Source organism: Aethalodelphis obliquidens, unplaced genomic scaffold (assembly GCF_003676395.1).
Source record: "Aethalodelphis obliquidens isolate GAN/ISIS:26980383/991018 unplaced genomic scaffold, ASM367639v1 scaffold87, whole genome shotgun sequence".
In the NCBI taxonomy this organism is placed as follows: domain Eukaryota; kingdom Metazoa; phylum Chordata; class Mammalia; order Artiodactyla; family Delphinidae; genus Aethalodelphis; species Aethalodelphis obliquidens.
Genome location: NW_020838031.1, coordinates 5,682,423 through 5,753,239, shown reverse-complemented (window position 1 = coordinate 5,753,239; position 70,817 = coordinate 5,682,423). Strand labels below are relative to the sequence as shown.

Below are 70,817 nucleotides of genomic sequence, written 5' to 3'. Positions count from 1 at the left end.
CAGATACAACTAGGCCTATCTAGAGCAAGAATGTAATTTATTAATAAGCTAATGACCCAGGTCATTTGCTTCCTGACTTAAGGTCTTTATTACTTCACTTAATACCTCTGGTAATGAGGACATTTTAATTTAAAAGCTCATTTTCAGTTGTTCATTTTCTTGAGTTAAAAATGTCAGTGAGTTTTCCCATTTTCCAGAATAAATGTAGATAACTTTAAAACATAAAAAGAGGTTAATTTGTTTTTAATGTTTCTTCTTTCTGGCTGAGTTTTTACGAAAATAAACTGTCTTTTTTTTTCCCCTTTAAACAAGTAGATTTATTGCAGTCAGTACTGACTTGCACCCTGTAAAATCATGCAGACTGCCAGCACTGAGTGGAGAGGCCATCACGACTGTTGGCCCTCAGCTGCCTGCACACGTAGGAAGTGTCTCAGCACTGGAGGCTTGGCAGAGCTGTGCTTCCCCTTATAGCTTCCTGACACGGTTAGGAAAAATGGGCTACTTGCTGCTTACGAACACAACAAAGTATACAAAAAAGTATAGGATTTCTATATGGGAGTATGGGATTTCTCTTCATAGCTGTTGCACGGACTTGGTTTCTCATTGGGGCAGCGGAGCAAGGAGTGCGCGCTAGTCCAGGAGTCCAGAGACCTTGCTGAGTCTTAGCGCAGCCAGTAGCTGACATTGTGTCCTTGGATAGGTCACTTCATCTCTCTCTTTGAGCCGTGGTAACTTTATTTCTTGAACCAGGAAGTTGAACTAGGTGGCCTGCAAGGCCCTTTCCAGTTCTGAAATGTTCTGATTCTATTTACAAGTTTCTCTGTAATATGGCATGGTTCCTTCTGTGGTATGTGTTTTATATTTATGTTAATTTCCTTCAATTTTAGATATGATGAATGGATTAAAGCAGATAAAATAGTACGACCTGCTGATAAAAATGTGCCAAAGATAAAACATCGCAAGAAAATAAAGGTAAGTGCTTGTTTTGCTGTATTATAGCTCTTAATGAAGGAACGTTGCCTCCAAAATGAGTATTGTGTGTGCATTAGTGTTAGTAGAGTGGAAATACTCTCTTGAAATAGCAAATTTATCAAATGCTAGATTTGCGTACAATTAAGATTGTCAGCTTATGGAAAGGCATTTTGAAAACAGTACTAAATGATCTTTGAGGCTTTTTCAGTTCCAACATTGTATAAGTCCACTCAGCCAGATTTCACTTACCCATTTCAACTGTTTCCTACACCTCTAGTCTCCCAACTAGGAGTCATTAAATATTGTGGCTGGGAGCCCTGGGGTTACTGTAATAGCTGTAAACCGTTAGAGGAAGAGAAGGAAGTGTCTGAAGGCAGAGGAGAGCCTATCTGAAGCTCTTCTTTTTTCTTCATCTTTCTCTGACCATATATGTAGTGGCTTAGAATGTGTTCACAAGACACTATTAGGCAAACTCTACATAGATACCGTGGGGAATCTATTAATGAGCTTGTATGGAAATTAAGGTTACTTTTATGTATGATAGAATTACGCTTATTCATTCTAATACTGAATCTTTCTAATGTTTTATTAGAAAGTAGAACCATTAACTAGGTTTTAGAATATTTTTAAATCTTTTTAATGGCTCTTTAATACTTTGAATGGTATATATAGTTGAAGTGTTTAATAGTTCTCCTGAAATTCAATTTTCATATTAAAAGTGAGGAGCTATTTACTTTCTGGCTAAATGATACCCTAGTGGCCCTAAATACTGAAAGGTTTCCCCTAGAGTGATTATTCTTTTCTCACTGTGAAATTGGGCCCATATTTTTAAAGTTTTGGTATAGCAACTCAGTAGCTACAACTCAGGACACTCTTGGTCTTTATTGGAAGTCATGCTACATTTAGCATCGCTCTAAGCTACCAGAAGAGCTGTGTGTGTGTGGCACTAACAAGCCAGTTTCCTTACACAGAGCAAGTTTTAGAAGTAGTATTTCTCAGGTAGAAGATAGGGTAGGGGGTAGGAGAATCAATGTTAGAATATTACACTTGGGGAATTTTTTCTAAATATTTATTTAATTCTCAATTTAGTTTTCGGCCCCTTCCAGGCATTTAAAATTCTGGGTCATAAGGGAAGAGGCATGTGAATTTTGAAAAAGCTTCCTAGAAAATACTTAATATTGCATACCCATCACTCGATCTCATCTGACTGTGCGAACCACTATTTTCAAGGCTGTCCTCTGATAGGCGTTAAAAGCCATATTTGAAATTTGCGTGGGGTAGACTATTTTTGTCTTCATAATGCATGGTATATTATGATCTGTGGTATAAAGTGATGAAAAGTCTGGCAAGAATAGGAAAATGAGAAGAGCACTAATCATTGAGAGGTTTTGGTAGTCTACCTACACATAAGCCGCCTCAGTGCATCCAGAGAATTCAGCCCACGTGCTCTAAGTCAGTGGATCTCACACTTGAACATGTGTTACAGTCACCTGAAGGACTTGTTGAAACTCAGATTGGCCCATCCCCAGCGTTTCTGATTCACTAGATCTGAGTCTGGTTCGAGGAGTTTTCACTTCTAACAAATTCCGAGAAGATGCTAATGTCGCTGGGCCAGAGTCCACACTTAGAGAACCACTACCCTGAACAGAATAACTTCTCCTCTAGTATCCAGAATGATACTAATTATGTACCGTCTTTGGGAGAATTGTAAAAATAGTCAGTCATGTTCTATATTCTCACTATATAACAGGACTTCAGAATTGTTTACTTCTACGTAGTGCTCTACATTATCATTTAGAAGCTTGTCTAAATTATTTTTCCTATAAATTTTTTTTGTAATTATTTTATTTATTTATCTTTGGCTGCATTGGGTCTTCGTTGCTGAGTGCGGGCTTTCTCTAGTTGCCGTGAGTGGGGGCTACTCTTCGTTGTGGTGCGCGGGCTTCTCATTGCGGTGGCTTCTCTTGTTGCGGAGCACGGGCTCTAGGCACGTGGGCTTCAGTAGTTGTGGCACGTGGGCTCAGTAGTTGTGGCTTGAGGGCTCTAGAGTGCAGACTCAATAGTTGTGGCACATGGGTTTAGTTGCCCTGCGGCATATGGGATCTTCCCGGACCAGGGCTCAAACCCGTGTCCCCTGCATTGGCAGGCGGGTTCTTAACCACTGTGCCACCAGGGAAGTCCTATAAATAATTTTTAAAACAAATTTAAAAAATAGTTTCCAAGAAATATATTAACCTCTGCTCATCTGTTCGTAAATAGAGAATTTCAAAAAATTTCTCATTTTTTCCTGAAACATTATCAGTCATACAGGAGGGTTGCCCCACTGACTTGACTTTATAGCAAGTCATTTGTTTGTTACTCCCTGCTGTCAACTGAATGAAGATATTTGAAGTTGTGTAATTCCCAACTCTCATTTTATATTGAGAATCTTACAGGTTTTAGAACTATCAGCTTGAAATTATGTTTCTGTTTTTTTTAGTGAATATTTAATTTAAGGCTATTGTGATTTAATTTTTACAGACTTTGTAACACCAATTATTAGCAGTAGGGAAGTTTGATAGTCTTAATTGCCTATCTGATTGCTAATTTATTTCCACTATTAAAATATAAATATTAGACAAAAACTTATTTCTCATCCTGTAGTATTTGTTAAATAACTTTGAAAAAACATTTCTGACTGTTTTGTGGGACTGTTTGTATTCTTTCTTTGTATGTTTTTTAATAATAGTCTGTAATGTTGAGTTAAAAATGAATTTTAACATTGTTACTAATAAATGCCTCATGATCTGTTATGGCTAACATGGGATACCTTTTTTTTTTCTTAACCTAGAATAAATTAGACAAAGAAAAAGACAAAGATGAAAAGTATTCTCCTAAGAACTGTAAACTTCGGCGCTTGTCAAAACCACCATTTCAGACAAATCCATCTCCTGAAATGGTATCCAAACTGGATCTTACTGATGCCAAAAACTCTGATACAGCTCATATTAAATCCATAGAAATCACTTCTATCCTTAATGGACTTCAAGGTAAACATAACAAATATCCTGTTGCATGCAAGTATTTGTTTTAATTTTTATAAATCAAATTCTATAAAGGTAATTCAGTGACATTATCAAATTCTCTGTTTTTAATTGAACCAGAATTTTGTTGACTCTGTTATTACTTGAAATAAAATCAGCCATTGATAGAGGCTTGGAAATATTTCTGTTATTAGTAGAGCTGAGGGCACCATTAGATTTCAGTTAAAATTTAATATTCAACCTCTGGTACTATTACTGTGTTCTTTTCAGGTACCATCCTTTCTGTAGCCATGTAAAACATAGTTTGTATTATGCAATATCAGAGTATAAAATTATACTGAACTTTTTGTAAAGAATACCAAACTTTGCTTATCTTGATTATATTTATTATGATCTCTTTTATGATGTCCTTATTGCTTAATGTTTAAGGCAGAATGAAGTTTAACAAATAATAAAAGTGATGAGTACTGGAGGGGAAGATTTTTGTAAATCTGACTGGCAGGAAAGAGAGAATCTGATCTGTCAAATGAAATAAAAGAATGTATCTCCATAAAACTGCTTTACATTTCTTAAAAAAAAAACACAAACTTTACATTTCTTATAACTTAAGAGAGTTTGAATTTTTATTGATTTTGAATGTAATGGAAATTGTTTTTCTCTCTTATTTCAGATGGATATTTATTATTTGTAAATATCTAAATATCCTAAAGTTCATTTTTCGTAATTTTCTACTATATCAGAAATACAGAACAGTATATGGAAATATATATATAATTTAAAGAATCATGATACGAATATTGTATGTCTACCACAGTGGTGACCAAGTAGTATTTACTTAAAATAGTTATGTCTCCCTGAAAAGTAATTAATATTCTGACTTAATCATTCTTTTACTTTTCTTTAGAATTATATTAAACCTATATATATTCCTAAAGAGGATATTATTTAGTTTTCTGAAAACCGTGGCGAGCGTAAACCTAGCTATGTAAAAAAGGCAGTATTTCCACTTAGATGAAGGCTCCCTGAGAATGTTATCTGAATAGACTCTCTAGGTCATATTAAGCTTCTTTGTGAGTCTACAAAAGCCTCTGGAAGGGAATTCAGTAGGGCAAGGTAATGAGGCCGTTCTGGGAAACATCGGGGCTCCCCACAGGGATATCTGACGTAGTCTCAGAGGGTGACCAAAAGGAATATGTTCAGTGGGAGTAGGAAGGTCCTGTGCGTTTTCAGACTCCAGGCTTCCCAGACATACGCCTGGCTTTCAGGCGTAGGTCAAAACAAAATGTTTTTGCTGGGTAAAGTGACATCATTATCCGATTCAGGTGATGGCACACAAGACATTGAGGGGAGAGCTGGAATTTCATCACCAAATGGTGGAAACAAGCTAAAATACATACAAAGAATCTAGTTGATGGCAGGAGGCATCTTGGGGATGATAGCCCTCCATGTGACTTCCTTTGGAAATACACTGCACGGTCTGCACTGGTTTCCTTCTACATCTGATGCACAGTTCTCTTCCTGGGAACTTTTTAGAGCTCTCTCTTCAAAGCGGTCCCTAGAATTTCTTTGTTTTGGATATCTGATGTGTTTTTTTAACCTTCTTTGGTATACTCATTGTGGTGGAGCACATTCTCTAGTAAATTTTAAGAACAAGTGAATAAGAGGGAAGATACATTTTTAGAGACTGTCCATATCTGAAAATATCTTTATTCATGGTTTAGTGGGGTTGGACGTTTTTCCTTAATTATTTTACTGACATTGTTCCACTGTTTTTTTGCTTACAGTGTTATTTCTGTGAAGTCCAGAGCTCTTCTAGTTTCTGATTCTTTGTATGTGACTTGTTTTATTGCTTGTTTTTGCCTTTCCCTTTTTCTGGAATCTTGAATCTTTGTTTCTAATGTCCTAAAATTTCACAGGATTATACCTTGTGTGGATGTATTTTCATCCACTGTGGTGTGTACTTACTAAGTTGTTTCATTCTAGAAACTTGTGTCTTTCTGTTCTGGATAGTTTTCAAGAATTATTTTGTTGATTTCCTCCTCTGCATTTCACTGTTCTCTCTCTCTCTCTCTCTCTCTCTCTCTCTCTCTCTCTCTCTCTCTGTCTCTCAACCTGCCATTATATTGCTGTTGAACCTTCTGCAGTATACTCTAATATTCTTATCTTTTGGCAGGGACATATTACTTATTCTTTTGTCTTTTTCCTCTAATTTCTTAGAAATTTTCTCAACTTTATCTTTTAGTCCTTTTACTATTTAATTTACTGCTGTAATGCTTATTGACAGCTGTAATGTTTTTAATTTTCAAGAACTCTGTTTTCTGCATGCTTTATACAATTCTGTTCTTGTACAATAGCTTATGTTTCTGATTTTATTTTATTTTTTATTTTTTTTTTACTGAAGTATAGTTGATTTACAGTGTTGTGTTAGTTTCCGAGTACAACAGAGTGGTTCAGTTACACATATATATACATATTCTTTTTCATATTCTTTTCCATTATGGTTTATTACAGGATTTTGAATATAGTTCCCTGTGCTATACAGGACCTTGTTGTCTATTTTATATATAGTATTTTGTATCTGCTAATCCCAAACTCCTAACTTATCCCTCCCCACCCCCTTTACCCTTTGGTAATCATAAGCTTATTTTCTATGTCTGTGAAATCTGTTTCTGTTTCATAAATAAATTTATTTGTGTAATATTTTAGATTCCACATATAAGTGATATCATATGGTATCAATATGTCTTTCTCTTTCTGACTTACTTTGCTTAGTATGATAATCTCTAGGTCTCTCCATGTTGCTGCAAATGGCATTCTTTCATTCTTTTTTTTATGGCTGAGTAGCATTCCATTGTATATATGTACCGCATCTTCTTTATCCAGTCATCTGTCAGTGGACATTTAGGTTGCTTCCATGTCTTGGCTGTTATAAATAGTGCTGCTATGAACATTGGGGTGCATGTATCTTTTCAAATTATAGTTTTCTCTGGATATATATTATCAGGAGTGGGACTGCTGGGTCATATGGCAACTCTGTTTTTAGTCTTTTTAAGGAACCTCCATACTGTTTTCCATAGTGGCTGGACCAAGTTACATTCCCACTAACAGTGTAGGAGAGTTCCCTTTTCTCCACACCCTCTCCAGCATTTGTTATTTGTAGACTTTTTAAATGATGGCCATTCTGACTGCTGTGAGGTGGTACCACATTGTAGTTTTGATTTGCATTTCTCTAATAATTAGTGAGGTTGAGCATTTTTTCGTGTGCCTGTTGGCCATCTGTATGTCTTTTTTGGAGAAATGTCTGTTTACGTCTTCTGCCCACTTTTCAGTAGGGTTTTTTTTTTTTTAATTGAGTTGTATGAGCTATTTTTATATTTTGGTAATTAAGCCCTTGTCCGTTGCATCATTTGCAGACATTTTCTCCCAGTCCATAGGTTGTCTTTTCGTTTTGTTTGTCGTTTCCTTTGCTGTGCAAAAGCTTGTAAGTTTGCTTAGGTCCATTTGTTTATTTTTGCTTTTATTTCTGTTGCCTTGGAAGATGAACCTAAGAAAACACTGGTACAATTTATTTCAGAGAATGTTTTGCCTATGTTCTCTTCTAGGAGTTTTATGGTGTCATGTCTTATACTTAAGTCTTTAAGCCATTTTGAGTTTATTTTTGTGTATGGAGTGAGGATGTGTTCTAACTTCATTGATTCACATGCGGCTGTCCAACTTCCCAACACCACTTGCGTAGAAAGTGTGGCAGAAGGGAGTAGAGGTATTAATAAGAGAGAAAATCCTCACTGCTTATACGTATCAACGAATGGCATATTATTGAGAGATAACGATAGTAACTATCAGAGGAAATAGTTACAACATTTTGGAGGCTGGGGAGGGAAGAAAAGAGCTTTTGGTGTTTTATTATGAGTCTAAATTTGTTTTAACCATGTACATGTATTGCTTGAATAATTTTAAAAATTCAATTATTTAGGAACACATTGAAAAGATTAAATGTTTTTAACCATCTTAACTGTATCAATTATTTTTTACTTTTAACAAATTTAGCTAAAGAATATACATGGACTTCTCTGTAGAGTGTAGTGTAGTTAAGATTCTAAATTCTGGAGTCAGACGACTTAGATTTAGATTTGATCTTGACTTATTTTAGCTCTTTGGGGTGGTTTACTTAGCCTCTCTAACTCCTAGTCTCCTAAACTATAAAATGGGGCTAATAACACGCTCATAGGGTTATGGTGAGATTGAATGAGATGATCTGTGCATTGCATTTCAAGGTACCTGACATATAACAGTTTCTCAATAAATGGTATGTTAAAATCATAATAAAAACTATTATTTTTTAATAGTTAATTGAATTTATTTACTAAAATGAACATTTAAGAAATAAATTCTATAGATACGTTTATATAAAGTCTAAGTTACTTAATTATGTTGTTCTTTAAAGCATCTACCGTGGAAATACATTGCTCACAAAATCTTTGATTGATCATTGCTACATTAAAAATGAAGGCTACGCTTTTATAAGAATATAGACTTTGGAGTTAGAACAATCTTGGACTACATCCTAACTCCCCTATTTTGTGCTCATAAATTTGTAGAAAATTCTTTCTTTTTTATAATCAGCTTTACTGAGGTATAATTTACGAACAATGAAAGTCACCACTTTTATGTTTACAATTTGATGAGTTTTGGCAGAAGTATACAGTAGTGTCACTACCACTATAGTCATGATATAGAACATTTCCATCATTGGGTGAATGTCTTCACTTTCTGAAGCTCAGTTTCCTCACTTGTAAAACGAGGATAAAACCTAGCAACCTGGGGTAGTTATAAACATAGGAGCTAGTCCATGTTTATGTTAGCTGGCACAGAGAAGACATTGCTAGTGTTCTGATCATACTCGTTTTCTCTTTCTTTTCTAGCTTCTGAAAGTTCTGCTGACGACAGTGAGCAGGAGGATGAGACAGGTGTTCAAGACCTAGATAACAATGGCAAAGAAGAGTCTAAGGTTGATCATTTGACCCACACCAGAAATGATCTTATTTCGAAAGAGGAACAGAACAGTTCATCTTTGCTAGAAGAAAACAAAGTCCATGCAGATTTGGTAATAGCCAAATCCGCGTCGAAATCTCCAGAAAGATTAAGAAAAGATTTAGAAGGATTATCCGAAGATACTGATTATGAGGAAGAAGATGACGTCACAAAAAAGAGAAAGGATGTCAAGAAGGACGCCGCAGACAAATCTTCAAAGCCACCGGCAAAACGTGGTAAGAGAAGGTATTGCAATACCGAGGAGTGTTTAAAAACCGGATCACCTGGCAAAAAGGAAGAGAAGGCCAAGAGCAAAGAACCCCTCTGCATAGAAAACAGTAGCAACAGCTCTTCAGATGAAGATGAAGAAGAAAAATCAAAAGCAAAGACGACACCAACTAAGAAATACAACGGTTTGGAGGAGAAAAGAAAGTCTCTGCGGACAACTGGTTTCTATTCAGGATTTTCAGAAGTTGCCGAAAAAAGGATAAAACTTTCAAATAACTCTGATGAAAGACTTCAGAACAGCAGAGCTAAAGATCGAAAAGATGTCTGGTCAAGTATTCAGGGACAGTGGCCTAAAAAAACGCTGAAGGAGCTTTTCTCCGACTCTGACACCGAGGCTGCGGCCTCCCCGCCCCATCCTGCCCCGGAGGAGGGCCCGGTGGAGGGGTCCCTGCAGACCGTGGCCGAGGAGGAGAGCTGCTCCCCCGGCGCGGAGCTGGCCGCCCCGCCGCCGCCCAGTGCCGACGACAAACCCACCGAGGAAAAGCCGGCGGAGGTCAGTGACAAAAAATCGGAATTTCCGAGTAGTGGCAGTAACTCAGTGCTCAACACCCCTCCCACGACACCCGAGTCGCCTTCCTCAGTCACCGTGACGGAAGCCAGTCGGCAGCCGTCTTCTGTAACAGTATCGGAGCCGCTGGCCCCAAACCAAGAAGAAGTCCGCAGTATCAAGAGTGAGACTGATAGCACAATCGAAGTGGATAGTGTGGCCGGGGAGCTCCAGGACCTCCAGTCGGAAGGGAACAGCTCGCCCGCGGGCTTCGATGCCAGCGTGAGCTCCAGCAGCAGTAATCAGCCCGAAGCAGAGCATCCTGAGAAAGGTGAGGCGCGCAGGGCTCCGTTGCCTTACGGGTTTATAGTATCTCTCGTTACAAGTGTGAGGTGTTTACATGGAGTACTTGTGTGAACGTGGCAGAAACAGAAATTTGGAAGGTAATTTGTTGTAAGGAAGAGTGGAGTGTGTTTAAAAGCTTGAGAAGAACTGAATGTCCTCTGCTTCAGCTGCCCCTGCCATTTCACAGCCGACCAGACACATGCTAGAAACTGCACCCAGGCCCAAATTCAGACCTACTTGAAAACTCACGATGCACTGAGTGACTGTATGGCGTGAGCGGCTTAAATATATTTGTGTAACATTGTGTTTGCCCTTGCCGTGTGCAGTTTCTCACAAACATTTTGATTTACTGACAGACCCCTCCACCCTTAACCAAATACTGTATGTGGGAGGTTGGAGCAACCAGCTCTGCAGGCACTGCTTTCCTCAGACAACCGTGTCAGACTGATTTTCAAGCCTTTGTAAAGGAATTTGATGCTTTCTTAGATGCAGAGCTTCCAAATTTGAAGGACCAGTGTCTCTGTTAATAACCTATAGTAATACTCTTGATTTTTTCCATGAAGTTGAAATTAGTACTTCCCGAAAGTATTAGTGGCTTTTTGATGGTGCTGTAGCTCTACTTCTGTCATCATTTTACTTATAAACCACTTCACTGAGGTGTCTTTAAATTAATATGCTCTAGGCTGACACTTGGCTTTGAAACACACTTTTCCAGTATAAAGATACAGCACTAGGGTATGTATTTTATATAACATACCAGATTTTATTATGCTAACTTCAGGTGTTTAGCTAAACTTAAAAAAGAGATATGATCCAGACCAAATTAGTTAATTCCAAGTTTTCTCACACAAGCCTTTTTTTTTTCTTTTTCTAGTTTCCTTGAGATATAATTGACATAACATTATCACAAATCTTGACTTAAAACGTTTAAAGAAATTAAGTAAAAAATATAGTTGCGGGCTTCCCTGGTGGCGCAGTGGTTGAGAGTCCGCCTGCCGATGCAGGGGACACGGGTTCGTGCCCTGGTCCGGGAAGATCCCACATGCCGCGGAGCGGCTGGGCCCGTGAGCCATGACCGCTGAGCCTGCGCGTCCGGAGCCTGTGCTCTGCAACGGGAGAGGCCACAACAGTGAGAGGCCTGCATACCGCGAAAAAAAAATATATATATATATTTATATATATATGTAGTTGCAGTAAATTTTCTTTTTTGTACATTCACACACACAGCTACTGTGATCATGTTTGTGTGCCATACTATCTCATGGAACTGAATTATCCAGGCATAAATAGAGTAATCCTGAAAATGAAAGAAGCATTTATCACAGATGATTAGAGAGGCTTTCAACTATTTCAATAATATGATAAACTTTTTTTTTCCTTGTAAATTTATTTATTTTTGGCTGCATTGGGTCTTCTTTGTTGCTGCGCGCGGGCTTTCTCTAGTTGCGGCAAGCGGGGTCTACTCTTCCTTGCGGTGCATGGGCTTCTCATTGCAGTGGCTTCTCTTGTTACGGAGCACAGTCTCCAGGTGTGCAGGGTTCAGTAGTTGTGACACGCAGGCTTCTCTCTACTTGTGGCATGCGGGCTCCAGAGTGCGCAGGCTCATTAATTGCAACTCACGGGCTCTCTAGTTTGGCACGTGGGCTCCAGAGCGCATGGGCTCTTTAGCTGTGGTGCACCAGCTTAGTTGCCCCGCGGCATGTGGGATCTCAGTTCCCTTACAGAGATTGAACCCGCGTCCCCTGCATTGGAAGGCAGATTCTTAACCACTGGACCGCCAGGGAAGTCCCAGAATTCACTTGATTTTAAAAGTAAAAATGTAAGGGACTTCCCTGGCGGTCCAGTGGTTAAGCCTCCGTGCTTCCACTGCAGGGGGCATGGGTTTGATCCCCAGTCAGGGAATTAAGATCCTGCATGCCTCCTGGCACGGCCATTTAAAAAAAAAAAAAAAGTGAAAATGTTAAGTTTTACAATTTAGATTTAGGATTGCCTTCCAGTGTAGCCTACAGTAAGCTTTTTATTTCTTGTAGCTGAAAGTTTCAGAAATAAACTCTTGGAGAGAAATCTGGCAATTGTTTTTAAGATTCTGTACTTTAATATAGATAATATCTAAATCACTTTCTTTATGTTTCATTTTGTTATATTAAAAGAGCATTAGGAAAAGTTATCTATTAGATGTAACCCATTAAAAAAACAGAAAACTGAGAACTTACAAACAAGACATTTAATAGCCTGTTCCATTTTTTACCAACGAAGCCATGTCTTGTATATTCATGGTTGATTTTACCCTTGTAACAGGACTAAGAAACATTTTTTTTAAACAAACATGGCATAATTCTATCATGGTATTAATTATATTGTGTTATTATAGTATCTGACTTCGGAATGGAATAGAGATTAAGACTTCATTAATGTTAGGAAAAAGATTACTGTATAGTCTGAGAAACAATGCATATAATTAGGAAGATACAGAAACACAGTAGATGCTGAGGATCAGATTAGTGGCTGAGAAACTATAGTTTGGAGTAATGATTGATCATTGAAGGTTGGGCATCGGGGAAGGTAGGACTTGGGCTTGTCCTTGAAGAAAGGGAGACATTTATAATATTTTGGAATAAACTACTATGCTAGATTTGTAAATGGTATACGTGTTAACCATTGCCCTGGGAGCTAAGTTATTGTTGTTGTAAATTTATAATAAATTGTCTGTATAATAAATTTGTTATTATAATTGTGAATTACTACTAAAATTTATTCCATTAATATTGTCATTAAAATTTTCATTAATATCATTATAATACATATAATTACTATTTTAACCTGTAGTTAAATCTTAATATTTTGGTTTTATTGAATTTTAACAAATTTCAGCTTTTATTTTCAGCATATACCTTTTTTTGAATTACTAGACTCATAAACTCCCAGTACTATATTGAGAACTATATTCAGTTTATATCTGATTTTTCTAAGAATTATATGCATACTTTATCTGCTTTTTAAAAAACTCTAATTATGTGTAATAATTCAGCTCATTAATGATGATTTATTTTAAAAATTGTGGTAATTTCTATGACAAATTATAAATCTCATAAAAAACAGGTATAGTCTCAGAATTGGTCTATTCTTCTAGAATGTGGAATTAATTTATACCTGGGGCAAGCTTGATTTTATTTTGTGTTACTTAATAATTTCTTTCCCATCAAAGCCTGTACAGGTCAGAAAAGAGTGAAAGAAGCTCAGGGAGGAGGAAGTTCATCAAAAAAGCAGAAACGAAGCCATAAAGCAACAGTGGTAAACAACAAAAAGAAAGGCAAAGGCAGTAAGTGTGAAATCCCTAAATTTTTTAAATATAAAGATAATGGTGGATATGTCTTTTCCCCATTAAGAAAAGGGTATTCAGGATACGGGACAGTTAATATTTTGATTTCGTCTCTAACAAACTGCCCCCCTCCCTCACCAGTAAAATCACACAGAAGTCTTTTGATCCTAGGTAAATTCTAGGGTTGAGCAATTTATTATTCAGCAGTGGTACTGATTGCTGATGAATGATCAGGTAATCTTTTAAAAAATAGTAGCCAATATAATATAAACATCAACATCTTCGTTAGTTTTATGTTCAACAGTTCTTTTGCCATTTTATATATATTACATATTATGAAATGCTTGAGTTATATATTATTTTTATTACAAGGAAATTGATTGCTTTGTAATTCTTCCAGGCAAAATCTGCCTGGAAGAGAACAGTCAAGATAGCTTTAGAGCTGTAAATCCAGTAACTCCCGTGCACTCCCTTTATCTTCGGTATCCTAGACTGTGTATCTAAGAGCAGCTGTAAGAATACTCTGGTTAAGTATGTTGTAACTAATGACTTTAGCAATGATTCTGTTTATCAACCTACAGGAATATATATACTGTATTTCTCCTGAGAGCTGCACATTTTATCTCTCTTTTGTAGACAAAGTAAGAAGCAGAAAATATGTAAAGAATTTCTTTTCAGGTGTCCCACACTGACCTCCTGCTGCTCTTCCAGGAGACTCCTGCCACCTCCACTGCCTGACCTTTGCTATCGGCCGGCTTGGCTGCACTTCAGTGCAGAAAAGGGTTATGCGGCCAGTTCCCCGAGGTTCTGCTGAGCCCATATGACTTCCAGGCGGTGAATATGGCATCCTTTGGGGCCCCGGGCGGCTGTGTTCAGCAAGGCCATGAAAGCCAAGCTGAGGCAGACCACTGCATCAGAGTGGGCCCAAGCCTTGGGTGGCTTAGCTAGGAGTTGCCAGGGGTTCCAGAGCAGCAGTGGGGGGACTGGGTATGTATAAAAGTTGGTGGAGATTCTTTATTCCCAAAACACCACAGTGGGAGGAGTTGCTGTGTGTCTTTCCTATCTGGAACACTTTTCAGGCTTTTAGAGCTTATACTTTTATTTTGGTTAAATGAAGAATCAGGAAATGAAAATCGATAAATTTGATGCCAAATTGATCACTTATTTGGAGTAACTGATAGGATATTCAGAGTGTTTTTTATTACACTCTGATGTTTTTATCTTCAAGACTTTTAAATGACATTCTCTAAGAGGGCTCATCGTCAGCAAGTCAATTAACATATTCATATAATTGAGAGATAATAGCAGTTGACCGCATATTCTCCCATTTTAATTATTGGGCTTACGACTTGATAAATCAGAATGAGGAAACAGTTCTCTGAGAATAATTTAGTAAAGTGAATTAACTCTCATAGAATCTATAATAATGCTTTGCATCCAGAAAGAGGTAATTTATGGAAATACCAGTCCCATAACCTGTTCACATGTCAAGGTGTTAAGCATTTCCATTCTAGTCCTGAGGCTTTAATCAGCAATGGCAGATGTAACATAATTATTACATAGACTTCTGCATTTATTTTTTTATTTATTTTATTATTATTATTATTATTTTTTTTTTTTGCGGTACGCGGGCCTCTCACTGTTGTGGCCTCTCCCACTGCGGAGCACAGGCTCCGGACGCGCAGGCTCAGCGGCCATGGCTCACAGGCCCAGCCACTTCGCGGCATGCGGGATCTTCCCGGACCGGGGCACGAACCCGCGTCCCCCGCATTGGCAGGTGGACTCTCAACCACTGCGCCACCAGGGAAGCCCTGTATTTTTTAATAAATTACCTAATATATTTACCAGGGTAAAACTGATGGTTTATTTTAGTCAACAAGCTATGATGTAGGAGTTTCTTAAAGAATCATTGTATGTAACAAAGTTTAGAGTTTATTCCCAAAGAATTCTTTATTAAATATGATGATTGTGCATCACTGTTTGTGGCCAAAGGAGTAGGAAAGTGTGACATGTACACAGTCTGTACACAGTTTAAATTATGAAAGTTAAGAGGTTTCCATTATGAGTCATTTTAAGAGATGCTGTATTCTACTTTATATATATTAACGTAATAGAGTTAAAAGCCATTTAAATAATTACTGTATATTTGATAGTCTACCAGGTGTAATGAAAGATTAGTTTGAGTGTTTTTTAAAAATATGTTATTGACAATTCAGGTAAGAAGAATTTTTGGTTTTGTTTTCCTTAACTGAGATACTGCTGTGTTTATACTTAATGACTTTCCAGGTTTTTAGGCAGGGTCTGTAAAGCAAATTGTTTCCTGTAGTAATAAATTCAAATGGTTAACTTTAAAGTGTCCACTAAAATCTGTGACACTGTGTACTTTTCTATTTACTAACACTTTTCTTCTTCTTCTTTTTTTTTTTTTTTTTCAGCAAATAGTAGTGATAGTGAAGAGCTTTCTGCTGGTGAAAGTGTAACTAAGGCTCAGCCCGTCAAATCTGTTTCCAGTGGAATGAAGGCTCATGGTACCAAATCTCCTGCTAGGACGCAGTCTCCAGGAAAATGTGGAAAGAATGGTGATAAGGATCCTGACCTCAAGGAACCTAGTAATCGATTACCCAAAGTTTACAAATGGAGTTTTCAGATGTGTAAGTGACATACATTAAATCAGCAGTTAAGCAGCAGAAACTGCATCCTAGTGATTCTTGATGCCAGTAATTCTGGAAAAGTGGCTGTAACCAGACTGAGAGACATAATAACCATTCACTGCAGTGTAGCTTATTTGGATCTTGATTTGAACAGAAAATTGCTGAAAGATAACTTGTAAGGCATTTGAGGCACACGTCAGCATTGATGAGGTATTTCTGCTGTGTCAGCAGTTTGCTGTAAAAGCCTGGTGTAAGGTGGGGAGTGGATGGAGGCATAAGTGAGGCAAAGTCTGCCATGAATCACTGGTCACTGCAGCTGAGTGACGGGCGTGAAAAAGAGACTACCACAGTTTCTCACACAGGGAAAGAGTCTTAGGGGACTGAAAGTGCTTTAGAGCGTGTGAAAGCTTTCCTCCAACATAAAAGTATTAGAAGAATCTAAAAAAGAACAAAAGGAGGGGACTCCTCTGGCGGTCCAGCGGTTGAGACCCCATGCTTCCCCTGCAGGGGGCGTGGGTTCCATCCCTGGCCGGGGAAGTTCCACGTGCCATGCGCTGCGACCAAAAAAAGTTGATGGGACATGCATTAAGAGATAAACTTTAAGAAAAGAACAAAAAGCAGACGAAAGACAAAAATTTATCCACAGTCCTAACATTCAAAAAAATATGCAGATTAATGTTGTACTGTGGTGATACTGTACGTGAATGTGGGATTTTTCTTTCTGGTAAATGTGGAATTTTTAACCTCTATGTTTAGGTCCTAAGATCTTTAATTCTACACACTCATTCATTCAAAAAATACCATGCATGTGTTAGTGCCGAGCATTGCTCTAGGCTAGGGAAAAAAAATCTTCGGCAAACAAATGTTTACAAGCCTAATTTTAGTTTATCTGTCTTCCTCATTCTACAGCCACACTATATGTTCTCTCTCTTATATATTAAAATTGTGTTCACAAATGCATATTAATGAAAGTTTTAAATTCACAGCGGACCTGGAGAATATGACAAGTGCTGAGCGTATCACAATTCTTCAAGAAAAACTGCAAGAAATCAGAAAACATTATCTGTCATTAAAATCTGAAGTAGCTTCCATTGATCGGAGGAGAAAGCGTTTAAAGAAGAAAGAGAGAGAAAGTAAGTGTTTTTACCTTACTTTACTTAAACATAAAGCAGTTTGCGACTGTGCAGTTGGGCTCACGTGAGTTGTGTTTGTGTATCTTCAGGCAGGCTCTTTAATCCCTCTGGCTTATTTTCTTCATCTATCAAGTGGGAAAATTTATCAAAAGAAACAGTTATCTCAAACCATAATATTCACTTTCACAGAGCTTACAGTCTGCTTTTCCGCCAAAACTAATATTTCAGACTGTGAAGAGACTAGGGCAATGTTAAGGCAGTGATTGGGTGGGTTGCATTAGATTACCAATGGCTGGGACATTTTCTTTGAGACCCGAATGACCAGAGGAAGTGAGAGAAGTTAAAATCTGAGGGAAGGGCGTTGTCTTAGTTTTCTGGGGCTGCCGAAACAAAGCTCAGGTCTACCTCAGAGATGTTGCGGGTTCTTTTCTAGAATACCACAATAAAGCAAATATCACAATAAAATGAGTCACATGAATTTTTTGGCTCCCCAATGCATATGAAAGTTATGATTACACTATACTGTAGTCTGTTAAGTGTGCAATAGCATCATGTCGAAGAAAAGAAACGATGTACGTACCTCAGTTAAAAATACTTTATTGTTAAAAAATGCTAACCATGATCTGAGCCGTCATTGTGATCTTTTTGCTGGTGGAGGGTCCTGCCTCGATGTTGATGCTGCTGACTGATCCGGGTGGTGGTTGCTGAAGCCTGGGGTGGCCGTGGCAGTTTCTTACAATAAGACAACAAGGAAGTTTGCTGCATCAAGTGACTCTTCCTTCCATAAACGATTTCTCTCCAATGCTGTTTGAAGGCATTTTAGCCACAGTGGAACTTCTTTCCGGATTTGAGTCAGTGCTCTCACACCCTGCTGCTGCTCCATTAACTAAATTTATGTAATATTCGAAATCCTTTGTTGTCACTTCAACAGTCAAATAAGTTCACTGTCTTATATGGGCATGGTTCATGGCATCCCAAAGCAATTACGGTAGTAACATCAAAGATCTGTGCTCACAGATCACCATAACAAATATAACATAATAATAATGAAAAAGTTTGAAATACTGTGAGAATTACCAGAATGTGACACAGAGACCCAAAGTGAACAAATACTGTTGGAAAAAATGCTGCAATAGACTTCTGGATTCAGGGTTGCCACAAACCTTCAATTTGTTAAAAAACACAGTATCTTTGAAGGGCAATAAAGCAAAGCATACTACAACGAAGTAGCCTTTATCGCAGGCACAGTTATCTTGGGAAACTCTTTGACTGTGTGTTTGGAGAACTAGCTACTTTTAGTTCTAAGAATAGGTCCCAAGGAAGAATATGTGGTCACAAAGAAGTTTGTTATGGTAATATTTATAATAGCAGATAGAAATCATTAACTTGTATTCTCCAGTAGTATATGGCGTTGGTGAAAAATAAGTAGACGTTTAAATTTTTATTTATAATGCTCAAAGTATTCATTTGATGTCGGTAACAGCAAAAGACTAGGAATTATTTAGTTACAATTCGTAAATATAGTGGAACACTATTCAGCTTTGAAAAGAAAAAGAGGGAAATCTATATATGTACTCCTAAGGAATCATCTCCTCAGATTGTTAAGTGTAAAAACCAAGAGTCAGACTCTATACTGTGCTTCCACTTGGGTTTTTAAAAGCGAAGTTACTAGTGTTTTCATTTTAAATGTGCATATCATATCTCTAGATTCTACGGAAAAAATTCCTCCAGAACTGGGGTTGTAGACATTTTCTGTAGAGACAGATAGTAAATATTTTGGGCTTTGTGGGCCTTGTAGTCTCTTTAGAACTACTTGACCTTATGAAATTTGCCGTAGGCAAGATGTAAAGAAATGGGCATAGCTGTGTTCCAATAAAATTTTCTTAACAAAAACAGGCAGGCCAGATTTGGCCCTGGGGCAATAATTTGCCAGTCCCTGTTGTGGAGTTTTAAAGATTGTGAAGCAGCTGGTAACAGTGGGGAGGGGAATTTGGAGGGTTAGGAGGGTCCTGGATGAGAGGGAGATTAGCTTTTCCACTTTAATATCCCAGCACTGAACGATTTCGTTTACTTTGTGCATGTATTCATTAAAAAATAAGTTTTCAAACACTGATTTATAGCAATGAGAGAATTTCTGTGAGGAGAATAACTAATGTGTCATTTGCTTTGTAAACCAAGTGGAGGAAAATGCAGTAGTTATGATGTGATGTGTGGTAGTAGTTATTTTTCCCAACTTTAAGAAGCAATTAGCTTTCCGTTATCATCACCATTTAATTTTATAAGGAACTCCAGAAGCAGAAACATACAGGAATTGAGAGGGGGGAAAAGATGTGGGGATGGATTACAAATTTTTCCTGTTGAATTGGAAGATCTTTTTGACATTTGTTTCATTATTACGGAAGTCTACCTTTTGTTTTATTTCCACGTCTCTGTAGACTGAGAACACTGTTCATTTTCCTCTTTGATCCACGCAAGAGCGTTCCCTGGTCTGTCCTTTGTCGTTGCTTCTCCTGTGGTTTGGCAGTGCCTCGTTACTTGAGATGCACTAGGTTTTCATTTCTTTACATAATGGTCTTGTAAGAATTGACTGCTCTCGCGGTAAGCTAAATGATTTTGGAGAACACAGCAGAATTTTAGTTAAGAGGACAAGTGCTTTACTTCCTTCTACTGTTGTATATGCGTGTTATTAAGCTGTTGGTTTCCCTTCGCCTTAGGTGCTGCTACATCCTCGTCATCGTCTTCACCTTCGTCCAGCTCCATAACGGCTGCTGTTATGTTAACATTAGCTGAACCATCAATGTCCAGCACGTCACAGAATGGAATGTCAGTTGAGTGCAGGTGACAGCAGGACTTGCTAAAGCACTTTGCACTTAATGGCTGTTGAGAGCCACGTCTTTTTTTATACTGCACAGTGGCACAAAAAATAAAAAATCAGACAAGCACTATTTTATATTTAAAAATTGTTTCTTGACAAGCTGACTTGGCACTTAAGTGCACTTTTTTTATGAAGAAAAAGTACAATGAACTGCTTTTCCTCAAGCAATAATTGTTTCCAACTTGTCTGGGAATTGTGTGTCTGGTAACTTGAAGGCCTTCCACTGTGGCAAATGGAGGCTTTTCACTGCCTGTAGAGACAATACAGTAAGCGTAGTCATTGGGCGGCCACAACATGTTAAGATAACTTACTGTATATGTATTCCCTTGTATTTTGTTAAAGCTGGAACATTTGATATTTTTCCATTTATTTATGAAAAAATATGAACCTATTTTCATTTGTACAAGCTAATTGTTTTTTAAAGCAAGTCACCTTAGGGTGGCTTTAATTGTATAACTCAAGCACATGTAATAAATTCAGAACCTGCAGTTAACAGGATATTAGACATCAATCCTGATAACCAAATATTAAAGATTCTCTTTAAAAAAGACTGAACATGTTTACAGGTTTGAATTAGGCTAAAAGGTCTTGCAGTGGCTTTTCACGCCCCTTCAAATTGGAATGGAACTACTGTACTTTGCCATTTTTCTATAAATCAGTATTTTTTTTTAATTTTGATATAATACATTGTGTGAAAAAAGAAAATGGCTAATAAACTGTATTAAATCTTAAACAATGTGTAAAGATTGTACTTAGCCAGTTCAAAGTGTATATTTATTCATAATGAATTATAACAGTTATATTTTTGTGTTTTCTTGTAAATGTTTCTTTTTCCTTAAATACAGATAATTCATTTGTATTGCTTATTTTATTATGAGCTACAACAAGAGGACTTCAGGAACAAGTAAACTTTATCGGTATGGTTCAAGGCTGTTGCTATGAACTGTCTCAAAAGGATGGCTGTTATTTTAAGTATAAATAGCTAATCGGGGTGGTAGGCCTATAAAAATTAAATGCCTTGTATAAAATCCAAAATGAACGCAAAATTGTTTTCACCTGTATTGACTTTACGTTGTATGGTTCCAATCTCTGTTCTGTTTGGCACTTGTATTTAATTCTACACCTTTGTAAGACGTTTGTATATTGCGGATGTGTTCATTCAAGCTATTTAATACCTGGCACTGTTAATACACAGTACTTTACTGTACAGACTGTTTTACTGTTTTAATTGTAGTTCTGTGTACTTTTTTTGGACGGGGCTGGCATGTTTTATTTGTTTTCTGGCAATACGACGTGAGAATTTCAAAGCGTTTTGTTGTAGATGCTAACGTGTCAGAATCCTTTACATTCAACTTTTCTAAGAAAAGCATTTTCAGTCTTGCAGTGTGTGCTTACAGTAACTAATTTTGTTGAAAATGGTTTCAAGTTATTCAGATTTGTACAGGACTGTAAAGATTTGTTGACAGCAAAACATTGAAGAAAAGCTTATAGAATAAAAGCTATAAAGTATATATTAGGATCTGCAAACAATGAAGAATTATGTAATATATTGTACAAATGTAAGCAAAGGCTCTGAAATAAAATGCCATAGTTTGTGAATCCTTGATTTTGTTTCTAAAAGATTAAGTAATTTTAGTTCATTTCTGTCTCTGATGCCTGACTGAAACACGTATCTCCAGCATGTATTATCAGAAAGGGTAAAATTGACATCCAAAAAAGGGAATATTCTGCCTATAGGAATTAAAAGTCCATTAACCAGATTTATGTACAGGATTTGTTAAGCATTCTTATATCTTTGCATACTAGCTTGAGTCTGAGGATGAATACTTCTGACTTGGAGGTTTGTCTAAAGAAGAAAACCAAGATTTTTTTTCTTTAATGCTTGAAACCATTACTAGCGGCTTTTTTTTTCCCTTTTCTTTTCTCTTTTTTGATTTTTATTTTTGGTCTTTTAATGTAATTGGACCTTTGTGGCTCTCTTACACTTTCAGTGCACTCTATCTACGCCATTGCACTTCGGAATCATCTGGGTATTGTTAAAACACTCATCAATACTCCAGCCCCACCCTCAGTCATATTTAATTGATCTGGGATGGTACCTGGATGCTGGTCTTTTTTTAAAGGTGGCCAGTGATTATAATACTCATCTGGGTTGAGAACCACTGCATCACTCCAAACCTTTAAAATCAATAATTAGGTTTTCTGCCCAATTTAATGAACTTCCCACCAAGAGAAAATTTGTTCTTTAAAACAAAAAGGAAACTTTTTTAAGGCCTAAAAAGCCCAAATGTGTATTTTTGATGCACCTTTGTGACGACCCTTCATTTTCACAGAAATCAGTTTAACGTTTAAAGGATGAGTTTTAAAATCTATAGAACAGTGCTTCTCAAAATGAGGTCCTAGAATACTGCTCCCTGGAAATGCTCTGGGAATTTATTACCAAACATATTTTGGAAATGCTATATATAGCACATCCCCTTCTTAGAGTTTCAGTGTTCGCATGTTAAAAACTTTAAGAAGTTTTTTTAAGGAAGTTTTTTCATTTAACTTACTGATTTTAGACTTACCTGATCATGAAACCCTTTTTTTCAAGGAACTCGCAATATCACCTACTTGTTGGGTTACAGAAACAGTGCTCTAAAGGAGAGTGATTCCAAACTTTGTTGGAGTTGAGGTTTATACCCTTGGGCTTTTCTGCCTATTTCTCGCTTCCTCCCAGCTTCTCCTGAGAGTTTGAGAATTTCATGGCATTACTAGAATTTAACTTAAGTCTTTCCCTGGTCCCCTAAACAACATTTTATCAAACTAGTTTACAATCTCTGATAAAATTAAGATGGTACATTTTTTTACAGTGTTCTCCAAAACCTTTTCTTTATTCCTACTGAAATAACCTGAGGGTGAGGTCTTGTTAATTTTAATAACCTGGGAAGGTTGGGGATGGTGGACCAGATTCCAGAAACCCCTAACATTTTTTACAAAATGTATTTGTATTTTTTTTAATGAAAAGAGCCCCAATAAGTTTAAGAAACTCTTCAAAGGGGTTAGTGATCTCTAAATGGTTGGAAAGCAGTTCTTAAGAACAGTGGGAATCATTTTTTAACTATCTCCAACCACAGTCTCTTTCATACTTATCACCTTTTCCTCTAGAAGTGTGTGCTGCCTTTCATTCTTTGTGAGTCCATTTCTTCACCTTTCGTCTAATTTTAACCTGCTATTTACGGATTTTTGTCTAACGTCATATGATGGGTTTTGTATGTATAAGATGTAAATTCCCCGGAGGAATAGTTCATGGTTTAGTTGTGGAAGTAATAGATATATAAGAGATCATAAAATTAAGCACTAAATTGTATGGGCATTAGAGTTTAAAGAGGGCAGTGTATGAGCACGCAAGGAATGTGATGACTGATGTGATGGTGACATAGAGGAGATGGCAAACCTTAGCATTTAACGGAGATTCATCTGGAAATGGAATGTGTAGGTAGTCTAGAGTGGAGAAAGGCCAGATTCAATGACATTGCGGTGTTCCAGAGAGGAAGTGATTCTTGGAATATGCTAGGGAGAGTGAAGAAGGAATCTGATTGGAAGACATGCTGATAGAAAAATGAGTAGAATGTCTTCATTGGATGGTATAGGATAGATGGAGATGCTAGAGTTGCAAATATGGACAGTTGAGTTTTTCTCATCTTTGTGTGATACCACATGCCAAAATAAGGGACTCAAATCAAAACCAGTGCCAAGCAGTTGAATATTGTTTTTCCATCACATTATCTGATGTGGACTGTAAAAAAGATCGCATATATTCCCAGTGACTTCTATTAAGCAGCTCTCCAAAATTAGCAAATCTGTTCCCATAGATTCAAAGTCAAGTTTGATTTTACCACCAAAACTACTGATTCAGTGATTTATCTAATGATAATCTAATATTTTTTATTGCTTAAATGTCAATTTACCACATATTTACTAGGTACGGTGAATGGGGATACAGAGCACAGGCTGAATAAGAACCATTTACATTTAGAGAGACTGTTATATCTCTACTGTAAATAGCTGGGAAATTGTCCTAAGTGGGCTGGGCCTTGAAGGATGGGTACAATTTTGCAGGTGAAAATGAGGGGTAAAGAGGGGGGCGATTGTGGGGGAAGGAATAACAAGAATAAGAAGGAATGACAAAAGGTGAAGGAATAAAGAGGTGGTGGAAAAAAGCGGACTTTGGGAAGGTAGGCCAAGAAGACAGCATAGTTTTGAGAGCCGAGAGCCCCTTTTCTTGGTAGAATAGAGCAGAGCAGCTTAGAGCGGTGGTCTCTATTTGTTTTTAACTTTATTTTAAAATAATGTCAAATTTCAGAAAAGTTGCAAGAGCAGTACAAAGGGAGTCCCATGTATCCTTCAACCGATTCACCAGTTGTTAATACCGTGTGACATACATCCCTGTAACTTAATTTCCCGACAAACCTCCCTCCTTCCTCTTCGACAACTCAGGGGTTTTCCTAAGTGTTTTCCCTTTGCTTGGACTGACACCCCAGTACCAGCCTGGCTGATTCTTATTCGCACTTAAGGCCTCAACTACCCTCGGAAAACTTCCCTCCCAAGACTAGGTCTCAGACAGAGGTACAAACTGGTCCGGAAGCCTGGACCCGACTCCTTCGCCCGCTGTCTCCGCCCCCATGCCCGCCGTCTCCGCCCCCAGGGCGTCCGCAGAGACTCTCGGGGCGGAAGGGGCGTGGCTCCGAGAACGGAGTGGCCGGGACCCGGAAGTGCGGGCTCACGTGCTCCCGCCCTCTCGGAGGTCTCGGATAAGAATGGCCCTGGAAGAGAAGAACAAACGGAAGAAAAAGAGGAGTGCGCGGGAGGGGTGAGTGGCGCGTGGCTCGTCTGCCTGGGCCGGAGTATGCGTTCGGGACCTCGGGGCGCTAGGGGTGGGGCGTGGCGTCGTGTCCCTGAGTCTCTGATGTCTGTGTCTAGAGAGAACCCGGAGGACGGCGCTTGTGGGAATCTGGCAGGAGACTATGAGGTTGGACAAGTCGCCAGTAGTTTATTCAACGGCAAGCGGCCCTCCAGAGGCAGCACGGGTCGGCTGGCTTCCCTCTTCGGCTCTTTGGAGCCTCAGCTTCAACCCGTGTATGTGCCTGTTCCTGAAGTAAGTCACTGCGTTATACCCCGAATGGCCCATTAGAACAACTTTAGAAGCAAGCAACCTACCTTGCAGGGCATGCTTTCTAAAGTGGGGCAGATAAGGATCAATTTTAAGTAACCTTTCATTACTGGACATATCAGTGAGAGAGAAAAGATGCTACTTTAGAAAGACCACTAAATTATTAAGAAGGATGAGGTCTGAAACATAACTTCAAACTTTTAAAAGGAAACCACCAAAAAAAGGAAACGGGATGAGGAGGAAGAAAATTCATCCCAAATCCAAAGACCGTTTTTGCAAGAACCTGCCAAAAAAATGAAACTGAAGAAGAAACTGTCTGATGCAGACCGAAAGTTGGCAAACAGGTCGGTAAAATTTCTCTCCTAGTTGATGTTAAAGAAATTAGATGGTAAAGAAATTGACATTCTTATACCAGCAATGTTCATCTTAATTTCTTTTCTCACTTCATAGTTATAATTTAAAAATTTTTATTATGGAAAGTCCCATACATTTTCAAAAGTTGAAAAGGATAAGGAACCCCAAGTACCCAGCATCAGCAGTTATTAATATTTGGCAAATCTTGTTTCATCTTTACCCTATTCATTTCCCCCTCATTATTTGGAAGCAAACCTAAGACTTAGGTTTCATCTATAAATATTTCAGCACGTATGGAAAAGATGAGTTTGCTTTTCTTAAACTTATTCAGTCAGAGATCAAATTTCCCCCATTAGTTTAATTTTTTTAAAAAAACAGTTTATTTGAATTGAGATCCATATAGCAGTACCATTATAGGTTCCTCATTAACTTTCCTCAGCCTGTCAGGCCACTCTCTTCATGCCCTTTATCTCTCAGTTCTCTCTTGGCAGGTGATCTTGTTACCTAATCTGATAATTTTTTGGGCGGGGGCTGCCCCAGGGAGCTTGCGGGATCTTAGTTCCCTGACCAGGGATTGAACCTGGGCCCCCAGCAGTGAAAGCCTGAAATCCTAACCACTGGACCGCCAGGGAATTCCTCTGAGAGTTATTTTTTTTAATTGCTAACAGTTGTGAGCTACTACTTCTGGTTCTCCTACTGCTTGTAACTATGCACATCTTTAATTTCTTCCCCTTTCAGAGAAGGGTGTCTTCCTCCTCGTCCAAGATTAATTCAGTCACCTGTGCTGTTTATATATAGCACATACCTCTTCTGCCTCCTTAGGGTTTATGTCATCAGAGATATATATATATCTATCTGTATCTTTGATCTGTTCTCTCAAGATTCTCATCTTAAAAAAAGACATCCAGCAAAACCCCATCTGCAGTCATGTGTCCCTGTTCGCTCCATCCCCTCAAACCTTCCCTTCATTGCCAAGCTTTTAGAAAAAGATGTTTATACTTGCGCTCTCTTCCTTTTCTTGATCTGTTTTCTTTTCCATGAACTTGCACTCTGGTTGTTTGTTTGTTGTGTTCGTTTTTATGTGATATGACCATACTTCTGAAACAGTGCTCAGGGAAGCCATCCTGACCTAGGTAGGTCCCATATTTAGTAGGCAGTACAGCCTTTGTCTGAGTCCTTGCTTTTACATGTCACGTGGTTGCTTTCCTTCTCGAAGCTGTTGGAGTCTTTGATAGCAGTCTCTTCTCTTCCTCCTCTTGTCTTTCTGCTCCTTCTCAGTGGTATTGTGGGCACTTTCCTTCTGACTGTTCCTTAAATGTTGATTTCCCTCGGGATTCTGTTCTTGGTCATCTTCTTATGACCTTTTTCACACCCTTCATTCTGGGCAATCTCCCGGTCCTCGTGGCTCCACAATTCTCATCGCTCTTTCTTGATCTATAAACCTGTATATCTGTTTGTCTACTGGCATCTCTAGCTCTATATTCATATACACCTCAAATTCAGGATGCTTCAAACCGAGCATATTATCCTCATCAAACCTGTTCCTCTGCATGAGTGGTACCATCAGCCTTCCTGTTGCCCGAGCCTGTGACTTGGGAGTCAACTTAGACTCTTTCTTTTCCCTGCATATCTAGTCAGTTGCCAAGTCCTAACGATGCTGTCTTTTAATTATCTCTTTTAATCTGCTTCCCGTTTCCACCTTCTCCCTTGCTCTGGTGGGTCTGTTGTCTTCTGAGATGCCTGCAGTTGTAACTGTCTCCTTACTGGTCTCCCTTATCCAGCCTTGTCCCTTTCATAATTGTCTTCTGCTCTGCTGCCCAAATGATCTCTTTTAGGCACTTTCAAAGTCTTCAGGGGTTCCCCATCCTCTGTGGGATAAAAATCTAAGCACTTTTGCATAACAGGCATGGTCCTCCTTGACATACTGTCTCATTTCCTTTCACTCCTACTAGGTATTTTATATACCATAGTGAACAAAAAACTAGACATTGACCCTCTCCTTACTGGAGCTTGTGGTCTAGTGGAGGGATGAAACGGTCAACATTTACTGAGGACTGACCATGTGCTATACACTGCCTTTCCTCCTCTGAGAGCCTTTCTTGTTTCTTTTATGTTTCTACACCATGTATTATACACGTTAACCATTTTATGGTGAACCTTGCCTATTGCTCCAGAGACTGGACTACTGAAAGGCCTCTAATAGTCTCTTTTATCTTTGTATCCCCAGAGGCTAGAACTGAGTAGTAAATATTTATTGAATGAATGAATGAATGAGTTTTATGACTCCTACTACCCATTCTCTCCCCTCACTCCTAAGTTCCTGTTCCATTTCTCTTTTTGGACCATTTCCATTTTCTCTTTACCCAAGTGCACCAGTACTTCACAATATTGGGGGAATTTGCTTTTGACAAGCAGTCCTTGAAATACTGCAGTAGGAAATCTGATTTCTCCTCTTCGCCAGATTGCTTTTACAAAGCTAAGTAGTTTGCCGGCATATTAACCTTCATAGACCCCCAGGGAGTGCTGCGGTAACCCTGGAATTCTAGAGCAGAGAATGGAATTAGGCATTGGTAGAGCGTCAACTAAATCCCCAAAGCTTTACGTGAGCCAGCTTCTGTTTACGTGAACTTTTGTTGCTCTGTTTATTACCTGGCAATTTTAACCGATCTTCAGAAATTGACCTTAACTTTTTCTAACTCTTGAGTTTCCTAAAGATACCCGTCACTTTTTGATAATGCTGTTTAAATGTAGATGTATTTGTGAATGGTAAGTTGATATATAGGAGGACCAGAAGTAGATGGGAAATTTTTCTAATCAATGTGCTTTGTCAAATACGAGACCTGACTTCTATGAATTTTTTTTTTTTGACTTAAAAAGAGAAAATGCTTTAGCAATTGCTGATTTAGAAGAAGAAATTCACCAGAAACAAGGGAAGAAAAGGAAAAATTCTCAATCTGGTGTTAAAATTGCCGATAAAGAAGTACTTGATGATGTAGATCACACAGCTGTAAATCAAAGAAAGAAAATTCAAACCAACCAAGAAGAGAGATTAAAGAATGAGAGAACTGTGTTTGTTGGGAATTTGCCTGTTACCTGTAATAAGAAGGTGAGTGTGTAGTCTGTATATTGTTAACATGCAGAGAAATTAATAATTCGTGATTTTGTTTACTGTCACTTTATTAAATAAATCATTAATATATAACTTCATTATAAATGACTACATATATCATTCTATAGATTGATTCCAGTATCCACCTGCTCCTTTCCATTCCCGAAGTCACTGCCCTAATTCAGGCTTTTGCAAGTCTTGTCTGAAATATTGCAGTGGTCTCCTATCTGGTTTTTTCCTCCAGCTCTATCTTCTCTTATATGCCACTAGAACGGAAGCGCCATATGTGCAGGGATGTTTATCTCTTTTCTTCACTGCTCTGTCCCTTAGCACTTGAAACAGCGCCTGGTGTGTAGTAGAGGCTTGTTGAATGTTTGTCGTGTACATGAATGCATACAGCCTAAGTTTCTTCCGTTATGTGGGGTTCACGAAACCAAGACATGCCCTTTACTCTCTGTGTGTTTATGTGATAGTCACCCTGGTGGCAATCCCTTCGGGTAAAATCCTGCTTATCTTTTGAAGAACAGTTTCAATTCCACTTTCTTAAAAACAAAACAGTACTAGAAAGTTACTTCCTGGTTTTTCCCTTTCCCCCTTGCCCTTTTGTCCCCTAGCATTTGATGTGTGATTATTTTGTAGAACGTAACCCATTTGACTTTCTAGGGTAGTTTTGGTTACTTACCTTCCTCAAGGGAAGGGAGTGTTTGTGGTGCTTTACACATTTAATAAGTTATTTTTGGATTAAAATTGCTTATAGAAATTATTGTGCAAGCTGTAAAACATATACCTTCTTCACATCCTGAGCCAGTCATAAGAATAATGTATAAAATTCATCCTAAGACTTTTCTTCAATCTGATGGTCTTAATTCCAGACAGTTGGGGAATTTCCCATGGTGACATAAAGGATCCTTAAAATCCATTTCTGGTTTAAATAAGCCAGGGTGAAAAGATGAGAGAATTTATGGAATATATAATCTTAGTTTACCTGTAGTAAAGATTATAAAAGATTGAAAGAAAAAGTGTTGTGTGCCTTATAGATACTAACATGAACTTGAATTGTGTTTTCTTTTTATATAAGTTTCAGTAAAAGTTTTTTGTCTTCTAACTGAATAGTTACCTACTTTTCCTGAAATATTCTGAAAACATGGCAGTAAAAGATTATCAGACCGTTTTACTTAATTCCTTTTTGTGGTATTTATTTGATGTTCTGAAAGTGGACTGAAATATATATATATATATGAGTGTGTATATATATATGTTTTTTTTTATTTTAGAAGCTGAAGTCATTTTTTAAAGAGTACGGACAGATAGAATCTGTACGATTTCGTTCTCTGGTATGTGTTCCGCCCCCTTAAAATTGCATAATCTTAAAATGTTTTGCATTTAAATCCAACTTATTCATATGTCGGTTTTAGTGAGTTGGAGGAGCCCTTGACTTTAACCTTTAGAACCGACAGGCTCAAATCTAGCCCCAAAGAAGAATCACACTAGTATCGATTGCTGACTCTTGGACTTTGTTAGCTAATTTAATGAGTTCAAATATAAAATGCTGTCCTTACTAAGTGTACTTTGGAGGGTGGATGGGTGACATTTGTTTGTGTGTTAATTGAGTAGGTGGAAACGTTCACACCTGTTGAGTAGCATTTCTGGAATCATATGTGTTCATATGAGGGGTTTGCATGACGCTGCAGAGCAGTACTTATGGTCTGACATAGAAAGATAAAGTATGTTTTAATCAATTTAATGTTAAAACTTTATGGAAATAAATGGTATCTGATTTCACCAGCTGAGCACTCTGTAGACCAGTTATAGCCATGTTCCGTGGAGCATGAATAAGCATCACTCATATGTTTTTTAATGTAATTAATATGTATTAGTATAGTGTAGGAGATGTTTGTTCCTTGTTTCCAACTGCGTTTTCTCAACGTGATTGTCTAAAATGGGGTTTCTCAGCCTTGATACTATTGACATTTGCTGCTGGTTGGCTCTTAGTTGTTGGAGGCTGCCTTGTGCAATGCAGGACCCCTGGCCTCCACCTGCTAGGTGCTGGTAGCATCCTCCCCACCCCAGTTTAACAGCCAAATATATTCCCAGACATTGCCAGATGTCCCCAGCGGGCAAAACCGCCCACTTCTCTGAAAGGAGACATTTCCCAAGGTTTTGGTGCAGTCTCCATAATTCCTATCATGGTGTTTGTTCCTCACGCTTATCACGTGTGTATTTTGTCTGCCCTTCTGAGTCCTGTTTCCTCATATCAGATCCTTGCCTGACACATCCACTTGGGTGTCCTGCCCATTTTCAGCGCGTCTGTGCTTTACCTCCGTCAGTCCCCCACCCCAGCCTATGCCACCTGCTGTTTTTCAGCTGTGGTTTCTTCCCAAGAGGAGTTCTTTCTTTTTCCATTGTTCCACCTTAGTGTTCACAGCTCTTGCCAGAAGAGTTGCAGAGGCCTTTTACGGGTCCTGCTTTCAGTCTGCCTCAGATGCATGCATCGCACCACCGTCAGCTTAATCTTCCTAAAGTACTTCCTCCTGGACCTCCTGCCCAGAATTCCTCCCCCCCACCTCCCCTCCCGTGAATATTATACACACCACCACCCCTGCCTTGGCCTGGAGTTCCCTTCGGGGGGCCTGCCCTGATTCTTCCTTGTCCCTGGATTACTGGTAAGTCAGGTGACCCTGCTGTGCGCCCTGCAGCACCCTGTGCTTCACTATAGTCCTTATGACACCGCTCTGTCATTGTTAGAGCTCCTGTCCCACCAGACTGAGCTGTGACTACAAACACCCTGTTTGTGTGGCTCCTCCTTGGTCACTAGCACCTGCACCTGGTGCACATCAAATATGTATGGCGTTCCCTAAAAGCTTTTCATTTTTCTCGCTGTCAGTGTCCTTGGTTCTTTGCCTGACAGCCTGCACAGGGTGGCCCTGGGGCCCTGCGTTCTTCTACATGGGACTGTCCTGCAACCCGGGAGCTGCCCTCGTTGCCAATCATGTGCTTGGGCTTTCCCACCCTTGTCCTTTTGCTCAGTTCATTTTTTTATTTTTTTAATTGATGTCAGATTGGTATGTAACATTATGTTAGTTTCAGGTGTTCAACATAACAGTTCAGTCTTTGTTTACCATGCAGTTGACCCCCTTCACCCATTTCACTCACTTTCAACCCCTTTCTCCTCTGGTAACCGCCAGTCTGTTCTCCGTATCTCTGAGTTTTGTTTTGTTTGTTTTCGGCTGCACTGCTTGCGGGATCTTAGTTCCCCGACCAGGGATTGAATCCAGGCCCTCGGCGGTGAGAGCTCAGAGTCCTAACCACTGGACCGCCAGGGAATTCCCTGTTGTGTTTTTTTGATTGCACATATAAGTGACATCATACAGCATCTGTCGTTGACTTAGTTCACTTAGCATAATACCCTCAGCATCTATCCATGTTGTCTCAAATGGCAAGATTTCCTTCTTTTTTAAGGCTGAGTAGTATTTCACTGTATATATATTCTTTTTGTACTTTATTGCCTTATATTTATTCATTCGTATCTTTAATAACAGAACACAGGTCCTTGAGAGCTCCTAGAAGGCATCCAATAGATGTGTTTTGATGACCAGCATTCCCATGTCAGTTATTCACGTGGGCATTTCTCATGTGTTTTCCCGTCTACATTTTGAGAGTTTGACCATATGTTAGTTTGAGCAGAACAGACTGAGAAGAAATAGTTCAAGTTTCTTAGTTTTACTATATAAACTATTGAGACTAAAAGAAAAAACTCTTCCAGAGATTTATAGTAACTGCCCTAAATGGGGTTGGCATTTATAGACACCCCTGGACTTGTGAACTTGCAGTCTGTATCCTTTTACCTTTGTGTTCTCTGTACCTGGTGGTATTTGGCACACATTGCTGACAGTCACAGTTGCTGACTTGAATTTCCACCTCTCTGTAAAGTTTTCCCTACCTGCCCCCTTCACTCTTAGGTATGACCCTTATATGACTGACAGTAACATGACTCTGAATATAAAGGAGATTCCCTTATTTGTCCAATTACAGATACTGAAGTAGTATCTTCTTATATTATTTATCAAATGATATATTTAAAATCATATAGCATATATGGTATTAATTTAGAAGTGTCCCTTTTTTCCATGCTGATTTTATAAAACGATTTTCCTTAACACTCTTCACGTGTGTCTTCAACATCATTGCCCCCTCACGACCAGAGATCCCTTCAAGTCATTTGTAACTTCTGCCTGGTTTGAGAGTCACTGCCTGTGAAATCTGAATGTGGCACTATCATTGGAAATGTTTGTCCTCAGCCACCAGGTCCTGTTCATACAACACTAGGACAGTTGTTTCTGATTCATTATTTCCTTAGAATGTTTTTAATCACATCATATCAGACTTAGATATTTAGAATTCAATTAATTAAAATATAATTATTTTGAAATAATATTTTAAACAATGATTTTTCTTTAATACTTTTTTTTTTCTCTTAAAAGATTCCAGCAGAGGGAATTTTGTCCAAAAAGTTGGCAGCAATAAAGTAAGTTTATAATTAGAGAAAGGGAGTAGTCATAAATTCTCTTCCATTTTGGTTAAAATAGAGATCATTTCTTAACCTCATAGATGTTTGTATTTGGATAAAACATCATGTTTTATTGTTTTCTTATGTCTGTAATAACATATAAATTTGTCAGATGTTCGTCTTCAAGCCTCAACATAAATTGTAGAGTCAAGGATAAGAATTGCAAAATAACTTAAAATGTGTCATGAGAAATTTCAAGGACGTTTAATCAGGCATAGTGTTTGAAGAGAATAAGAAAGTTTTGCACCTAAAAATTCTATTGTAAATCACAAGTATCATATTTCATCAATTCTAAGGTGACATTTCCCATACCTTAACATTTTAAAAATCAAAATGCATCTTCAAATCAGAGGGGCCTCATGGTTGCTATTGGCTGGCCAGGTTTTTCCAGGGAAATTCTATAGGTCACACTATAAGATGGAGAGATAAATGGGGAATCCTACAGTTTAAACAGGAGTCAGAAGACTTTTCAAGTTGAAAACTGGACAAGACCAAAGTATGTCTAGGAGTAGACACTTGGGTGATAAAACCACATAGACACGCAGGGAAGTGGTTCCTATAATAATTCCCTAAGCTGTACGTGTCTGTGTAGTTTTTATTTTACAGTAAAAAGGAAAAAGCACGTTGTCTTTCCCATCTGTGTGTGCCTTAGATACAGAGCTGCAGCTAAGGTGATGCTGGGTTAGCCAAAAAGTTCATTCGAGTTTTCCCGTAAGGTGTCACTCGAACGAACTGTGTGGCCAGCCCAGTAGTTGTAGTGTGGTGGGTTGCCCGGGGGCGCTTGCTGGTCTCTCACAGTGATGACTAGTAAGGAGGCCTGAGTCACGTGTATCAGCCCATATCTGTGTAAGTTGTGTGTTATTTTTTTGAGTTACTACTAAATATTTATTAAAAGAGATGAAACTCCCCCCAGAAATTCTTGTCATATGTGTTGAGAGTGGAAAACAAGCTATATTTATTTCAGTGACTTTGAGATTAACAAATTTTACATTGTCTTTTTTTTCTTTTCTTTGTTTTTTTTTTGTTTTTGGTGTAGACGTAAAATTCATCCTGATCAGAAAAATATTAACGCTTATGTTGTGTTTAAGGACGAGAGTGCTGCTACAAAAGCACTGGAAAGGTAATTTCATCTCTTTGAGGTTTGGACAGAATTATTGTAATTTAAGTGTGTATGAGTCCATGCTTTATTCTTTGGTTTCACTTCAGAGCAAATATCCCAGTAACTCAGCACTTGTTTTTAACAACAATTTTCCCTTCGTATTTATACCAGAAATGGGGCCCAAATTGCAGATGGATTTCGTGTTAGAGTGGATCTTGCATCTGAGACCTCATCTGTGAGTAGTTCTTCTGAGCTTGTGCTGGGAGAGCAGTGGGGTCAGCAGGGAGCATGCGGGAAGCACAGAGGAGACAGCCTTTGCCCTCTGTGGTCTCAGCTAATGCCCTCTAAGTCAGCATCAGCTTCAAGAAAGTGGTTCCCACCCATACGTTAGATCCAGTAGTCCTAAAGAGAGAGGCCAGAAGTTACGTTAGAGAGCATCGGGGCCAGCACCTTATTTTATAGACTGAGGTCTAAAGTTAAATCAGTCATTAAACAGTTTTTGAGTCCGTCCTCTGTGTCAGGCATTCAGTGCTGAGATACAGACTCAGTTCTCTAGGAGTTCACAGGATAAAGGTAAAGATGAGCAGACGATTTTATGATAAATACTGTCATAAATGCCCAGGATGCTTTGTCAGCTCAGGAATGGAGCACTTGATTTGGGGGGTTGCCAGCAAGAAGGGACAAAGGAGGGTTTCCAGGAGAACAGGTGTTCTATCAGTCTTGCAAGACGAGTCTGTTATCCAGGCAAAAAAATTTTGAACAGTATGAATGGTGGGGACCAAAACCTAATTTGCTGAGGGAATGGCAGAGCCTGATGCAGTTAGTAGTGGCTGGCGTGTGAGGAGGGGCGGGATAAGAGTAGCTGTTGGAGAAATAGGTGGAGGCCAATCATGAAGACCCTGGCCTAACATGGGGAGGAGTCTGGGTTTTGTCCAAAGCTGTTCCTCAAGGTCTCTTGAAACGGATGAAGCGTGAGTTGCAAGAACTCACCGCAGAAACAGAGTGCGTTACGGTCGGCGTCAGGGTGACTAGTTGAGAAATGACAGAGGCCTGGCTGACAGCCCTGGCTTTGATTGTGGACCTGGCACGGGGTCCGCAAACTGGCTTGAGGGCCCAATCTGTTTGCGGCCCGTTTCTGTTAATAAAGTTTTACTGTCACCCAACCAGGCAGGTAGGTACAGCAGAGACCACGTGGCCCACAAAGCCTAAAATATTTGCTTTCTGGCCCTTTCCAGAAAAAGTTTGCCCACCCCCAATAGAGCAGGCCTTCCTTGAGCACTGCCGTGGGTCAGTGCCAGCTGTGAACAGAAGCACTCCCCGCTCTGGGGCTCGCTCACACTCCAGCGGGGAAGGCGGAAGAAAGGGAATCAAACGGGCCCGGAGGGCAGGGAAATCAGGAGATGGAGCCCCGTCAGGTGTGTGGGGTGAGGACAAGGGTGGACTTTAGGGTGACTTCTGTTTTCTGCTCCATGAATGATTTTTATTAACCCTCTTTGTGTTTCAGAGGGACAAGAGATCTGTATTTGTGGGGAATCTCCCATACAGTAAGTTTGTTTAAACAAATAAAGTACCTGTTTATCACTGAAGTAATGCAAATAACATCTGAGTTGGTAACATAATGTTTCGCTTTAAGACTACCTTTAAGAAGCGCGGGGTGTAACTTGACTGGTTACCTTGAGGCTGTGCTTACCCTTGGTGTATTATGAAACATCTCCAGCTTCCTAAGGCGATTCCAAGCCCTCACTTCCACTGGGGTTGAATCTGTTTTTAGAAGCTGAAGAATCTGCGGTTGAGAAACACTTTCTGGACTGTGGGAACACTGTGGCTGTAAGGATCGTGCGGGATCAAGTTACAGGAGCCAGCAGAGGCTTTGGCTACGTGCTCTTTGAGGTAGGGAGGCTGATGTATCCTTACTGTCCTTGAAGTGTGCCTGGAGAGGCTGTCACTGCTGCCCCATCCTTCAGACGTAACTCTCACTGTCATCCTCAAAATTCCACCTTAAGAAAACTACATTCATAACCCACCACAGTATAATAGACTCCTGTTCGTATAATTGCATCCAACCAGGAGATGTTCTAGTTATTTCTCCACATTAATGTTGTTAAATAATGTTTTAGATACTGGATACTAAAGGTATTAAATCTCTGAATCTCCACCTTCTGTAAAATGGAGAGAAGAACTGATCGTTCACTCAGGTAGAAGAGAACGTTAGTCTCTGTACAAAATTGGTTATATTTAGTTCACTAAATATTAGCCAGTGTCTCATGCCTAAAATTATTAGAATACACGTGTGGCCTTCCCTTCACAACAGCCCATCCATGTACTTCCTTTTTTTATCTGCGCCTCCTTTTTTATGGTCAAACTTAATATTTGTGAACATAAGATTCTGCAAGCTGCTTTATGTTGTTTTCTGTCGTGTAAGTATGTTCCACTGAGCGTGTATACTGTCTTCCCTAGTGTGTGCCAAATGTTGCATGTTTGCAGTGTTCTCTCTTTTTCTCTGTAATAATGAGATCAGAGTGGTTATGTTTTTTCCTTCAAATGTTTGCCTCCATTTTTGGATTACTTCTTTAGGAAAGCTCCCCAATGGGTTACCACTAACCGGGTCAAGACATCTGACCATCTTTAAGGCTCTTAGTACGTATGACCAGCGGCTTTGAAGAAACGTGGTCACAGCCTGCCATCATGACTGTGATGTAGTTATCTCACTGTTTCTCTGCTCTGTCTTCTGACTATTGATAAGTTTGTAAAGTCCTTTAACAGACATGTCATGAATATTCAGGGTGGTTAGCATTTAGTGGCTCTCTATTAGAATAAAAGAATAATAGAATTTTGGGCCTAAAGGGAACCCTACAAGGCATCTAGTCTGACTGATCCATCTCAAGGACTGTAATAGAGAGTTCTCTGCTCTCAAATCAACTAATACAGCAGGGTTTTTTCAGGAAGAGCCTTGTGAAGAGGAGGCTTATTGGTTTAAAAGACACTATAGGACTGACCTTGTTAATTGAATTTACATTGAGAAAAATGAAGCCTCTTGGATTGTGACTTATCTGATTATTTGACAGGGCAGCTTGAGTGCTTCCTGGGGAGAAACTCATGAGAGGGAGCATGATTAAAACTACAAGAACAGCTGCTTGTAGTTCAGTACTTTGGATTGGACTTCTTGGCTGTGGAAATGAGAGGGGTTTCTATATGCAAGCTTGAAAGTTGTTCTAATCCAGAAAAGTCACCATTTTACTTGTTTCTTTGCACATGAGTTTCTGGTGAAAATTTAGTATTTTGATTTTTATTGCAGAATACAGATGCTGTTCATCTTGCTCTGAAATTAAATAACTCTGAACTGATGGGAAGAAAACTCAGAGTCATGCGTTCTGTCCATAAAGAAAAATTAAAACAAAATTCAAATCCTAGTTTGAAGAATGTCAGTAAACCTAAGCAGGGACCTAATTTTTCTTCAAAAAATGCACAACATTCTAAAACTTTGTTTATCGGAGAAAAAGCTGTTCTCATGAAGAAGAGAAAGAAAGGACAGAAGAAAAGTGGACGAACTAAGAAACAGAAAAAACAGAAGTAGCTATCCGAAGCCTTTTCTTTGTTTTCCCCACTGACTTCTGGTAATAAAATTGTGGTAAATCCATGTATTGAATTTCAGGATTTTTTTTACATATTGTGAAACATGGACACTTTTTCAGTTATTCACATTGCAATAGTACCTTTGAATCATTTGTTTCAAGGTGTAGGCAGATCAGTCACCATGTTAATACTGCTGATGGTATGAGAGATGATTTTAGATGTAGGGTGAACATTTAGAATTTTAGTGGTTATGTATTATTTTACCATATGTTGGAAATAATTAACACTTCACAGAGTTATTTTAAGAATTACTTGGGATGAGACTAAATTTAAAAGTGAGTAAATTTAAAGAAAGTGAAGTAACCTTAATACTGATTGTATCTAGACAAAGTAAATAATTAAAGTGGGAATACTGATTGATCTAAGGTCAAATCATAACCTCTAAGAAGTAAAGTTTTGAGGTTTGGTATATAATAGCCACTCATTTTTCTTTCTTCCTCTTGCACTTAGGATAAGTGGAGTTCTGGGTTTTAATTTTATTTCATCAACCTAATAACTAACCAACAGGGATTCTGTATCAACTGTTGCTCTGATTTTTTATTCTTAATTGGTGATTAGACTGGTTATTAAAGTTCTTGGTAAATTGGCTATAAAGCAGATTTTTACTTTTATTTTTAATTTGAAAAATATTCTCCCAGGAAAACTTGTGACTCTTCTTTTTTTAATATAAATTTATTTATTTTTATTTATTAATTTTGGCTGCATTGGGTCTTCATTGCTGTGCACGGGATTTCTCTAGTTGCGGCGAGCAGGGGCTACTCTTGTGATGTGCGGGCTTCTCACTGCAGTGGCTTCTCTTGTTGCGGAGCACGGGCTCTAGGCGTGCAGGCTTCAGTAGTTGTGGCTTGCAGGCTCTAGAGCACAGGCTCAGTAGTTATGGCACACGGGCTTCAGTAGTTGTGGCTCGTGGGCTCTAGAGCGCAGGCTCAGTAGTTATGGCACACGGGCTTCAGTAGTTGTGGCTCGTGGGCTCTAGAGCGCAGGCTCAGTAGTTATGGCACATGGGCTTCAGTAGTTGTGGCTCGTGGGCTCTAGAGCGCAGGCTCAATAGTTATGGCACATGGGCTTCAGTAGTTGTGGCTTGTGGGCTCTAGAGAGCAGGCTCAGTAGTTGTGGGGCACGGGCTTAGTTGCTCTGCAGCATGTGGGATCTTCCTGGACCAGGGCTCAAATCCGTGTCCCTTGAATTGGCAGGTGGATTCTTAACCACTGGCGCCACCAGGGAAACCCAAAACTTGTGATTCTTAACATCACTCAGTAGAATGAAACAATATTTTTAAAAAATCGTGTTTAGGGCTTCCCTGGTGGCGCAGTGGTTGAGAGTCCGCCTGCCGATGCAGGGGACGCGGGTTCGTGCCCTGGTCCGGGAAGATCCCACATGCCGCGGAGCGGCTGGGCCCGTGAGCCACGGCCGCTGAACCTGTGCGTCCGGAGCCCATGCTCCGCAACGGGAGAGGCCACAACAGTGAGAGGCCCGCGTACCGCAAAAAAAAAAAATCGTGTTTAAAGGAAACATTTGCTGAAAAAGTATGGTAATGAAGTCACAAGGTATAAAGTTCAACAAAGAGAAGGAATACCCCTCCATTTCCTTGGGACTTAACCTCGTGGTATATAGCCGGTGCCCCCTCCCACAAACCTTGCTGAGCTGGGCCTGTATCCAGGAGGGACGAGTGGCGGTAAACCAGGGGCCTGATCTGAGGTAGGCAGATCTGTTACACACGCATCTTATTACTTAAGTAAGAGAACTGGGGGACACTGAGTTATTGGTGATTATTTTGAAAATCCTGTCTTTTGGGCGTAGCACAGGGAAAACCTAATGGATCTTTAATATGTAGCTCTGTGGAAAGCAGAAAGAGCTCCATTTTCCTGTATCCAAGGACTGGATATTTTATGCTTGGTATCTTCTACGGTGCTTAGAATCTTGTTTTTCATAAGTAGGGTTCAGTAAATACTTGTCACTTGATAGCTCTTGAACGTTTTTTCATATATTTCCAGTTAAATTTATATAAAGATGCTTTATCTGTAGACTACATAGACTATCTCTATAGACTATAATTTCATCGTGTATTTTCTTTATAGTGTATATTTTATTTATATGCTTTTTAGTGTATATAAATAGATATAATTTTAGTGTCCTTAACATAGAGTGTTGGTCTTTAGGTTTTCATGTAAAGAGCCCTGGAGTGGGGTGTAAGGACATCTGATTCTTGACCCATCTCTCTGGCTGTGCATGCATGACCTTGGACAAGCCTCTCAACCTCTTTATCTAAATATCCTGATTGGTGAAATAAGGGGCTTGGACTAGATCAGTGGTTTCCCTCCTTTTTGACTGTGATCTGCAGTAGCTTTAGTTTTACCCTGTGATCAGTACAAACATTGGCATATTTAACTGACACACAAGTTCACGAGACAGTGCCGGTCCTTACTACACATGTTGCCATCTGATATTTTTTATCCTTTTTTTTTTTTTTTTTTGCGGTACGCGGGCCTCTCACCGCTGTGGCCTCTCCCGTTGCGGAGCACAGGCTCCGGACGCGCAGGCTCAGCGGCCATGGCTCACGGGCCCAGCCGCTCCGCGGCACGTGAGATCTTCCCGAACCGGGGCACGAACCTGCGTCCCCTGCATCGGCAGGCGGACTCTCAACCACTGCTCCACCAGGGAAGCCCCTATCCTATTTTATTTAAAACACTGGTGATGGTCCACTAAGGTCATTCCACAACCGATTAATGATTCCACTCACAAGCAACATGCCTCAGGGATTTCCAGGCTGTTTCTGTTTCAGGATTCTATGCTTATAGGTATGTTACAAATGTAAAAAAAAAGAAGTATTAAAAACTGTAGTGTGGTTGAGAGATTCCAAGGCACGGGTGTTGCACTAACTGTGCTTTGTATAAATGTGGTGCCTGGTTTATTGGACTCATAGCAGTGACCTCCCATTTACATGGTATTTACTCTGTACAACACAGGGATACAGAAGAACAGCATGTTCTTTGTTCAGAGTCATAATCTAATGGACACAGTCTCAGATTTCCAAGAGGCCTCATGTCACCTGTGTGGCCTTGTGAGTCTTCTGTCCCAACACCCCTGAGGCTCAGGACCTACCTGTATCAGTTGAGGTACACTTTTTGGGATAGGAAGAATCTGTATGTGTGCAGGACATAAGGAAAAGCTTTTTTTTCCTGTTGTGTGCAATCCTCTGATCTCAATCATTTGCTTTGCTTTGGTGCATATGCCCCTTCACACCCCACTGCAGTCCTGTCAATGCACATGTACCTTTGATCTAATTTCCAGTCTTTTATAGGGTCTCAGGTCCAGGCAGAAGGGCTTTCGTAGGCTTTTGGACTAGGTTAGGAGCTCCAGTTAAATGTTTCCATAGGTACCCTTGCAATAACTAATGACACCAACTACCACAGAGTTGAGCCAAACTAAATAGGTTAAGTGGACAGTCCCCTACAAGACTGCCCTCATGCACCAGTCACAGATGTGGGGGAGGGGTGGTGTCTCCAGGCCACTCTTCTGACCAGCCAGCTACTAATTTGGAGGTTCCTACTACCCTCTCAGGTTCAATAACTCACTGCAAGGACTCAGAACTCAAGAACATACGTATGATTACAGTTTTATTGTAGCAAAAGGATATAAATCAAAACCAGCCAGGGGGCTTCCCGGGTGGCGCAGCGGTTAAGAATCCGCCTGCCAATGCAGGGAACACGGTTCGAGTCCTGGTTCGGGAAGATCCCACGTGCTGCGGAGCAACGAAGCCCGTGTGCCACAACTACTGAGCCCGCCGTGCCACAACTACTGAGCCTGCACTCGAGCCCCCGAGCCACAACTACTGAAGCCCGCACGCCTAGAGCCCGTGCTCCCCAACAAGAGAAGCCACCGCAGTGAGAAGCCCACTCACCGCAACTAGAGAAAGCCTGCGCACAGCAACGAAGACCCAACACAGCCAAAAATAGAAACAACCCAGCCAGGGACTTCCTTGGCGGTCCAGTGGTTAGGACTCAGTGCGTTCACTGTCAAGGGCCTGGGTTCCATCCCTGGTCAGAGAACTGAGATCCTCCAAGTCCTGTGGGGCAAAAAACAAAAACCAACCAGCCAAAGGGAAAGACGAGGGGCACAGGGAGAGGTCTGGGAGAATCCCAAATTCAGAGCTTCTGTTCCCTCCCTGTGGAGACCGGAACTTACTACCCCTCCTAGCACACGGCACACTGACGTGTAATACACAGAGTAGTGCCAACCGGCCAGACCCCATCAGGAACCATCTCCTTAGCCTAAACTGTCAGGATCCACTGTGAATAAAACACATGCCTATCACTCCAAGGTTTTAAAGAGGATCCCGCCTCTGCCTCTTTAAATTTAAACTACATACATAATGTTTTCAGTGGCTATGACAACTTGACAACTCAACGTTTTCTATGTTTTTCCTTCAATCTCTTACCCGTTGCACTTTTCCAGGAATCGCTCCATTTAATTTTCTTCCACTCCTGAGGCTATACTGTAACATCATTTGAAATCGTATGGTTTCACTCTTCTGACCAGCCAGCTACTAATCGTATGATTATGGTCCTTGGGGCACAACGGATTGTGACTGAACTTGAAAAGCAAATTCCATTAAATTCAAACAAGAGTCACGCGTTACCTGCATTCTATAAAAAGATGAAGCATTTGTGGTCAGCGACCTTCCTTCTTTGACACAAGTAGGGAGGTCGGCTACACACGCTTTGGAGTCTGCGCACGATCGCCACGTGCCGCCCTGGTTACATCACGCTCAGCGGCTTTTACGGGAGTGCGCGGCCTCCAGCAAAATCCCGACTCCTACGCGAACGGCGACGGCGGCGGCGGCGGCGGCGCCCAAGCCCCTGCGCAGGCGCAGAAGCAGCGCGGGAGCCTCCGCTCAGGCACTGCCGCGGACATCCTAGGGGGCCTCGGCCACAGGGGCCGGAAGTGACGCATCTCCGCCTTTCCGCGTCCCTCGCGGCGGGCGGCGGGGCTCACCGGCGCAGTCCGCTCCGAGAGTTCTGAGCCAACGGCTTCTTCGCGGGCCCCGACGCCGCCGACCCCACTCCTCGTTGGAGAGAAGATGGTGGGCCGGAACAGCGCCATCGCCGCCGGCGTGTGCGGGGCCCTTTTCATCGGGTACTGCATTTACTTCGACCGCAAGAGGCGGAGTGACCCCAACTTCAAGAACAGGCTGCGGGAACGTGAGTGGGTCCCCTGTCTCCTGGGCCTGATGCCTCCCCACTCCACCCCGGCGTCCCCATCCCCTCCTGCCCCTCGCCGGGCCGCCGCGTGCTGGGCGGCCGCGTGGTGCTGCCGGGTCTGGGGCGGCGAGCGAACAAGCCAGAGAAAGGTGATGGCGCTGGCCGCGCGCTCCCAGGGCTGCTCCCGGCCCTTGTGCCCCGCACGAGTCCCTCCATTTTGGAGGAGGGAGCTTTCCCATTTTGTTTTCCGCAAACACTTTTCGGCGTGTAGATGCATATTTGTTTGTATTATGATTTAGGGCGGGGGTTGTGGTCCTTTTTGCTGTTGATCTTTCTAAACCTCTATTTCTAGCTCGAAAGTTGCGGAGTTTTTTTGTATTTTACGAATTTGTGCTTGAGACCAAATCTGCAAATCCAGCTCGGTATCGTTCTCAAACGATAAGGTTGCATTCTTAAACCCTCTTGGTAGCTTCGTTCTAAAGGCTTCCAAGATATGAGTGAATGCTATAGAGATTGCAGGGGAGTCCAAAGGGCTTTGCTTCTGTGGCTCAGTCTTATTTCATACCTGCGACATCTTTTAAGAGAGATTTACAAGAGGGGAATCGTGTCACCAAAACCTTTGTGATCTTTGAATTTCGGAGGTATGCTCGTTTGCAGCAATAGAAGGGCAAATTTGTTGCATTAAAAAATAACTTTGGTAACTTAACCTAGGTTGCTTAGTCAAAACAGTTCATAAAATTAGAATTTATATGTAAGTTATTAAAGCCCAGGAAGTACGAAGAAGTGAGTATCCTATTTAATGATTTACTGTTTAATTAAGCTAAAATAAGGCATTTCACATGTTCTATAGTCACACGTGGCTAGTGACTACCTTACTGGAAAAGGTGCTCTTATACCATCTACAATATGATATCTGATTCTAGCTCTCCTATGTCTCAGGAAGAAAGGGATATGGAGATAATTTATTTTATTTATGGTTAGGTGGAGTAATGGAAATAATGCTGTTTTGGATTCAGACACTGAGTTTTCTGGCCCAGGTTAGTCACAGATTAGCATAATCTTGGGCTGAGTCTTAATTTTCTTAGCTTGCAAAATCAGGTAATGCCTCTAGTTGGTTTTTTGAAGATTAAAATATTTGAGGTGCCTGCCACCATTCCTGACATAGAGAAGGCCCTGTAAATGCTGGCTGTAAGTGTAACTGTTGGAATTTAGATAATTTTCCTGTAGTTTCAGAAATAGCTGGGGGGTGATGGCGTGGATGCAGAGCTCTGTAAAGAATGGATTAACTTTTTTTTCTTTGGAAACACTACAGTTCTATTGTTAAACCTTGAGAAAATGAATTTTTGGTTGAAGAAATCATGAAACTAGCATTTTGGACAAATTGAGAAATCTGTTATTTTCAGAATTTCTTTTCCATCATCCTCAATCCATAAATTTTTTTTCTAGTTTTCAGCAGTATCCTGATGACTTAAGTGGTCAGGCTTGAATTAGTAGCTGAATAACCCTTGAGCAACGGATTTCAACCTTTAGTTTTCCTCTGTTGTAAAATAGTATAATGTAGAGTTTAGTACAGTACCTCTGGCAGATGGTAATGGATGAACGCTGAAGATTGTTTATGAATATAATTATTTGATATTTTCTTTACCAGGTAAACCTTATTCAGAGTAATTTTGCAGTCTGTTTAAAGTCTGTATGGTTGACCGATTTTAAGAACTTGATGGCGTTTTGTATTTGTGGAGCGAAATTGATTTCAGTTTAGTTTAATTTCGTGTTTTTCTAGCCTAATTCCTAATAGAATATTTACATCTATAATAAAAGGGCAGCGTTTTTCAAATCAGTGTTTCTGGGGTTTTGTTTTGTGTGTGTGTATTTTTTTTTTTTTAAGGAAGAGTGTTAAGATGTTTAAAATAGGTTTGAGGTTAGATCTGGGATTCTAATTTATTCAGTTTTTTTTAAACCTTCCATTAGTAAGAGCAGATTACCAGAACTCCTACAGCATAATTTATATCTAAATAATCACTAATAAATGAAAATTAATCTACAAATTATAGTGCCAACTATAGATGTTTTTCATTATACAGCACTGTGTAAAATGATTCATCATTTTAAGATATATTGAGTAATCTTCTCATTTAAATGAATGCTTTAAGAATGATTTAGATTTGGGACTTTTTGTAAGTTCATATTTTATGTAGTTTTTTTTAGTCTGTTTTAACTTGTTAGGTTACACAGTAGCACTTTGGACTGATTTCTAGCAAATCTTGAGTCGATTTGCTGATTGAATGTGTAACTCCTTGGTTTTTCAGTGTGTTCTGTGTCCTTTTGTCACAGAGATCCTATTTGATACTGTCCCTGAAAATAAGTTAATGTAACAATTGTCTTATAAAAGTAAAGCCAGAATTTTAATCTTATAGCTATAAATTTATACAAGCTAATTGTCTTATAAATTAAACCACAATTTTAATCTTAACAGCTATAAATTTAAAGCAACTAAGCGATCTTAAAATTTGGTAACTATCAAACATTCAACAACAATCATGCGTTCTTCTCCACTCCATTTTAAAAAAAAAAACCTGTAAGATTGGAAACTAATACTGTTTCATTATCATTTTTGTCATTTTCCATAATTCTGACTTAGCATATTGTATTTCTCTGTTTATTCCACAAACTTTCCAGGTTTACCTTCTGAGGTGCTGTAACATGGCGATGATAATAGGGTTACTATGAGGGTAAAATAAACTAATTAATAACATTTAGAATAGTGTCTGGCATGTAACATCTGAAACAGGTGCTTACCCTTAACATCCAAGTGTTCCATGTCCAATTCCTCTGTGAGGGCTTTCTCTTCTAGTTGTAGTACCCTCCCAGCACTAGGCTGTACCGTGAACTTAGTAATTAGTTAATATAGTCTGGTTATCAGTCATTATTTTCTGCCTAAAGAGGGCTGAACGAAACCCTTAGTTAAGCAAATTGGGGGTAGAATATATTATGCGTTCTGTTTCCCCACAGTTGCCCGGTGATGAACACCTAGCAAAGGTAGCTGGTGGGGAAAATAGGCAGTCTTCAAAATAATATGTAAGATAGCTTTAACCTATTTTTTTTTGTTGAAAGTGCTAAGACAGTTTTTAAGCCTTAGAGTTGTAGCACTTTATGTAATCTGGGGGCTAGAGTTGGCCAGAGACACTGGTGTGGTTAAACCTAGTTTGTAAGTGTAGATAAGAAAAGGTTCCCTGACTGTAGTAAATTAACCATCTGTCTCTGCACTTAGGCAAACAGGTCACTGCCTCTTTAGTCATGTATTGAAATTTGGATTTATAGAATGCTTTTAAGGTTTTAAGAGGACATTTGCACCGTCAATACACTGAATGTTTATATCTCACGATACCAACCAGGCACTGTTTAAAAATACATTAACTCATTTAATCCTCATATCAACTCTATGAAGCAGGTATTGTTCATAAACCAGTTGTTACATACAGAGAAGGGGAGACACCGGTTAACTAACTTGCCCAAGGTCACACTGCTAGTCAATGGAAGATCTGGGATATAAAGGAAGCCCGAGCTTCCTTGTGCCAACACTCTTTCACACAGGGTGTACAATTAAACAACAACTTAAAATACTGTTAGTGTCCTATTATTGATTTGGTTTTAAGGGTTGACTAACAGATTTAAACAGCATCACTTACTCCTAAGATTTGTAGCATTGCTATTTCATATCAAAAAACAAACAAAAAACCAAAACAACTTACAAACTTTAGGCAGAGGGGTTTTTTTCTTAACTAGCTGGCAGTAGTTGAATTAAGAATCATTTCTGAGTGCTACCCTTCTTCCCTCTTATTTTTGCCAAATGCATAAAAACTATGCTTTTTTTTTCTTTTTTTTTTTTTAAAGAAAACTGTCAAATGCTGGGGGTTTTGTTGGTTTTATTTTGTTTTTTTGTTTTTGTTGTTGTTTTGTTTTTTCCCTATTTAAGAATGCCAGGTAGTTTTCAAAAGTCAGTAAAGACAGAGTCTGTTATATCTCAGCAATAAAGCTCCGAAACAACAGTGGCTTGAGTTTTGTTCGTGTTTCATGTCCTGTGTAGGTTGAAGGTGGGAGGAGAGGCTTGCTTTGCTTATGATAATTACTCAAGAGACCCAGCTGGGGGAGTGTCTCCATCTTGTAAACTGCTCATCCTGGTGCCTGAGAGGGAAGGAAAGCGCTTCTGCCCAGAAATGTCCTAGTGTCCATAGCTCATTGACCAGAACAATTTTTATGACCCTGACAAATCACAAGAAGCGAGCTTGAGGCAAGCATGTTTTGCAAATAGAATGAATGACTGCCACAGCATTTAGACTTCCTTTGATTCCCATTTTAATAATGATGAAATGAAAATATTACCTTTCTTGCAGGAAGAAAGAAACAGAAGCTTGCCAAGGAGAGAGCTGGACTTTCCAAGGTATAATCTCTTTTAGAGAAACAATTATTTTACAGTCTACTTCAAATGTGTATTTTGAGAATGCTAATTGGTATCAGACATTGATTTTCTGTTTTAAAATATATATATATATATTTTTTTGCGGTACGCGGGCCTCTCACCGCTGTGGCCTCTCCCGTTGCGGAGCACAGGCTCCGGACGCGCAGGCCCAGCGGCCATGGCTCACGGGCCCAGCCGCTCCGCGGCACGTGGGATCTTCCCGGACCGGACGGGGGCACGAACCTGTGTCCCCTGCATCGGCAGGCAGACTCTCAACCACTGCGCCACCGGGGAAGCCCTGTACTCTTTACCTTTTACTTTAGGTTTGATTCACAGTTTTCTAAGAACAAATATCACTTTGATCAAAAAGTATTTTTTCTTGCATTTATTTGAATGTAGATACTAACCTCTAATCCTTGCGAGTGTTGTTGAAGAGTGAATTTCTTTTTGTCAGTTTTCATAATGAGCTATTCAGGTTTTTTTAGTGGCATGATTTTTTGTATTGTTTATATTCCTGGAGTAATTTTGGTATCAGTTACTAAATATTCTATTTCTAAACAGTTACCTGACCTTAAAGATGCTGAAGCCGTTCAGAAATTCTTCCTTGAAGAAATACAGCTTGGTGAAGAGTTACTAGCTCAAGGTAATTAATATTCATTAGAAGACTAGGAAACAAGGCAAAATTCTTCACACTAATATAAACTTATGGTGGTGAGTGGCTTTTTTAATGTAGTGTGGGCTGTTGTTTAAAAAGATACTGTAAATACTTCAAGACAAGTTTTTAGGCATTTAATAATATGAGACATTTAATAATATGAGGACAAGTAATCTTTACAAATGAGGTTGCTTTTAAGTACTTTAGAGAATACAGTCATAGTGTAATATATAAATAGTGACTGAAAGAATATCTGGGAGTATAATTCCCTCAACTCCTTCATCTAACCTTCAGGTCTTTTCTAGTACTTATAGGAAGGAATGGCTAATATAATAAGTCCCAGAGGAGGCTGAAGGTTAATTTACCTGTTCAGAAGTATTTATAAATATTTTTACTGTCAAATTAGCTTTTATCTCAAAGTAGCTTTGAAGTAGTTTCTGTCATTAATAAAAAAAGTATCACGTGTCAACTTGTTTTTCTTATTCTCACTGTTATAATAGATTTAGATAGTATTGAACTACATGATGCAGGTCATTTGTGGGGTGTTTTTTTTCCCTTTTTTTTTATGGGGAGACATTAAAGGTTTGCGATGGTGATATTACTTTTTATCATGTCTCCTGTTTCATAAGAAATAATTCTTGAGAGAGGTAAGGGAGGCAGTAATTGTTTTTTATTTGATTGGTATAGTAAGCTGCTAATATTTATAAATTAAAATGGAAACGTCTTGCTAGGAAATAATTGACTTTTTTCACGGTATAAGAAAAATATGAAGTTTAATCATAGGGCAAGGTAAAGCACTTAAATCCTCATTAGGATCGTTTGAGAGGCTATGACTGTATTACTTTAATATCTAAAAAGAAAAGCATGTATAATGATATGTGTCTTAAGGATAGAGCGTATGTCTGGGTTATATTGGAGATCCATGTACTGTGGGCATCTGTCTATTTGTCTTTAGCCTTTAGATCCAGATGGAAAAGAAAAGTTAACTCATGGTGGTGGGGGGACGGGGGGGGGTCAAGGAAGGGTAGAGAAGAGTTGTTCTTTTTCCCAGGCGTATGTTGCTCCCGTTTCAGCCCAACACACCCAGAGGGGTACTTAACTCAGCTGCCAAGCTGCCTTTTCTTCTGGTGGAATCTACCAACCCAGCCTGAGGTAGAAGACTCAGGTGGTTAGAATTTGGGAAAAGTAAGCCATGAGAAAGCATAAGCAGCTTAGGCAGTGAGCGTTATTGCTTGGCAAGGCCTCCTGCGTCCAGGGGTCTTCCATAAGCATACTCGCTTAGCTGGGCAAGAGCTCGTCTCAGGATATGTGAATGCGATTGGAGCTGCAAGGGCAGAGGGGAAGCGGTTTGTTTCACTGCGCTGAATTGCTGTGGTTGTTCATGAGTGGTTTCCAGTGTGTTTAGAAGTTTTAGGAGGTGTCTCAGAGGATCCCCTGTGTTCTACACATAACCCTCTGGTATAGTCACTCTATTTCCGTTCAATAATCGGAATTCATATCCTCAGACAACAGTGTGATCCCGTCTGTTGCCTGTAAGTTCAGTGGCATGAGGATTCACTGGCCATGTGGCATCTTAATTTCCAAGTCAGTGGAGCCATTGTGTCCCCGATGGAAGTCCCATCTTATGTGGAAGACCTAAGTCTTATATTTTCCGTTTTTAATTCTTCTTTGTAGAGTTAATGGTTTCTTCAGTTTGAATACTTCAAGTGGAAATGCTAGGTGGAGGCAGTTCCTCCTCATTTACCAGAGTCTTTACTCCCTTGTTTGGTCACATTCTTACTCAGGGCTGGAAAACTTTGTTTACTGGTTTATTATATTTGTTTTTTTTTTTTAAGTTTAATTTTTATTTTTTTGGTTTATTATAGATGATAGTACTGAGGAGCAGCCAGACAGAAGAGAGGCGTAGGGTTAGGGGGTGGGGACTTCCACGCCTTCTCTAGAGGTGCCGCCCTCCTAGTACTTCGATGTATTCACCAACCCAGAAGCTCAGGAAATAATTTCTTGACATAATCAGAATTTGTTCAGTTTCACGGAAAGAGTTACAAATGGCACAGTCCCTACATTAAATTGCCAACAAACTAAGATTAAAAATCAGTGAGTAGGAGAACCAGTGAAAAAGTCTACAACAGAAAATGAGTTAGCTACCAATCAGGGAAACATTTTCACGTCTCCTTCAGGCTGCACCTTGAATTCCCTGAGAGGGAGGGCCTAGGCATTGGGGAAACGAGAGCATTCTGCTCAACACAGCAGTGTTTCATACCTAATGGCGACTTCCATCTTGTAACACTTGGTTTGTTCTTCCTCTGCTCTGTCATGAAAGGATTACATGGTGCTTTCAATGCTGTTGGTATTATAAAACATACTACTTGATATCTGGCTATCAGGTCAGCAAAAGTTGTAGCAACATCATGTGCGAAGGTAGCTCAAGATGACAAGTTGACTGCGATTGAGGCCCTGTGCGTGTGTAAATGTATCCAGGATTGCTTGGCGTTTTTTGCTGTTGGATCTGCAGAGAGGTTGACTGCCAGTGATGACTAGGTTCAGAAGAGATTAAAGGCCTTTAGGGTGTCTACTTACATGTGGTGATATTCATACAGTATAAGGGATTAGTTTAAAGTGAAATTGGGCCTGTCTACCTCAGTCCCCCAATCTTCCAGTTCTCTATTCTCATAGAAAATATTGTTTCATTGTTAGCAATTTCTTATGTATTCTTAGTATATAAATAGTAATAAACTTGGACATTTCTTTTTTTTTTTTTTATACTTGGACATTTCTGTACCTTATTTTCCCCTCTTTGTATGTGTGTTGGAGTCCCTTCAATATCAGTACATATAATCTGACTCATTCTCGTTCATGGCTTCTTAATCAGTTACATGAGTGTACTTACTATATTTTCTAGGTTTTACTTGCACAATGTTTTTGGTCATTTTCACTTGGAGATACAGTGAAGACTTTAGGGTTGAATTTTGAACAAAGGCAAAGGCTTTTCCAGTCTCATGTTATGTTTATGTAAATCTTCCAGGTGAATATGAGAAGGGTGTGGACCATCTGACAAACGCGATTGCTGTGTGTGGACAGCCACAGCAGTTACTGCAAGTGTTGCAGCAAACTCTTCCACCACCAGTGTTCCAGATGCTTCTGACCAAGCTCCCAACAATTAGTCAGGTAAAGATTTGAAATGTTATGAAATAAGTGAGTAGTATCTGAGAGTTAAATGTTTAGGGACATTGGCATTTTAAAAAGGAGCCTAGTGGACATGATGACATCATGAAACTCTCCTCCATGTAATGAAAAGGAGATGTCAGTGCTTGACCTTTTCTTCCCTAAGAGAAAAGCATCCAAATGAGGGGGCATAAAATCTAGTGATTGTGCCCAGGAAGTCGATTAGGAATTATGTCTCTTAGTGTTAAATCTCAGGCCTTAGTATTCAAATCATCAAATTCAGGCCACTCCCAGCTACTTTCTGAACCTAGCTTTCTGCCTCTTGTGTGAAACCACGCATGCAGTTAAGGGGCCTGGCAGAGGCCAGAGGAGCCAAGGTGGCATGGCTTAGAAGTCAGGTCATAAAGGGCTCTGGGTTCCCTCTGACCTCACTTGTCTGAAGGCCCCAGTGTCTCTGCTGCTGCTGAGGTGGGCTTCAAGTTTGGAGCTATTCGACTACATCCCATTTAAATAAGAGGTTAAGCATAACTTAGGAGTTAATTAAAATGCATTCCTTTTAAATCCTTCTCAAGGAGCCCGAATGAATCTACTTTTTGGAATATCGTGTCTATTAAATGAATTTTCATCTTTGATATAATTAAAAATTAGTAAAATGACTGGTTAATTCTTTAAACTCATTTTTACAATTCTTTAAACTCATCTTTACAATTCTTTAAACTAATCTTTACTCATCTAGATTGGAAAGGGACTGAAAAGAAAAGGGTCCTAAAGATTTAAGGGAATGGACCTAGAGTCTGTCATACAGAGTGTAGTAAGTCAGAAAGAGAAAAACAAATAACCGTATGCTAACACATATACATGGAATCTTTAAAAAAAAATGGTTCTGATGAACCTAGAGGCAGGACAGGAATAAAGACACAGACGTAGAGAATGGACTTGAGGACATGGGAGGGGGAAGGGTGTGAGAGAGTGGCATGGACATATATACACTACCAAACATAAAATAGCTAGTGGGAAGCAGCCGCATAGCACAGGGAGATCAGCTCGGTGCTTTGCAACCACCTAGAGGGGTGGGATAGGGAGGGTGGGAGGGAGATGCAAGAGGAAGGGGATATGGGGATATATGTATACGTATAGCTGATTCACTTTGTTATACAGCAGAAACTAACACAACATTGTAAAGCAGTTATACTCCAATAAAGATGTTTAAAAAAAAAAAAAGGATTTAAGGGAAAGAGTTGGAAAACCAAGGAGTCTCAGTCTTTTTTATTTTAGACTAATGTGGTTCCCAGTCAGTTGTCAGAATCCTCTAAGATTATCTGTCTTTTGAAAGACAGCATAGCATAGTGCTTTTGGGAAATTGACCTGAGGATGATGTCTTTGTATAATGACTGTGACCATTTACAGGCAGAAAAGGGAAATGTTTGGAGGATAGAATGATCAGTATAGCACTAATTGGTATTTCTTCCTGTGGGAGTGAAAAGAGATCTTAAATTCTTTTTGGTTTTAGTTACAAAATTGACTAACATGTAACACGATATAATGTTATGGTTCCTTTGTTGACTTGAATTTTGAGATGGGACTGACAATGATCATTATTTTCTCAGATAAAAACAACGTATGAAGTGTTAAATGTTGATATCTCAGTATGGGTAAACCTCAGCAAGATTTGATTCAGAGATTTGATACAAAGGGCATTTTATGTTGAACTTAGAATCCTGATTAAATGCTTATCATACTTCTAAAAATTAAAAATTCTTTTCTCTTTCAGAGAATTGTAAGTGCTCAGAGCTTGGCTGAAGATGATGTGGAATGAGAAATATGTCAACATAATAATCTCAATTTTAAAATATTTTAAAAATCTGAACTTGGAAGATGATCAGCTCTGGGGGAGTAAGGGCAAATACGCTTGTTATGGACTGTCCTACACTGAGATCTACCAAAGTTAATTTTTACTTTGTGTAGATCCATTTGTCTGTTTTATTTATTTTTCTCAGTGAAAAGTGTATTTTGATAGGTTTTGATTTTATAAATACACTATCAGTTACCGAGATATGGATTTTGTTTATTCCTAAAATGTGCAGTTAGAATGTACATGTATAACATCATATTACTTAAATTAAAAATACCCAATGCTCAGTTTTGATAGGCCAAAAAAAGTGTAGAAGAAAACTGAAGAATGCAATTTTTTCCTTTAAGCTAGTACAGTTTGCTGTACATCAGATGATTGGATGGAAACTTGATTGTGTATTAAAACTGAGCATTAAAATCTTTAAGAGATTCTTTCTTTCCATTTAATCTCTTAAATATGTCTAATGTGCTGCTGTGCTATAGTAACTTCACTCCCACCATTGATTATATCAGTGGGCCTAATGTGTTCCGGATATTTATCTCCTTGTATTTTAGATATGTGTAGTTGCAAATAGCACCAGGAATTAGATCTGTGTACACCCTTAATCTAGCTGAGTAAGCTTTGCCAGTTAATGTCTGCCCACATTTATAAAATGAGGGAATTGGTCTGCTGATTCAGCTTCTAATTCCTTTGGTTCTGTTCAGCATTTTCAAATCCCTTTTTCTGAGGGATATATCTGTTTGGGCAACCAGCCCTTGCATTTTTTAATACTCTGAATTTTGCATGCTTGCCTGACTTAGTATTTCTGAATTGATTTTTTTTTAAGGTATAACTTGTGTTGATTTTCAGTGAAATCATGTTTCTGTCACTACTTTTGTAAATTAATCTGAAATTTAACCTTCAAGGTAGCTGGGACAATATGCTTGTAAAAGTTTGTGTTCCCCTTTGCTTTTATCGTCAGTGTACCTCCTGAATCCCCTTCCAGCCTGATTCACTTATCTTGTTATGGGAATAAGGTATAACTTTGTGGCTGAAGACTTGCAAAGAATGAAGATAATGGGACCTTTTATTCTCAAAATAGTGACATTATCTGCAGCCACAGATTCAGTATCAGACCTGAGAATAAAGATCCTTGGTACTTAGTGGTGTTTGTTGAGCATTTCTCGTTGTACCGGTTGCCTTTATTCTGTCTGAATGTAGAGAGACCTTTTCTGTGTATTAGACATTTTGTTTTTCTTAAAAACTTTAACTGCAGGGTTTTGTGGTGGTTGGGATGTAGTGGGATGAGTTTGGAGTGTGGTTCTAGTTTCTCCCTCTGGATAGCTGCCAGCCTTGGGCAAGTCCACATGACATCTCAACTCCAGTATTCTCATCTGTAAAATAAGAACATCAGACTAAGAACATCCCTTGCACATTAAAGGACTCTTCCTCAGGAACCTTCCAGGTTTGTGAACAGTGTGCTTTTTTCAGTGACAAGCCTGCATGCTTTTTGAGGGGTGAGGTGGAGTGGGGTGACTAGTTCAAACATGTGTTGGTAGGTTCATTTTCCTAGTAGGATCCCAAATCCAAAACAGTATAGTGGTGATTCGTCAGTAATTGACCGTGCAGCTAAGAAACACTCTTCTGCCCTGCATCTTCCCAGACGGGGGATGGACTTGGGACAGAAGGATTGTAGGTGGGGAAAGAGCAAGGGGCAGACAGCTTGGCAAGAGAGGAATGGACCCAGGAAAACTTAAGGACTGGCTGGAGGAGTGTGAGGGGTCAACTTAGGTTTATTTTAGGAGGGAATGAAGACTATGTGCCCTTGTGAACTGTAGTGCAGCCCAAGCTGGGTATCACTTGGCTTTCTGAGAAATAATCAGCATTAATGCTTACTGAAGGTAGTGATATCCTTACTTGAGAGCTGATTATGCTAAGTACATCTTATTTGAGTGACAGCTTTGGTGCTTTAAAATTAGGTACCACTTTTGAAAGCTAGCTATGTTTTGTTAAAAACAACAACCAATACCAAAAAAGTTTTTTCCGTCTAGACAAGTAATTGCTGAACACTGTTTACTATCTAAAGTTTTACACAGTAATGGAACCAGGCGGTGGGGATGCTGGGTGAATGGTGCTCAACCCAAGATTTAAGTAGAGTGATAATAGCTTGGTTGTTCCCATGTGCTAATGTTGCAGCACACTTAGGTCTTTGGAAATGGAAATGTTAGTGCACGTTGGCATGCTTCCTTGGGCAGAGATCTATTGTTTTGGTTCCACAATTTGTGCTTAAATTCTTCAACTCTTATTTGGTTGGTCTTTATGTTTTCTAACTCTGCTAAAAACTTCTTGGAACTTCTCGCACTGTGCATCCATTCTTTTCCTGAGTTCTTGGATCATCTTTACAGTCATTACTTGAGCTCTTTCCAGTAGATTGGCTGCTCCACTTTATTACTGAATTTATATCGAAATTCACCATATCTGTATAAATTCACCAGTTCCACATCTGTGAAAACTCCAGGCCTTGCCTTCGTTTCTGCTGATTCTCGGAGTCGCTCATGGCCCCTCGTGCCTCTGGCTTCCGCGTCCGCGTGTGCTGTCTTTGCAGTAGCCTCTGTCAACCTATACGTAGTAGCTTAGTTACATTTCTCGACCTGGGAGAAGTGGCTCTCTGTGGGATAGTCCTGTGTGTCCCAGTACAGGACCAGGGTAGGTAGTGAGCTGTGTTTGCAGACTCAGTAGTTTCCCGGCCGCTGCCGTCTGCCCCCTAGTGGCCGAGGCTGGTCTAGAGGTTTGCGCGCGCTTCCTGCCGGTGCCCGGAAGGGGAGGGGCTGGTGCCCGCCCGCTGTTGGGCGGGGCTGGGTCTAGGCCTAGTGGCGTGTGAGGAGGTGGCCCTGGGCTCCAGTCGAGGCGGCCTGTCTACTCATGGGTGGGGCTGGGTGCCTGCCCTTTGGGTGCTTTGGCCTGAGGCGCCCCGGCGCTGGAGCCTGCAGGCTGTTGGTTGGACCAGGTCTCCGGGACCAAGGACCCAAAATGTCTGCCAGCAGCATTTATGACCCCAGAGAGAGCCGCAGACGGCCGCTACCTCCCGAGGAGACCCTCCAAGACCCGCAGGTAGGTCGGGCTCAGGCTGCTGTGCAGTCATGCCGTTGTCACGCGAGGGAGCTTGCGTGCGCCCTCCCGGAGCGGAGTCTCCTCTTCCTTCCACCCCGTCCTGTGGGGCTCCTGCGATCGAGCCGCACCGGCCTTCACAGCCAAATGCGCTCCCGATGCCAGACCCCCCCGGCTGCGGAGCCTCCCATGGGGCTCCGCGCTCACGCGGGGGTGAGGCTCTGCGATGTTAGTGTCCTCTAGCTGGGGTCGCCCGCTCAGGTGGTGTGGGACTTGATGGTGGCGAGAGGGCGCCTCTCCAACCTTCTCGTGCTTTCTTTATGTCCTTGGGTGTAGAATGCCGCCTTCTGGTAGCTGCCAGTTGTTTTAATCGACGGTTGTTCAGCAGTTGGTTGTCATTTTGTTGTGCTCCTCCGCTGTCGTCTCCACGGTTTGTACTTCAAGAGCACTTAAAACGGGGGCTTACCTGGCAGTGTCAGCGCTGTTCTGTTAGATAGATAGAAACTAGGTTCACACCTCACTTCTGTAAAGTGTGTAAAACCTGGTACAGTGTGTGTGGTGGGCAGTCGGTAAACATTGGAGTCCTCTTCTTAGTAAACTTGACGGTTTCTCATCTTGCCTGCCTTTCTGACTTTGTTGACTCAGCCTGTGGACCAGAGTGTGTGTGAATGTCAACGCAGAAGAGATTTTTCAGAAAATTGGTATATCATGCAGATACACAAAATTTCCTTTCTTGTAACATAAAAAACGCAGTTTTATTATTGCTTGTGCCTCAGCTACGTACGTGATATTAAAAGGCTTGGAGAAAATTTTGGCTTGGTGTATGTCTGCAGAAGTGAATTCTGCTGAATTTGATGATTCAACGTAGAATCAAGTTTCTTGGTTACCATCCCTTTGAGAAAGTTGACGGTTCTGCAGCTTCTCCCCAGGAAAATGCACACTTGCCTTTGACTTAAGGGGGATCACAGATCCCAGGTTAAGAACCCCTGCTTTGGTGTCAACAGGTGAGGATTCTGTAGTAGTGTTTTCCCAGCCTTAGATGTATCAGAATCATCTGATTCTGATGGAAGCCTTGTTAAAGCAGATTGCTGGGCCCGACACTGGCCAGCAGGTCTGGGCCAGGAACACATATCAATCAGCATTTCTAGCAAGTTCCCTGGTTTTGGTGATGTTGCTGGTCTCAGGTCATGAATGTGACGCAGATGGTGACGCTCAGTGGTGAAGTGGAAAATGTGAATAGGAAATCCTTATTAGAGAACACCAGCTGTGATAAGGTCACAGATGATGTACTGTATGTAGCACTCTGAAAGTGAGACATGTGCTTAAAAAAACCTGCCGACTGTAGCAGAATGTAATTATTTGGGAGCTCCCAGTACAGACCATCAGTTATCAGACTTTATGTTCAAGATAGGCCAGGCCATTAAAAAAATGCATTTTAGGAATTCTTTTCAGAAAATAACCCATCGACTAGACAGGTCAACTAAACAGAAATCACGTTCCCTAAGCATGTAAGTTGTGAGTTTTTAAGTTTTTACTCCATATTTATGTCTTTGAGTGAATCAAATGGATTTTTTCCCTTTTTAGATTCAGGTTTTCTGGAGCATCATATATATATATATATGTTTATATATATATAAAATGTTTACATATATATAGATTGTTTAAATACTAATTTTACTATGTATTTAAATTACATAATAAATTGTATAATTTTGGAGGTACTAAATCCTTGTTTAATTTCCGCTAATATTGATAAGGGAGTCAAGTACTTTGGCATAATACTGACAAGCTAGAGGTGGGGAGTGAAGGGTAGAAAATGGGGACGAGAGGCTGTGGTGAAGCTGGAGCTTGATCTGAGAAATGGAGTGGTGCCTGGCACTCAGCATGCGCCTCCGTGTGTCGTGTGCCCGCGTGTGCTCTGCACATTCAGAGAGAGAGCCAGAACAACTGCATCCCCCTGGAAGTTCACCGAAGTCCTCAAATCCAGGTATCCCTGCCTTTTATCACATGAGAAAGTAGACTGAGCTGGCCTTTCAGTTTGTTCCTTGGTTGAGTGGGCATCTTTGAAGTTATAAAACCAGAGCCTGTCTCAGTTTACCCAGAGTAGTACACCAGACTAGTCCCCGGAGAGGCTGAACATACTCAGTGACCTCTCGACAGTGTTCACGTCACACATGCAATTGCTCAACCTACTCACCATTTGAAGAGGACAACTTAGGTTGTCAGCAGAGACTGATTCTTTTTTAGACCTCTTTTTTTTTTTTTTGGCCACAGTACTTGGCTTGTGGGATCTTAGTTTCCTGACCAGGGATTGAACTTGCACCCTCGGCAGTGAAAGTGCGGAATCCTAACCACTGGACTGCTGTGGAATTCCTTATAGACCAATTTTATCCATACCCCATTCCCAGAGAGCACTGCAGTGGTTTATAAAAGCTTCCTTTACAATTCCCTGTATTAATTAGGACCCTAGTAGCAAGTATAGAAACCCAACTTGAAAAAGCTTGAGAAATAGTGGCATTTATTAGCTCCTCACGAAGAGCTTTACGATTAGCACAAGCAGCTCCACACCAGGACAGCTCCTTCCGTCTCTGCTCCTCACTGGGCTGTGTCACTTCTACAAGCAGACTTAAAGAGGGGGCTGGAGCTCTGGGCCCTGGCCGCTCCAGGCACATGTGCACGGTGCCAGTCACACTCCCTGAGCTCTAGAACATATTAACTCGCCACTCCTTACAGCCTTACACAGGGTGTGCCCAGTGTTGCATGGTAAGTGGAAGATTCAGGATTTATTGAAGTAAAAATTGTGTATGTATGTTACATTAAATATATAAGATGTACGGTGTGACATTTGATGTCTGTAGCCCTTGTGAAATAGTTACCACCGTCCAGCTAGTTAATATCTCCATCACCTCGCATAGTTCCCTTTTCTCCTGTGAGTGGTGAGAATACTTACGACCTACCCCCTGCAAACTTCAGGTAAATATTAACTACAGTCACCATGAGATATGTTAGATCTCTGGAACTTATTCATCTTATAACTGAAAGTTTGTACCCTTTGACCAACACCTCCCCTTTTCCCCTGTCCCCCAGCCCCTGGTAACCACCATTCTATTGTGTTTCTATGAGTCTTGATTTTTTTCAGATTTCACATATAAGTGAGATCATGCAGTATTTGTCTTTCTGTGTCTGGCTTATTTCTCTTAGTCTAATGTTCCAAGTTCATCCGTGTTGTTGGAAATGGCAGAATTTCCTCTTATAAAGTGTGTATCACATTTATCCATCCATCCACTGACAGACATTTAGGTTATTCCCTTATCTTGGCTCTTGTGAATAATGCTGCAATGAACATGAGGGTGCAGATACCTTTTTGAGTTAGTGATTTCATTTCCTTTGGGCTTAATACCTAGAAGTGGGATTGCTTGATCATGCAGTACTATTTTTAATTTTTTGAGGCATTTCCGTACCGTTTTCCATGTGGCTGCACCAGTTTACATTCCCACTAGCGGTGCCCGAGGGTTCCCCTTTCTTCATGTCCTCACCAGCACTTGTTATCTCTTGTCTTATTGATGAAAGCCATTCTAACAGGTGTGATACTCATTGTGGCTTTGATTCACATTTCCCAGATAACTAGTGATGTTGAGTGCTTTTTCATACACTTGTTGGCCATTTGGTTATCTTTTTTAGAAAAAAAATGTCTGTCTAAGCCCTTTGCCTATTTTTAAGCTGGGTTATTGTTATTTTGCTATTGAATTGTATGAATTCTCTTATGTTTTGGGGGTATTAACCCCATATGAGATATATGGATTGCAAATATTTTCTTCCATTCCGTTGGTTGCCTTTTTCATTTTGTTCCATTGCTATGCAGAAGCTTTTGGTTTGATGTAGTCCCATTTTTTTATTTTTTTATTTTGTTGTTTGTACATTTGGTTCAAATTTAAAAAAAAAAAAATCATCACCAAGACTGATACTGAGGGGCTTCTCCCCTAATTTTACTTCTAGGAGTTTTACAGTTTCCAGTCTACATTTAAATCTTTAATCCATTTTGAGTTGATTTTTGCATGTGGTATAAGGTAAGGGTCCAGTTTCATTCTTTACATGTAGATATCCAGTTATATCCAGTAGATATCCAGATATTCCTAACACCCTTTATTGAAGAGACTGTTACTGTGTATTCTCAGCACCTTTGTAGAAGATTAGTTCACTGTAAGATTCAGGACTTGAATTAAGGGTAACTTGCACTGTACTTGGCTACCTTACCTATTTGATAGGATAAAGGAGGAGGACTGGAGTGTTTTGGGTTTTTTTTATGTTTTTAGAGAATGGGGGTACTTTTCACCAAAGATGAGAGACATGATGAGCAAACAGGACCAAGTGGCCACTATATCATTGAAGTTGCGCATTGAATGGATGCCTATTTCTTGTGAGAATACAGAGCCCGAGGAGTTGAAAGCAGAAAACATCATTGAAATCTTACATCTTTTTTAAAAAACGAGAGGTTTTTTGGTGTGCTTTCTGCTTTATAATTTTGCAATGTGTAAGATAAAAATCTCTGCCATCTCTCAAGTTACTGACATAAAGGTAATGCTTCGGGAAGGTTGCCATGACTTCTGAGCTTCTGTCACAGACTGGACCAGATAAGTGGGAGCAGAGTTTGGAGAGCAGATCATCTTGGGGGTCTGGGATGAAGTTGGGCGAGAGCCAGAGGCCATGGGAGCTGGGGCTCAGGGCTGGGAGTGAACCTCTGCCAGAACTTGCTCCTCTCTTGGCGTCTCTTTCCTGGAGATTCTCCCCAGTTTCTCCCTCCTTCCTGGGTGACTTCATTCTCTGTGGCCGAGTGGCGCCTGTACCCGATGACCCCTCCTGAGCGCAGGCGGGTATGGCTGCCTGCTTGCTCAGCACCATGTGGATGTCCACAGTCACCTCAGATGACATGTTCAGACTTGACTTCATTCCACTGAACCTGCTCCTCTGAACTGCCCTCTGCCCCGCTGTTTCCTGCTCAGCACGTTCCAACAGTGCCCAAACCTGCCCTCCTCTTCGTTTTTCTTTTTTAAACTTATTTATTTATTTTTGGCTGCGTTGGGTCTTGGTTGCTGCACGTGGGCTTTCTCTAGTTGCGGTGAGCGGGGGCTACTCTTCCTTGCGGTGCGCGGGCTTCTCACTGCAGTGGCTTCTCTTGTTGCGGAGCACAGGCTCTGGGCACGCGGGCTCAGTAGTTGTGGCTCGCAGGCTCTAGAGAGCAGGCTCAGTGGTTGTGGCGCATGGGCTTAGTTGCTCCGCGGCATGTCGGATCTTCCCGGACCAGGGCTCGAACCCATGTCCCCTGCATTGGCAGGCAGATTCTTATCCACTGCGCCACCAGGGAAGTCTCACCCCCTCCTCTTCTTACTATGTCCCTGATCCATTCACTTCTCTTGACCTCACTGTCACTCTCTTGAGTCATTTATCTATATAGTTACTGTACAGCCTTATCCCCTCTGATCCATCCTGCTGCCTAAGGAATTGTTGGGAAACATTTTGTCCCTCATGTAGCATCTGAGCCCCTTATTATCTGACTTGAGTAATTAACTCTCTAACGTCATCCGTCACATGTCCTCCTCCCCTCCCAAACACACAGAAACAGAAGTTCTGGTCAAACTGAACTGACTTCCCCCAGAAGTACCTTCCTCTGCAGCTAGGATCCTGTCTGTTGCCTCAGGACTTTTGCACATGATATGTGCCCTGTGCTAACCGCCAAGGATCTCTGGATAAACAAAATAGTCCCTGCCCTCACTGACTTTACCATCAGGTTGAGAGAGAATTAGTGAAGGCTTCCTAAATGCAGGGGTTAGATGCCCTTTGTTGGAGATTCTGTAGAACCCTGGGATATTAACCATGGCATTTACCACGATTACTGTGATTTCTTGGTAACTTGGCCCTCTTTCTCACTAGACCACTCCTAATCCTAAGGACGTATGTCTTACCGACCATTGGATTTCCCAGCATAAAGCATACTTAAATGCTTAGTAAATATTTAATGGATGAATGGAGATTCAAATGGGCAGAAGTTAGTTGGGGATTTTTCACAATGAAATTAAGATAAAAGATTCTTTGACATTACACATGCAGGGTTAAGTGGAAGGAAAAAAGCACATGATTTGTGAGGGGTGATGAGGTCTATTTTATTTATTTATTTATTTATTTATTTTTGTGGTATGCGGGCCTCTCACTGCTGTGGCCTCTCCTGTTGCGGAGCACAGGCTCTGGACGCGCAGGCCCAGCAGCCATGGCTTACGGGCCCAGCCGCTCCGCAGCACGTGGGATCCTTCCGGACTGGGGCACGAACCCTGCACCGGCAGGCGGACTCCCAACCACTGCGCCACCAGGGAAGCCCCAGTGAGGTCTATTTTAAAAGCTGCTTACTAAGTCACTGGGTTAGAAGTAACACAGTTTGAGAATAGAAGGGAACGTATCTATTTAGTTTTCCTCATATGTCTTGACAGCCTCCTGGCTTAACAAAAGGCAAAAAAAATTTTTTTAAGCAAATCTGGCAGCCATGGAAGTAGCATTTATACGATTAAAAAAAGCAACTCAGAGTCATTCCAAACTGTTCATCCTTTCATTGAAAGGTTGTCAAATGTGGGGTGAATGATGTGTAGTTATCACTTAAATCTGTTATTCTGTGGACAGTCCATACTCTGCCCAATTCCTTTGAAAGGACAGGATTGTTTTGTTTTGTTTTTTACCTATCCTTTGAGCAAGAAGCACTTTACACAGCAGTCCAGGGAACTTGGAAGACTGGGAATCTAACCTATATACTTTCACAGAGGACTCATTCTGAAATTCACTTTATATATTCAGGAAAAACGCTAGCTAAGATGACCATGCCCTCACTAAACATTTATGATGAAAGACAAGACTTTGCAAATTTTCTTTAACTTCCTAGGTACTACATTAGACATTCAGCAAACTCCATTTAAATAATATTACTACTTAGAATAATATTTCGAGGGACTGTAGTCTCAGTCGTAGGTATTGTGGTTTGTCATGTACTGGCTGTCTGATGGTAGGTCCTTTAATTTCTTGGGTACTTCATTACCCAGGAATACTTTCTGAGTCTTGGGTCCTCATCAGTAAAATGGACAAAAAGTGAAATGACATGATCATTTGCTTATGTGCTTTCTTCCCTGATAGACCAGGAGTTTTCTTGACATAAGAGCTGGATCTCATTTTTATTTGGATCCTGAGTATCTTCTCTGGCTTGTCAATAGTCAGATAGTAAATATTTATTGAACTGAAATCAAAGAGGATGCACGCGTTTATTTGACCTGAATTAAAATATTCCAGTACCTGACAAAATTAGAGATGGCTTTCCTTTCTGGGCTAGGCCTTGCACTGATTGTTTTAATTAAATAGAAGTTTCAGGATGGGATGAGAGGTCAGCCTAAATGTTTTTACTACACTTTTATTTTATCAAAGACAATGCCAAGCAAAATTCAGATATTTCTGTTAATGCTTTCAGGTCTCGGTTAAACTTGAGATTTCTTCCTAATGCTCTTGCACCCAGATATTCCTTGATTTTGAGAATAGGCACAGGTATTTATCTGAGGCTCACACTAAATTTGCATGGAGTGGAAGAGGTGGAAGGGGAGGTGTCCTGACGCTTAATTTCCTCGCGGAGAAATCGTTGGCCCATAGTCCTTACATTTGGGCCTCTGCGAGGGGGTGTATTTCTCTTGATGGTCAGTAGAAACACAAATTGGCCAGCCAGTATGCTTTCTAAATAAAGGACTTTGAACTGGAAATTTGCAGGATTTACAGACCCTTTCTTCTGCCACATGCAACTTCTCTCCTGCAGAAGGTCATACAGATCTTACTGTACTTAAGAAAAATAGAATTAATCTTCGACCTCTTTCCTATGAAAAAGGAAAAATCATTCCCTGTGAAGCCTCGAGGTGATGGGGTTAACGGTCAGGATGCACGCAGGGAGGTGGGGAAGCTGAGAGCACCAAGGCATCTCAAGGGGCGGGGGGGCAGGGAGGTGCGCGGCGGGGTTGTCACTCAGTTCCATTGATTCCTCATCTGGGATGCACCACAGGCCTCGGCAGCCTAGACAGCGCATCTTCAGGATGTGTCTTATGTCTCGTCTTCTCTGTGCCTCTCACGTTGATCATACCTCCTGAGAGAGGCTCTGGATTGTCCTATATTGGAGAGTCACACAGAGACACCTCAGAGGCCGCTGACCTCTCGTGTCACCTCATCTACGGTGGCCTTGAGCTTGGTCAAATCAGAACAGCTTGGGCTGGCAAGGCTGGTTTCCATTCTACATTTTTATGCAGAAGATCTGCCTGAAGCTGCTCTCCAAGGGAGGCTATCTGCTAGGAGGACACCTAATGCTCCTGGGCTCCTTTTCAGGGCTGACAATGTGCCTCAAGTCTGATCTCTTTTAAGAGATATTTAGAATATTCTGCCTTCCTAAGATTTTGCTTCAGAGAAGTAAATAATGGCTGAAAGTAAACGGTACTCCAACCTCTGTTGGAGTTCTGGCCTCATCTTACAAGTCTTTTGACTGATTTTAAGAATCATCAGTAATCAAGTGTTCCTTTATTTTAGCTTATCTAATGCTCTCTTTAAATACTAAGTTTTGTAACATAAAAAATGTAAACCTGCATTTGTGTAACATTCTTAACACTCTAGATGTTTTATCATTGAATTCTCAAAGCTATGAGGAAGGTAGGATATTACCAGAGGATATTAACTGAGGCATGGAACTGTGACAGGAGTTGTTCTGAATCACCTGAATTAATGATAGAAACGAGTTCAGGCTCATCTTCCTGGTTTGTACCCGAGCCATCTCAACCACAGGTCATGCTACATCATGATGCTTTGAGGACAGTAAGTTAATAAATATCCTGTCTTAACAGGATGCACAGTTAAAAACTTACTTGGTGGTTTCCTCTGGTAGGATGTAAGCTTTAGGACAGCAGTGTTTTTGTTTTGTTTGTTTGTTACGATTTTTGTTCATTGCTGTATCCCCAGTGCCTAGAATGGTTTCTGGCACAAGATGGACACCTCATTAAAAGCTCAGTGAATTAATTAAAAAGACAGTTTCCACGTACAAAAAAATTTATGGAGTCTGACAGAAAAGGCTGTTATTAGTATTAAAAAAAAAAAAGAGTGAAAGAGAAAAGGACATGGGTTCCCAGGGGTACTAAGCAATGTGAAATAGTTCTCATAGTCAAGGTGACATCTCCTCAATTATACTTTACCCTGTTCCCTCAGCTATCATCTCCCAAAGCCGAGATATTCAAGTTAACTTCAGCATGAGTTAAGATATGTGATAAAAATCATTCAGCATGAGGTAAGATATGTGATAAAAATGATTCCAGGAAGGACTTCCCTGGTGGCACATTGGTTAAGAATCTGCCTGCCAATGCAGGGGACACAGGTTCGAGCCCTGGTCCAGGAAGTTCCCACATGCCACGGAGCAACTAAGCCCGTGCGCCACAATTACTGAGCCTGTGCTCGAGAGCCCGCGAGCCACAACTACTGAAGCCCACGTGCCTAGAGACCGTGCTCCGCAACAAGAGAAGCCACCCCTCACCACAACTAGAGAAAGCCTGCGCACAGCAACAGAGACCCAACTACAGCCAAAAGTAAATAAGTAAATTATTTTAAAAAAAAAAATGATTCCAGGAAACATCTAAGCCAGCCCTGCAAACATCAGCTCTAGAGCCACAGTATGCCTGGAAGGCTCCTATTATAAACAATATTTACTCTGACTTGTTTAAAATAGTTTATGATTAAAAGTTTTTAGTTTATTCCGTGCTGAATAGCATTTTCCAGATACCCTACAGTGAAAAGAATGAGTTCTCAAGTCTAGAAAAAGCATCTCCCTTAACCAATTGTCAAAGGGGTCTGGGGTGCTTTAATTATAGATAATATTCTTCATACACGGAGCTATTGCACCTTGCTGTCCCAGCGGCACGCACGAGTTTTTCTCAAGGATGGACTTGTCAACCACAGGTTACTCTTTCCAGCATCTGTAAGTTGGTCATGTTTTGTGCCATGGTGGTGTGTCACCATGGAACAGAAGAAGTAACAGGTGAACTCATCTGAAGATGATTTAATGCCACCAGCTGCTCCACAGGGGAAATTCCATCTCCATCGCATAGGGGTCAAGGCAGCTGAGTTATTGGACACTGGACCAGTCTTTGTGAGAAGCAAATATCAGCAAAGTATGTGTCCAGTAGTATTTTTACAAAAACCTCTTCCTGCCTTCTCCCTACACCCACCGAGTCCTGCACTGCCATTGGCTGAGTGATCCCGGCCGCTCACGGGCTCATCTGTCAGGCAGAGGAAGACGCCCGCTCCATCAAGTCAGGAGGAGGACGGAGAGGACCACGGGCGGCGTGCTCTCCACGCTGCTCAGCTTCCCAGCCGGGGCGGGGGCGTTGCACACGTGAAAGAACGCATCCTGTGAGACGTGCGGGTGCTGAGCGATGCTCGCTGCTGAGCCACACTGGACGGGACCGCAGCCCCATGAGAATCCCGTCAGGTTAGAAGCGGAGGCGAAGGAGAGCTCTGGTGCCACCTGGTGGCCGCGTTCCCGCTAGCGGCCCGAGCGCCTGGCCGCGCCCTGTCCCCGGGCTCCGTGGTCCTTGCGGGGCACTCGCCACCCGCTAGCCGGCGACCTGGAGCAAACAGCCCGCAGCCTCCGGGCTCCGGCCCTCGGTTTTCCCTTGCCGGGAAATGTGATTCTGTAATGTATACCGGTCACTAATAGCGAAGTGAAAATGCTAGGACACAGACAGGGGAAAAAAATGTTCTGCCTGGAAAATGTACCAGCATGGCATTTTGTCAAGTCTTGTTTTAGGTCCCCATAAGTTAAAATTTTATATGGGAACATGCCCAGTGAGAGAATGTAATTCAGAAAAATAGTTGGAAGGACTGCTGGCTTGTCAAAGAAGAGGCATAATTCCAGGTTACTCTTGCTTCAAAGCAGCCTGTGGATCTTCTATATAATAAAGACAAAGAATAAAGTTAATGCCTATATGGGGAATCTAGAAAAATGGTACAGATGAACCTATTTGCAGGGCAGGAATAGAAACGCAGACGTAGAGAATGGATGTGTGGTCACGGGGGGAAGGGGAAGGTGGGATGAATTGGGAGATTAGGTTTGACATAAATACACTACCATGTGTAAAATAGATGGCTAGTGGGAACCTGCTGTATAGCTCCGGGAGTTCAGCTCGGTGCTCTGTGATGACCGAGATGGGGGTGGTGGGAAGGAGGTCCAAGAGGGAGGGGATATATGTACACATATAGGTGATTCATTTCATTGTACAGCAGAAACAAACACAACATTGTACAGCAGTTATACTCCAATTTTAAAAAAAAGGAAAAAAATGAGGCAGAGGGTTTCTTGAACTCCTTAACCTCCCAATTCTGTATGATCACCATGCAAAAAACAAACAAAAACTTTAGAATCAGAGTCCTGGGCTTGAGTCTCAGATCTGCCACTTACCAGGGACCTTACCTTCTTTGAGGCTTAGTTGCAAAGAGGAGATAGTATCTTCTCAAAAGGAGAATTAAAACTCCAGCCACGCCTACCGTCTACTGTGCCTATACTGTTACCTTTCCTCCTTTTCCTATGGATTAGCTGTCCATGCTCCTCTCTGATATCCATCCCCTTTGGACCACTCATGGACATTGCCCAGCAGTTTTTCCTCCCTTCTGCATCCTCAGTTTCCCCCTCTCTACCGATAACTTGATTGGCACACAGACATGGTATAATTTCTCCCATGTTAAAAAAAAATCTACTGGCTCCTCACCCCTGCAGCTAGCTCCCCATTTCTCTTCTCACATTTATGTCATAGAAAAATGTCTCTGAAGTGCTGTCCATACTCACTGTCTCTGCTGCTTCCACTCTGTCGTGACCCACCCTATCAGACTTTTTGCTGCTTTTGCCAAGGAAACCAGTGCCCTCCTCATGCTGAATTCTGGTGTCAGTTCTCAGTCTTTATCTTCTGCGGTTTATCAGCAGTATTTGACGTGATCATTCCCTTCTCCTGGAAACCCTCCATCCTCTTGGCTTCAGGACACTACACTCTCTTAAGTTTTTTCCTGCACTGGCCATTTCCCAGTCTCTGGGGCTCAGTCCTTGTGTGTCTTTTCCAGGTATGCCCACCCCTAACTGATCTCATCCAGTCGCAAGGCTGAAAATACTATCTGTATATTCTGAATGCTCCCAGGTAGCATCACCAGCCTGGACCTGACCTCTGAACTTCTGGCTTCCGACTTGACATCGATGCTTGCTTGTCTCAGAGACCTCTCAAGCGTAACATGTCCACATGGAACTTCTGACCCTCCCTTCCAGGCCTGTTCTCTTTGGGGTCATCTCCATCCTGGTCAGTAGTTTCTTCAGGCTTCTGGATGCTCAGGCCAAACACCTTGGAGCCATGCTTGACCCCTCTGTTTCTCTCACACCCCGTCTCTTTCTTCCTAGTGTATCCTGAATCCATCATTTCTCACCCCGTCTGCTATCACTGTGGTCCTGCCCTACTGTATTTTCCTCCAAAGCCCATATGTATATTATATATTTTGTTCTTGTTTATCTATTTAATGCCAGTCTCCTCCACAAAAATGTAAGCTTCATGAGGGCTGCTTCCCCTCTCACCCTAGTTTTGTTCATTGCTGTATCCCCAGGGCTTCAAACTGTGTCCTAATTGGTCCTCAATAAATACTGGCAAATTGAATGAATGAATGAATGAAGCAATTGGCAAATAGCAGGTGTTTAATAAATGGATAAATGGTAGCTGTCATTTTACATGATCCTTCTTAGGTATCTAATATGAATAGGAAATTAAAAGAACAAAATGCACTGTGAAGGAGCCATCAGACACATCCAGAGATGGGATATTGTACTGGACCAGTTTCTTTCAAATAGTCAATATCTTTAAGAACGGGGCTGGTGGGGCAGGGGACTGTCCTGGATGAAAATACATTTAAGAGATGGAATACCCTGGCAGTCCAGTGGTTAGGACTCTGTGCTTTCACTGCCGAGGACCCAGGTTCGATCCCTGGTCGGGGAACTAGGATCCCACAAGCCTTGCATTTGTAGCAAAACTGAAAAAAAAAAAAAAAGAAAGAAAGAAAAAGTACATTTAAGAGATAAAACACCAAAAATATTGTGTGGTCCTTGATTGAGCAAAAGAACTTTAAAAGAAAATTTTGTACTATTTGGGGACAATGTTGAAAATTATATTAATTTTATTAGCTGTTTTAATACATAGTTGTGATTATGTATTATGATAAGCATTTCATTTTTATATAAATATATTCATATATATGAAATTTAGTTTTTAGGGGTAAAATGTGATGTTTATAATTTACTTTAAAAAAGAAGAAGAGAAATACATGAAGCAAAGCTGGCAAAATGTTAATTGTGAAATTGAAGCAACGCACACATGGGTGTTTGTTATACTATTCTTTCCGTATGTTTGAAAATTTTAATAGAAAAGTTACACAAAGCATGCTATGAGCTTTAGTGGGAAACTGGTTGCCGCAGACTTTGATGGCGCTATTGCTTCAAAGCGATCCGGGGGCCAGGAACTGCTGGCGAGAGCCCCGCAGCTCTGGAGGACTCCTCTTACCTCCCAGGGCAGTGCAAAGGAGCATCCCAGCAGCTTGGCAGGCTCCGCCCCGCCTCCACGCATCTTCCAAAGTCGAAGGGCCGGCCTGAAAAGCCAGCTGCTGCTCGGAGACAGGCGGCTCTCAATCAGCTCAGCTGTTGTAGCAAAAGGCCTTTGGTGCCCGGCCAAGCCCAGAGTCGGGAGCAACTCCGACACCGTGTCTCTGGTTTCTAGTAGCACAGATGTGTGGCTTTTGGATTTGGAAGGGGAAAAGATTCCTTAAATCCAAGTCAAAAGCTTGCTAGAACCACCCTCCTAAGCTAAACAGAAACAGACGAAAAACTTTCCCTCTGTGCAGTTTTGTTTTTGTTTGTTTTTGTTTTTAGCCCCAAGGCTTGAGGGATCTCAGTGCCCCCAGCAGGGATAGAACCCACGACCCCTGCAGTGGAAGCGCAGAGCCCTAACCACTGGACCGCCAGGGAATTTTGAGCCTTCTGTGCAGCTTGAATGGGATAACTCCAGGTGGTGTCAGGCTTTGTGTGACCGTACATGTGAAGGTGCTCAGGGATGGCGCTCTTCCCTTCTTCAAAGTAAACTTGGGAAATAGTCCATTTTCTCATCATCTCTAGGTTATGGGATTTGGGGGTCATATTTTTTTCGTATTTATACTTTGCTGTATTTTTCGAAATTTCTGCCATCACCACGTGCTCTTCTCCCAGTAAGCTTTTCGGTCTCTACCTGCAGTATCAGCTGCGC

At 40.6% G+C, this 70,817-nt stretch overlaps 3 protein-coding genes and 1 non-coding gene across 12 annotated transcripts in view; all 4 read left to right on the top strand.

Annotated features, from left to right (window-relative positions):
* ARID4B (AT-rich interaction domain 4B) overlaps window positions 1-21,730 on the top strand; it is a 127,046-nt gene extending 105,316 nt beyond the window's left edge. For 5 of the 7 annotated variants that reach the window (XM_027093993.1, XM_027093990.1, XM_027093992.1 and 2 more), the window contains 7 exons: window positions 888-972; window positions 3,803-4,001; window positions 8,918-10,132; window positions 13,352-13,465; window positions 15,901-16,116; window positions 17,103-17,249; window positions 19,964-21,730. In XM_027093993.1, the coding sequence (XP_026949794.1) occupies window positions 888-972; window positions 3,803-4,001; window positions 8,918-10,132; window positions 13,352-13,465; window positions 15,901-16,116; window positions 17,103-17,249; window positions 19,964-20,091 (2,104 nt within the window). In that variant the 3' untranslated portion in view covers window positions 20,092-21,730. Of the gene's footprint in view, window positions 1-887; window positions 973-3,802; window positions 4,002-8,917; window positions 10,133-13,351; window positions 13,466-14,143; window positions 14,300-15,900; window positions 16,117-17,102; window positions 17,250-19,963 lie in introns of those variants that run through there. The other 2 variants (XR_003430197.1, XM_027093994.1) reach the window with 2 other exon arrangements.
* Window positions 21,731-24,825: 3,095 nt separating this feature from the next.
* Window positions 24,826-38,043, top strand: RBM34 (RNA binding motif protein 34). 3 transcript variants are annotated; one of them, XM_027093995.1, is made up of 11 exons: window positions 24,826-24,976; window positions 25,087-25,261; window positions 25,484-25,620; window positions 28,508-28,736; window positions 30,014-30,073; window positions 33,221-33,264; window positions 34,343-34,426; window positions 34,577-34,640; window positions 35,910-35,949; window positions 36,177-36,295; window positions 37,701-38,043. In XM_027093995.1, the coding sequence occupies exons 1-11, from the start codon at window positions 24,924-24,926 to the stop codon at window positions 37,977-37,979; spliced, it is 1,284 nt and encodes a 427-aa protein (XP_026949796.1). In that variant the 5' UTR covers window positions 24,826-24,923; the 3' UTR covers window positions 37,980-38,043. The 3 variants fall into 3 exon arrangements, with proteins under 3 accessions (XP_026949796.1, XP_026949798.1, XP_026949797.1); XM_027093997.1 differs by having other exon boundaries at window positions 36,980-37,793; XM_027093996.1 differs by lacking the exon at window positions 30,014-30,073.
* A 4,976-nt stretch (window positions 38,044-43,019) lies between these two features.
* TOMM20 (translocase of outer mitochondrial membrane 20) lies at window positions 43,020-54,805 on the top strand. Its single transcript, XM_027093999.1, has 5 exons — window positions 43,020-43,239; window positions 47,631-47,677; window positions 48,257-48,338; window positions 51,373-51,515; window positions 53,284-54,805. Exons 1-5 carry the CDS (start codon window positions 43,119-43,121, stop codon window positions 53,326-53,328), a joined length of 438 nt encoding a protein of 145 aa, XP_026949800.1. The 5' UTR covers window positions 43,020-43,118; the 3' UTR covers window positions 53,329-54,805.
* On the top strand, window positions 43,684-43,815 carry LOC113613439 (small nucleolar RNA SNORA14). Its single transcript, XR_003430262.1, has one exon. It is a non-coding gene; the product is annotated as a small nucleolar RNA SNORA14 (small nucleolar RNA).
* Window positions 54,806-70,817: the final 16,012 nt, after the last annotated feature.

What these genes read in the sequence shown, in the direction of transcription:
- RBM34 (XM_027093995.1), top strand. Translation starts at nt 24,924, where the DNA reads ATGGCCCTGGAAGAGAAGAACAAACGGAAGAAAAAGAGGAGTGCGCGG. An exon ending in GACCGAAAGTTGGCAAACAG is followed by an intron (nt 25,621 to 28,507) that starts GTCGGTAAAATT and finishes TGACTTAAAAAG; the next exon opens with AGAAAATGCTTTAGCAATTG. An exon ending in TTGGCTACGTGCTCTTTGAG is followed by an intron (nt 36,296 to 37,700) that starts GTAGGGAGGCTG and finishes TTTTTATTGCAG; the next exon opens with AATACAGATGCTGTTCATCT.
- TOMM20 (XM_027093999.1), top strand. Translation starts at nt 43,119, where the DNA reads ATGGTGGGCCGGAACAGCGCCATCGCCGCCGGCGTGTGCGGGGCCCTT. An exon ending in CAAGAACAGGCTGCGGGAAC is followed by an intron (nt 43,240 to 47,630) that starts GTGAGTGGGTCC and finishes CCTTTCTTGCAG; the next exon opens with GAAGAAAGAAACAGAAGCTT. An exon ending in TGAAGAGTTACTAGCTCAAG is followed by an intron (nt 48,339 to 51,372) that starts GTAATTAATATT and finishes TAAATCTTCCAG; the next exon opens with GTGAATATGAGAAGGGTGTG.